Consider the following 69,982-nt stretch of genomic DNA (forward strand, 5'->3'; position numbering starts at 1 on the left):
AAACTCTAATCAAGTACATTTTGGGGGAACTTCAAGTAACTCAACAATGACAGTACCCCCTACATGCCTGTCTTCTGTCCACCTTTTACATCACAACCAAGAAAAGCAACTTCTGCCAAAAGCTGTCAGAGCCAGCCAGGTAGCAACACGAGTTACCCACCTTGTGCTTCTTTCTGAGGTGAATCAACAGACTGTGATACAGACCCAAAGCTGCTGAAGCTCTGAATCACTGTGAGCCACACTGCAAGCAGTTCATCTTTGGCTACCTAAAGCTGGGAAAAGCTGCCTGGCTTCCTCTGCCCCCATGTCAAGAGGAAGACAATACTTCCCAATTGTACAACAAAGAAACTGTACATTTAGCCTATAACCTCTGCTTTCATCTTCATCTAGCCCAAAACTGAAAAGGAGACAGAAAGGCAGCTTGTCCCAGTGCAGGAATACCTGGGGAAGATGCCAGCACTTTATCTTTAATCTGCTGATGCAGCCGATGAGAGCATCACTTCCTTAGAACAAAAGGCACAGCTCTGACCAGCTCTGCTTCATTCAAGCAGAGCACTTGGTGAAGATTAGCTCTCCTCCTCCTCCCACCTGGAGGCTCCTTTCCCCTTGTCCCTGCTTTTCTGGAGTGTTTAGGTGGCAGAGCTGCATCCCCACTGCAGCAGCAGTGCAGGGAAGGGCTCACCTGGTCCTGCTAACAGGATTTCACCTCGGCCATTAAGTCCTATTTTAATCCCATGACTAGGGCAGCAGCAGAGAGGTAATGCAATCAGCCACTAATGCCAAGCACTCGAGCTTCACAGCAAGGCAGGTGGGTTAAGACACTTTCCCTCCCCGCTCCAGCTGCACACCTGAGAGGCATTCCCTGGACACCGATCTCGGCAGCTTGAAAGCTACAGTTCCGAAAGGAAAGTCAACAAACAACAGGAACAAAAGCTCTTAAGAGGCAGTATTACCCTGATACTCTCTCACCTTGGAGTGTCTCAGCTGTACTTTGATGCTAAGCTCTTTAAGAGCCAAGCTGTCCGGGCACAGCACCAGAGCAGTGGGGTCTTGGGAACATCGCTACACAGGGCTCTCTTGGCATCAGTTTTCCAGCCTTTAACCAGCGTGCCTGGAGGCACAGAGGTGGAATTGTCTGATGCCAAGCAGGCCTGAATATTTAAATCCTAACTTCTTAAACTGGAGTGGAGATTTCTCCCTGTTCAGGCCCATTCAAGGCTGAGCACCCTCAAGCACGAACCAACTTCAAGCACAACTGCAGCTCCAGAACTCAACAAGCAGGTAAGTCATTGGCTTGCCCCAGCAGCCATAACAAAGCCCCTCTTTCTTGTTCTTTCTTGTTCTTTCTTGTTCTCCCCCACCCCAGTTTAAGAACTGCTGTTAGGACTTTTACAGTCTGGTTTTCGAGAAGCCACAGGACAGTAATTGTATTTTCTAGGAACCCCCAGCTGCTGCACAGCTGTTCTTTCTTGCTTCACAGCAGAACTGCACAGCCTTGTTCAAAGCCACGTGACCTTGATAACCTAGAACTTGAGAGCTTTCCTGGAAGCTTGTCCCCCCCTCCAGCACAGCCCCTGACTGAGCTCCAGCAGCTCTGCAGCAGCAGGACCAAAGAGAACCCTCAGCTCCTGAAACCACACACAAGAACCAAGGAATGATGAGGCACCCACAGAAATTCCTCAGCCACTTAACAGCCACATCTACAGTGCATTGGCAGCAGATGCCTTTGCAGAGGCTGATAAATTTGGCAGATATCAGGCAATTTTCCTCTAAGATGACTTCATCAAAAGCTTGCCCTGCTGAAGCACACTTTACCTCCTCAGAGCACTAAAACCTCCATCCTGCCCCAGTTTCACCTCTCCACACCTTGGTCTAGCCTGCAACTGCAACACCAAAGGGCAACAAAGTCCAGCTCCATCAAGCTCACCTTTTACATTGTTTTCCCCACTCCTAAATAAAGAACCACTTTCTGTGGAGCAGCTTCCAACTCCTATGCCAAAACACAGCCTTCATCTAGGGTTTACAGAGTCTCTCCATGGATAAGCTGCTTCCTTTCAGCTTAATGCTTCCTCCTCTGAAACACCATCTTTAAACACCACCCACAACAGCTCTTTTTCCTACAGAGCTTTTATTTGCTTGTAGAACATCTGTCTCCTTAATGCCCCTTTCCCTTGTTAACTACCTTTTATTCCTTTATTGGCATCACATGGCTCATCTGTCACACTGGACCTTTTTCCCTTAAAGGCACAAGCAACCAAGGAAGTCTGGAAGAGGCTCTGTCAAAAGCACATTCTGATCCAAACCATCATCCTGATAAAATCTCAGTTGCCCCAAATTATGAGATGTTAGAGCTCCTTAATGAAACAGCTGAGGTATTTTTAACACAGTCAAAAAACCTATTTTATCTCCTGACCTTCAGCTCAGAAATAGCTGCACTATATTTTTTTTTTTTCAGTCTTTCAAAAAATGACTGCATAAAATGAAACCCCCCTCCCTTACAATTTCAACCTCAGTGTTTGAAATTTGGCATCATATAACCTAGCTGAAAACATGGTGTGTCAACAGAAGATGTTAAACAAACTGCTGCTAGTCCCAAGTTTGAAATCTATCTCTGATAATAACAGGCTCAAGTGACCAAGGCCTCAGCTGTTCATCTCATTCCACGTGCCAGACAGATGCAGCAGGGAGACCTGCACTTTAATGATTTCTAAAGTAGGTGGCAAACCCCCTTTTTCTGCCAGAACAGAACACAGATTGCAGAAGGGGGACTCCCATGCACCTCAGCTTACAGGCTGCTCTGCCCAAACACAGCCAGGTTAACTTCTGAGAGCTCAGCAGGCTCTGCCATCAGGGTGCTAAAGGGTTAAACACGGGGCTGTGGGATGTGGCACTGCTTCCCCCTGAGCTCCTTGCTAAATGTACTGTGTGGTCACATCACACAGAGCGGGGGAAGAGCTGGGTTGTTTGTCCAGCTGGCTCTTTCAGATGAGTTATTTACCCCCTCAGCAAGCCTAATTTGCCAAATTCCACCATTTGTGATGTACCCTGCGCTGGGTTTCAGGACTGGAGCCTCACCCAGCCCGGAGCTGCATTAGCAACATGGGTGGAATCACAAAGCACTGTGCAGTGTGAGGCAGGGCACACTGCAGTCTCCCTCCTCCCAAATTCGGATCCACATCCTTGCAGGCAAACCTGGGTGCTGGCACTGTGTCACTCCCACCCCTTTGCAACCCCTTACAGGGTGTCTGTGAGAGCGGGCTGGTGGAACAACCTCCAGAGCAGGGTATGGAATAAAGAAATTATACAGTAAACACGATTCAAAGTTGTTATCACAGAATCACAGGATGGTTTGGGTTGGAAGGGACACCTAAAGATCACCTTGTTCCACCCCCACACCCTGGGCACACATGGCTTCCACTAGACCAGATTGCTCAAAATATATATCTATATATCACAAATATAATGCAAGGCTTGTCTTATATATAATTTCATTTCTGGGTTACCAGCCTGAGCAGCAAAGTACCTCAATTCTGTGCTCAGTCCTGCCAGTGTGACTCCCTTTCCCCACCCGTAAAATAGTGGTGGTAAAGTGTCTCTACTTGTGTAAAATAATTGGAGACCTTTGAGTGAGAAAGACAACAGGAATGGTGTGCAGTCTTGCCATGTAATGTAATGCCATATATTATGGGATGCAGTTATAGCTGTTTAACAGTCTAAGTCTGCTTCACAACTCCCTGCCATTGCCATACACGTTTGTAAAGACTTTTTTTTTCCTCCTCTGCTTCTCTTCTTTCTGTCTCCCCAAAACTTGATGTGTCTAAAAGCAGTGTCAGGCTCAACTGAATCACACACCAGGGAGGTCACAAGGTACTTCTGTTGTTTAGGAAACACAGGAACATGTGTGGTGAGGAGGGGGTGTGCTGGGGTCACAGTCATTTCAGGACACCAAGCAGTGCAAGGTCTGTAGACAAATATACCTATATAATGTGTATATATATACAAATATGTATATATATACATATACGTGTATGTGTGTATATATATAAATAAAAAAATATATAAATAAAAAATATATATAATATATATGTAAAATTAGCCAATGCAGCTGGGGAAACGAGATACTTTTTCTTTTAGAATGAATCATATAATTAAGAATGGCTTGGGTTGGAAGGGACCTTTAAGTTCATCTTCCAACGCCCTGCCATGGGCAGGGACACCTTCCACTAGACCAGGTTGCTCAATTCCCCATCCATCCTGCCCTCGAAGGCTACCAAAACTCCTGCCAACCCCCCTGCCTTTGGTCAAGGCTTTGGTCCGATGGTGCAGTGAGAGCATCTCCATCAGAACGGGAACCACAAGCGAACGCACCACACCCCCACCCATAGGGACGCGCCTGACGCAACCCCCAGGCGTGGAAAGGCTGTGATCCCCATTGCCCGGGCGCGGTCCCAGCGGGGACTGGTCGGGGGTGGTCGCGTCCCACCCGAGCTGGGGCAGCGCCCCCAAACTCCCCCCCCTGGACGCTGCGATTTTCCCCCCTCTGCGCGGCGCCGCGCGGCGAGACCCGACGCCAACCACAAGACTGTGCGCCGGGTGGGCGGGGCGCGCGGCGGGCGGGGCGCTGTGTGTCGGGCCCGCCGGCGCGGCGCGGGTGGGCGGGAGGTGAGCGGGGCCGGGCCGGGGTCGGGGGCGCAGGGGGCAGGACGGGGGTGGGACCCCCGGCTCGGACGGGCTGGCCCCGGCCCTCGGCGCTGCCCTGCGACACCGGGCAGTGGCCTCGTCCTGTTCCGGCACCGCGTGGGCGGCCGGGGAGCCGCGCATGGCCGCGGGAGGGAGGGAGAGATGCAGGGATGGAGGGATGCAGGGGTGGAGGGATGCGGAGATGGAGGGATGCGGGGATACTCCCGCTCCCCGCCGACCCCTGTCCCGTCCCCGGCGTTCCCCGGCGGGCAGAGGTGTTTGCGGGATCCCCGGTCCGTCCCCGCCCCGCGTGGGCACCGCGCGTTCTGCCCCGCACCCACGGCACCCACCCGCGTCCCCGCCGCGCTCAGCCCGTCCCGGCTCACCGCTGGCCCTGCGTGTCCCTCCGTGTCCCTGTGTGTCCCTGCGTGTCCCGGGGAGGCTCCGGCGGGAGGTGCGGGGGGATGTGACACGCACCTGTCGCAGGTGAGCTCGTCCCTCGGGTCCCGGGGCATTTTCGTCACCGTAACCCTGCCCTGCTTTTCCAGCGCTCCGGACGCTGAGCTGCGGTCCCGGTGCTGGGACCGGCGCACCTGGAGTGGGGCTGTGCCAGAACCAGAAGGGCCAAACGCTAATTCGTGCATCTCCCAGCTTGCTTTTAAAGTGAGTCTCCACGTTAAGCCTCTGACCTTTTCAGGAGCTGATGGTGATTCTTGCTCTAATGTTGGGATATACAGAAGGCCAATATGGTTTTCCTGATTCTCAAAGTATCCCCATCACTCTTTCCTTCATGTGTTACCCGTGCATGGCCTTGCAGGAGCCCAAACACCCTGCATTTATCACAGAACCAACTTCCCTGAGCCAGAAGGGACCCAAAAGCATCATCAAAGTCCAGCTCTTCTGGCTGTGCATCTCTTAATTATTTTTCAGTGGGGATGCAACAGTAACAAAGCATCTTTTTCTCATTTTTTTTCTTCTGTATAAGATCTGAACTGGGCTCCTGTCAAACTGGAGGGAATGCACAGTCTCACTGCTGGGTTAAGCTCCTACATGTTTTATGTGGATAAGGCCCAGGAGTCTTTTCCTGAAGTCTGACTGAGCAACTTTGTTCTGGCCGGCGGGGGGGGATTTTTTGAGTACTATTTTTTAATGGGAACTAAGTGGTGATTAGCTGATAGGAAAGCAGCAAGCAAACATTGCTGGGTTTACTGTGCTTTTTCTGGGCAGCGTAGCTCAATATTTTGCAATTGGGAGTGTTGTGAAACTGGCTTTTGGTTGGCTTGGAAGGACATGTGACTGAATCTGCCAGGAAGTTACTTGGCTAATTCACTCCTTCCCTCTGGAAAAAGCCTGACCCACCCAAGCCCTTCCCACTCCACAGTGGGACCTGCTGAGGTCTCGTGCAGCATCTCAGCCTGCCAAGGTGCAGTGGGCAGCGTGTCACGTGTCCCTGGTTCCTGGAACAAAGGTTGCTCAAACAAGTGCAAATATTGCCCCAGTGCCCTGAGAAACGTTGCCCATCTGAATTGGAACCCCCACAGCAGGGAAAGGAAAACCAAGCAGTTAGTTATGCTGCAGGCAAAACCTTAGGAGCCACATTTCTGCCCCTCTGCAGCTGCCAGCAGTGTTTGCTGGATTCCTCAAGTGAGTACAAGGGGCTTAAGGAGTGCAGGGAGGGAGGGAGAGGAGGCAGCACAAGGCTGGGGAGAGCTGATAGGAGTTAAATTTACAGCCCCCAGTGTAGCTTGTTGGAGCTCTCTGGAGGAGAGCAGAGGGTACTGGGCTGTGTCCTGAGGGACTGATGTGCCTGTGGGGATCACTGAGGCTGTTTCCTTGCACAAGGGCAGAGCAGGGTGGGCTGCAGTTGTCAGATGAAGTGATGCTCAGCTGCCCTGTCTCCATGCAGGAAGCAGGGAAGGGAAAGCCAAAGGAATTTCTATGCAAACTGATCTTTGAGAGGGAAGCTGGGGTGCCCAGAAGGCACAGCACTGCTCAAGAGCTGTCCTGCTGTCCTAGGAGGGCTCACTGAGGTGCCCCCTTCCCACTGCCACAGGGCTGTGGTGTTGGGACTGTTCCTCCTGAGGGCTGGACTGGGGGATTGTTCCCAGGAAGGCTCACTGGGGTCAGTTGGAGACCTTCAGCACCCAGCTGAGCTCAGGTGCAAAGTCGAGGAGTCAGGAAGACGCTGTGGGAGCAGGAATTGTGCCACGTGTTTTGCCAGCTCACAAACAGCATGCAGAAGGTTTGGCCCAGCCACTGTGGGTGGGCTGAGAGCTGGGGTGTGCTGGGATGCTGCTGGCTCGGGCATAGTTCATTTTTTTCTCTGTTGTAATCAGGTCTTCCCTCCCATTTACCAGAAAGGGAGCAACGTGCCTTATCTCTCCTGCTCGCCCAGCCACTGATCAGAGACTCTGCCCCACAGCAGTCCCTGCAGGAGGGAGATCTGCACTGGGAGAAGGCACATTTCCAGTTTCCCTTTGCCACTGTGGTCTCCAAAGCTCCTGTGTTACAGGTGAGTCTGCTGGGCAGAGAAACACAAGAGTTACACAGACCAGTTCAAGCTGCAGATAGGGAGAGATGTTCAGATGTTCCTTGTTATTATTTAGTTATCCTTTAGCTAATCCTTTAGCTAATTTAGATCCTTTAGCTGCTTTAGATCCTGTGTTGATGTAGTGATGAAATAGGGGATTTTCTGGGAGCTTCCCCCAGGGAAAAACAGTGAAGAGCTCAGACATCTGTGCTTCTAATGTTTCTTTTCTCTTAAAAGCAGCTTTATTTTGAATAAGTAAGAGTGAGCAAAGGGGCTTTTTGGTCTGGGATTCCAGCTGTGCCTGTCTGCAGGGGTTTGAATGGGCCCTGAGTGGACAAGGTGCTGACCTGCTCTTCAGTGATGGGAGGCTGAAGGAGGCAGAACACAAACCCCCCGTTCTCCCCTGGCCACATACACTGGCTGTCAGGATGCACCATCTAGACTGGCTCATGTCTAAACTCAACTTAAGGACTAAACTTCTTCCCCTGTGTTGTTTTATCAACATGTTCAGCTCCTTAGAACCCAGTTCAGCTCTGTTCACGAGAGTGCTGGTGCACAGGAGTCATTCAACAGTGCCCTGAAGAGGAGCCTGTGCACTGGGACTGCCAGTGGTCATGTTTGCCTCTGGGCTGCTCTCACAATATTGACATGAAGCCATGCCAAGGCAGCACAGCACTATCTGAGCAAAGTCCCAAACAGGAGGCTCTTGAAAGCAGGACTTAATGTGCAGGCACGTGTGTTCAGTGTGCAGGCACGTGTGTTCCTTTGTAGCCAGCTCTGAAATCTGTGTCAAAATGGGCTCCAGTTTCCCAGTCTAAAGGCACTGACAGCCCTGCATTAACTCAGCTGTGGGAACAGTGCACATGCTACCCAAAGACCTCGGCCACACATTGCCTTCCCCTTCTTGCTGTGCATAAGGGGGCTGCAGGCCCTTCCAGAACCCAAATCATGGAGGGGAGGAGAGACTGTTGGGTGGAGGGTGCAGGCAGAAGTCCCTGGCTCTTCAGCCACGGGAAAGCAGGTACCTTGCTTTGTGCTTTGCAGTGTTATAACATGGACTGACACGTTTTCCTTTCTGTCCTTGTCTCCTAGTGTTGCTGGGTCTGCCCCTTCTCTCCCAAGATGCTGGGAAGGGTCCTGTGGACAGTGTTGCTCGTGGGAGCCTTGCAATCCCTGGCTGAGGCATCCCAGGGCCACATCTCCGTGGTCCTGCTGGGAGCCACGGGTGATTTGGCCAAGAAGTATTTGTGGCAGGGTCTGTTCCAGCTCTACATGGACCAGGTGAGCAGTGGCCACAGCTTCACGTTCCATGGGGCCGCGCTGACAGCCCTGGAGCCGGGGCAGAGGCTGATGTTTGACGTGCTGAAGAAGCTGTCCTGTCCCCCGGACGAGGCTCCCAACAGGTGTGCTGTGCTCAAGGACCAGTTCCTGAAGCTGAGCCAGTACCACCAGCTGAGCACTGCCGAAAACTACACTGCCCTGAGCAGGGAGATCGAGGCCCTGCTGCGCCAGGAGGGGCTGAAGGAGGCCGGGAGGATCTTCTACTTCTCGGTGCCACCGTTTGCCTACACGGAGATCGCCCGCCACATCAACAGCAGCTGCAGGCCCCCCCCGGGGGCCTGGCTGAGGGTGGTGCTGGAGAAACCCTTTGGCCACGACCTGCAGTCGGCCCAGCAGTTGGCTGCAGAGCTGGCGGGCTTCTTCAGGGAGGAGGAGATGTACAGGGTGGACCACTACCTTGGCAAACAGGTGAGCGGCTGGCAGGGCACAGCCCCCCGCCAGGCTGGGGGGCTTGGTGGCTGGGAGAGTGCTAGGTGTCAGTTCTGCTCCTAGTGAGGGTGTGTTCCCCTCTCAAAGTCAGGCAGAGCCTCTCAGTGCGATCCAAAGCCACCTGGGATCCTGTACTAGCTCCTCTCCTGTCCTGTGCTCCTGTCCATCCTCTTAGAGAGCAGAGGAGAAGTGCAGACCAAAGCAGGGCTTTCTTCTGCTGGAGTGATGAGGGTCCCTTCTCCAGAGGGAGGCCAGGGTGTCGGGTTGAACTCTGTGTGGGCCTGAAGTAGAGGTGCAGAGTTTATCTGGTCTTGTCACCAAGGTCAGGGCTTTGATTTCGCTGAGTAGCCTCTCACACTTCTCCCATCTCATTACTCACAGGCCTCTCTGCTTAGCCCTGCCTTCTGGAAGCAGTGTTTGATTTGATATGATAAGGAGCTGATGGGATGTGGGTTTTATGGGATGCTTAGGAGAAGGTTTCCTCCTGCCCTGTGCTCCACTCCAGTCTGCTGCAGGGACAGCTCAGGATGTGGAGCTGTGCTGTCCCAGAGGGAATGTGTCCAAGGACATGCCATCCTTGTTTCACAGGAATGTGATGTCACATTTTGAAAGGAGCTTGTTCCAGCTGTGGCACTGTGGGCAGTTTTTACTGCATGTCCAACTGCAAAGAGAGCATCTCCACTAAGAGGGAGGATGTTTGGGTTTTTTTGTTTGGTTTTTTTTGGTGGTGTTGTTTTTGTTTTGGTTTTTTGTTTGTTTTTTGTTTTTGTTTTGTTTTGTTTTGGTTTATGGTTTGGTTTTTTGTTTTGTTTTGTTTTGTTGTTGGGGGTTTTTTGTGTCCCCAGAAGAGCAGATGGCTTCAGTGGTGTAAGCATCTGAACTGATGTATTTCAGCACTTTGGAAGTGCACATTAGTCCCAGGATGGTCTGACTCAGCCCTTTGTCCCTTGACAGATGTAAACTGAGTGCCTCGCAGTTTGTAGTTCAGCCTTTTTTCACAAGAAACCTCAAAATGCTTCAGAAAGACCTTTAATGTCTACTCTGGACAGTCACTGGCAGCCCCACTGAGCATCCCTGCAGGCTCTCTTGATGATTTTCTCTTCTCTGACCCACTCTGCTCTCTGCTGTGCTGCCTGTCTGCTGGCACATCCCAGTGCTGGATGGGGCAGAGATGTTGTGCCAGAGATCTTGTGGGAGTCTGGTGAGTTTTCATGGGATCTTTGCCTTTTTCCCTTCACAGGCTGTAGCCCATATCCTACCTTTTCGAGATCAGAACCGACAGTTTCTGGATCCGATTTGGAACCGGCATCACGTGGAAAGAGTGGAGATTGTCCTGAAGGAGACTGTGGATGCTAAAGGTTGGTGAGGAGAGTGTGCAGAGTGTGCAGGGTGAATGAATGAGAGGGAGAACTGGCAGGTTCATTAGTTATGTGAAAGTGGTCCTTGAGGTAGTGCTGGTACAGAGATCAAAAACGCACGGTATGTTGCTCTCTGGAAACAGAGAGGGACTGTCCTACACTTCCTGTGCTAGAGACTGACTCACTTCCAGGTAGTGTTGCTGCTTCCAAGAAAAGACTCCAATTGCAGTTCATGTGGAAACAGGGGCAGAATCCCCCACCTTTTTATGCTGCAGCGCTCTGGGGACATTGTACCCAGCTTCCCATCCCGATTCTTGGTAAATGGCACTGGATTTGCAATTGATGCAATCTAAGGCCACTTTAGTTCAGTGCAGCAATACTCTGGTGGTTGTAACAACAATAACCCTTTTGTATTCCTGTCCTGTTAGCTACCAGGCTCACCCTGAGTGTACCTTTGTGCTGTTCCTTGGAAGGTGCTCTTGCATCTCTTGCCTGGATGTTGCTCATCTCGGTTAATCGGTGTCAGTCCAGGTGCCCAGGTCACTCTGTGTTTTATCTGCCTGTTTCTTTCCCTTCCTCTCTGTAGTAAGAAAGAGCATTGCAGAGGGACAAAGAATCCAAGGCCAGAGCTGCTAGCATGGGTCTCCTGCTGAAGGGCACGGCTGCATTCCCTCCCTGCAGTGCTGCAGCAGCCGCTCTGCAGTGCTCAGCACAAAGCTCCCCGGGCTGGACTGCCACCCGCAGCACTTTGGGCACGTCAGGTGCCCTCAGTTCTGCAACATCAGGGCTGCTTCTCCACTCACTTTACCTGCTCCCTCCCTGCCTCATTCCTCACTCTCTCAGCCACCACAAACCAGTTTTTTAAAACAGTTCTATCAAACCTGGAGCCATCTCTGGTTTGGCAGCCCAGCCCTCAGCCGGGCCTGCTCCTGGGAGAGGGACGCACTGCAGACAAATAAAGGGGCAAGTGTTGTCTCTGCACTGCCCCAGCTACACCCGCTGCCCTCTCTGCTCTGAACAACTTTGTAATTTTTCATTTGACGTCTTTTTTCCCCTGTTCAGCTTCAGCTGGCAGCCTGGCTGCCAGCAAGCCTGCAGCATTGATTCCACTAATGAATGTGCCTTTGGATTAGAGCAGAGGAGATAAATGTATCAATCAATAGGGGAAGCCTGTGGGTGATGCAGTCTGCAGCCTGCTGCTGCTGCTGGCTTGCTTACACAAAGGCATCTACTTGAGTCTCTTCATAAGTGCAGTGTCCTTCTCTCCCTGCTCCCACCTGCATGAGAAGCCAGGCAGGGAAAGGGGAGTCTGGATTTTGTGCATGAAATTTTGTCTCCCAAGGGCATGGCTCAGCCAGAGCCTTCTGAGGACAGGAAAACCCGGGGAAAAGGGGCAGTGGAGAGCAGTGCTCATTGCCAGGGCGTGGCTGCAGCTGCTCTGGGGAGCTGGTGTGTAGCCTTAGAGCTGTTGGCATCCCTGCTCTCACCCCACCTTCCAGCCACTCTGGCAAAGCCTTTGTGTGTGGAACTGTCTGTTGTGTGGAGTGTCAGACCCAGAGCTGTGGCTGCAGAGCTACCTTCTGCTCTGTGCACTTGGGACTGTCAGGCAGAGCGTGACTTCTCCTGGGTTTAGGCTCTGTAAACACCCAAAAAGAGGAGTGTGTTTGATGTGTTTGGCTCTGGGGAGGACAAGCAGTCCCATGGGAACCTTTTATCTTTATTTAGTGTAGAATTGTAGAATGATTTGGGTTGAGAGGAACCTCTGAAGACCATCTAGTCCAGCCCCCTTGCCACAAGCAGGGACATCTTTCACTTAGAACAGGTTGCTCAAAGCTTAAACACGTTCAATGATGGGACATCCACAACTTCTCTGAGCCTGATGGCTTCAAGTTAATTTCTGGGCTGGGAGAAGAGGTGCAAACCAGCCAGGGCTTGTTCTCTTTGTTCTTGGTACACACATTGCACGTGCAGAGGACAAAGCTGCAAGAAACCCACACCAATTTAAAAACATCTTCCCTCCTCCCTGTCCTCAGGTCGCACCAGCTTCTACGAGCAGTACGGGGTCATCCGGGACGTGCTGCAGAACCACCTCACAGAGGCCCTGATGTTCCTCATCATGGAGCTCCCAGCCAACGTGAGCAGGGCAGAAGAGGTTCTGCAGCACAAGCTGCAGAGCTTCCAGTCCCTGTGGGGCCTGGGGAAGAACAGTGCCGTGCTGGGCCAGTACCAGGCGTATGCCAGCCAGGTCCAGGAGGAGCTGCAGCAGGCACAGGACTACGTCAGCACAACGCCAACCTTTGCAGGTGAGAGTTTGGGCTGGGCCCTGGAGAGGGGAGTAGTCTGGAGCTGAGGAGAGCAGGAGATGTGAGTCCTTGTGTGGTGATACCAGCTCTCCATGACTCTGGACCTCACTGCTGACACAGGGATGTCTCCAGGCATCCACCAGCATGACTGGGAGCTGGAACAAGACAATGCTGTTGTTGTGTCAGTTAGCTGGTGATCCAGTGAATGGGAAGCATAAGAGCTAAGTCCCATTTTTCTAAGATTTCTGCATTATTTTTAAGAGTGACCTGAAAACTCCTTTGCCTTTTCATGAAGTCAAATTACTCTCTGCAGCTGAGGGGTGAAGCTCTGCAGTCCTCTGTGATGAGTGAACCACGAGGCCACCTCTACCCATGCTGTGTCTTCTGAACATTAAAAATACTGTCTGAATGATGTTCATGTTCAGAAAACTGGTTTCCTACAAGATTAAAGGAGGCTAAACAAGTGGGATACCTGGGAGGAAGCACAGCAGGGTAACTGGAGAGCAGTTAGGCAATGAAGTCAGGAAAGGGTTGAATGTGGAGCAAGAGACACGGTGGTGGCCAAGATTTCTGGGACCTGAGGAAGCAGAATAGTGGGTGGGTGATAGAGATCCCCCCAAAACTGTTTGCTGTTCAGGTTTGATTGGTAGCTGAGCTCCCTGTCATTTCAGGTGTGCTGATCCACAGTGACAGCCTGCGGTGGGAAGGGGTCCCGTTCCTCCTCACCTCTGGGAAGGCTCTGGATGAACGGGTAGGTTATGCCCGTGTACTCTTCAAGAACAGGGCCTACTGCACTCAGAGTGAGACTCTGAGGGATGCAGGGCACAGCCAGTGTAAAGCCAAGCAGATCATCTTCTACTTCGGGCACGGGGCCCTCAACACCCCTGCGGTGCTTGTGAGCAGGAACCTTTTCCGGCCCGTCATGCCCAAAGACAGCTGGAAAGAAGCTGTGGCTCAGTCAGACCTGCACGTTTTTGGACAACCACTGTCTGATTACTACGTGTACAGCCCCGTGAAGGAGAGAGATGCGTATTCTGTCCTCATCTCCAACATCTACCACGGCAGGAAGGATTTCTTCATCACCACGGAGAACCTGCTGGCCTCCTGGGGCTTCTGGACACCGCTGCTGGACAGCTTCTCCCGCCAGCCCCTGCGCCTCTACCCGGGGGGCGTGGAGAACCAGCACCTCCTCGACTTTGAGATGGTGAGTGGGGGACTGGCGTTCGCCCTGGCAGAGCCAGAGGAGCTGCTGAACCCCCCCAGGCAGATGCCGAGTGATTACAAGGCAATCCAGTCCAAGTACCGGCAAAGCCCCCTGGTCTCGGCGTGGTCCGAGGACCTGATTTCCCGGCTGGCATCCGACATGGAGGAGGCGGCGGTCAGGAGCGTGGCACGCTCTGGGCAGTTCCACCTGGCCCTCTCGGGGGGCTCAAGCCCAGTGGTCCTGTTCCAGCGGCTGGCGAGGCACCACTACGCCTTCCCCTGGAAGCACACCCACATCTGGCTGGTGGATGAGCGCTGCGTGCCCCTCACCGACAGCGAGTCCAACTTCTTCGGCCTGCACAGCCACCTCCTGCAGAGCGTCAGGGTGCCCTACTTCAACATCCACCCCATGCCCGTGCACCTGAACCGGCGGCTCTGCGTGGAGGAGGACAGGGGCACGGAGCTGTACGCCGAGGACATCGTGGCCCTGGTGGCCAACGCCAGCTTCGACCTGGTGCTGCTGGGGTGGGCACCGACGGCCACACGGCCTCGCTCTTCCCCCACTCGGAGAGCGGCCTGGAAGGGGCTCCCGCTGTGGTGCTGACTGAGAGCCCTGTCAAACCTCACCAGAGGATGAGCCTTAGCCTACCCCTCATCAACAAGGCCAGGCAGGTGTTTGTCCTGGTTTTGGGGAAGGGGAAGCACGACATCACCACCCTGCTGAGCAGGGTGGGCCACGAGCCGAGGAAGTGGCCGATCTCGGGCGTCAGCCCCAGCTCTGGCCAGCTGGTCTGGTACGTGGATTATGACGCTCTGCTTGGGTGATGCCTTCACGGTGTCCCTCCTCCCTTGTCTGCGTGGCCTTTACAGCCTGGATTTTCCTACGCAATGTCCATGTTTTTCTGTTGCCAGCGGCAGCTTCGTCTCTCACAGGCTCCTCAGAGCTTCTGGGAAATCCGTGGCCTGCAGCGCCTCTGACATTTGAGCCTGAAGGGAGCTGGGCTCCCTGTTCAGAGCTCAGCAGAGGCCAGTGCAGCATTTTTGGCTCTGCCAGGGATTCTGACTGTGACTTTGGACAAATTACCTCACCCTGAAGTGCCTCAGTTTTCCTGTCAGGCCTTTTTGCTTATTGGTGTTTAACTACCTCGCAGGCACTACGAGAGACTTGTTAAATTAACTACCTGCCAATTTTTTAAAAATTTCATGGAATTCTCAGGCTAAGAGACAATAATAACATGTTCATCCTGTGCCCTGCTCAGTCTGGCTGGGCCAGAGTCCTTGTCTCAGTGAAATGAGGGTTGTGTGCACATGGACCTGTGCAGCCCATCCTGGTGTCAGCCAGTCAGACTGTGCTCTCCTGGGAGCACAATTGGCTTTTGTGCTGTGTGACCCCTAAATTCTGACACTGATTTGTGAGCTCACTGCAGTCCTGAGCCTTTGCAACCTGCCCAGCAGCAGAGGCTGAGTTGAGAAGCAGTAATTTGCTGCTTTCATTAAGTGGATGGCTGATACACGGGGGAGGGGGAAGGAAGACAAACTGCTTTCCAGGCTGTTAAAATAATGGGGACAGGGTGAGGAATATGGCAGCTCACAGAGCTGTTGTTTGCCAGCAGTGCAATAATTACTGAGGGAAAAGCTTGGTGTTCAGAGGAATTGCTGGGTTTAACTAGCAGAAAAATGTTTTCTTTAGCTGTCTTTGCCTCGTTCTCTGAAATGAACTTTTCTCCGTCCCCAGACTCGAAGCTTGAAGCGTCATTCAGTGGCTCCTAAAATTTCTGTGGGAGGCAGCTTTACAAACTCCCAACATATCCATCATTACAGCACACACTGAGGTGGATCCACTGTTTGCAGATGGTGGTGGTGGTGCTGGTGTTTGAGCTCGTGGACGGTGACTTACAAGGGAGGGAATTCTCTCTGTACACATCCCTCAGGCACACGGAACCAGCAGAGTGCACCTCTGACAGCACTGCATGAAGTGGCTGCAGAAATGTGGAGTTCTGCTCCCAGGGAGGGTTGGAGACATCCAGTCCTACCCAGAGACCCCACTCTGCCCCTCCTGACCTTCTCATTTTCACCTTCCCAGAATGCTGCCACTCACAAGGGGTGTCCTGTGCTTCCGTGGTATCCCCAAATGCTCCCTGATCTTTTCCAGCGGGTTATTTACCTTTGGATTAGTGCCTTCACTGGTTTGACAGCTGGGATGGCTGGTTATCCCTCTTTTGTGGGTGTCTCTGCCTGTGTCCTGGTTACAGGCAGGATTAACCACCAGCACAAACACCAGAGGGTGAAAATAAACCCCAGGGGAGCAGAGAACAGGGAGCAGGAGGAAGGTGAGCTCTGCAGGACTTGCTTTTCCAGTGGAGTCTGGAATAAGAGCTTATGTCCAGGAGTTCATTGGAATAACCCTCTTTGTAGAGGAGTGGTAGCAAACAGTGGTTCCAAAATATGCCACAGTGGCTGGAACAGCTGTGCAGAGGAACAGGGTTTGGGTCTGGCACATCCACGAGTTCCAACATCATTTTTTTTAATTTTTAAACAAAAAGATCCATTAACTTCATTCCAGGTCTTTTGTGTTTGGTATAAAGGAACAAGTTTTAATGAAAGATTGACCTATATAAGAGTAACTATATTGTTATGAATAACAGAATTTATGGCTGTGTTGCAGGTGACTGTGGCATTGGTGTTTTCCTATTTTTGCACACTTTCTTTTTAATATCTGGCAGGCACCTTTTGAAATAAATGCTGAGAGGTTTATTTGCACTTCTGAGTAAGCACATTTTTTTTTCCCAGGGAGCCTCTCTTCTTTCCAGCTGAAAATAGGGTTTATTTGTGAAGTCTCTATCTAGTGGGTCATCCCAAAATTAATCCCAGATTTTATTAAAATCCACTGAAAGCTTCCACATGTTCCCCTCAGTGAACATAGCTGTCTGGGTTTGTTGGGTGGTGGGGTTAGAACTACATTTTCTTTTTACACAGATAATTCCTTTTAAACTCTTTAATAATTAGCGTTTGCCAAATGAAAAAAAACAAACAAACAAGTATTTTTGAATATACAACATTTATGACTGGAAAGAAAGAGACTGTGGATGGGGAGAAGGGTTAAATGAGCAACAAATCTGATGAAAAGGAATGGTAGAAATCCACTGGGCTCTAGGCCAAGGAAGCAGTGCTATTTTTATTTTGTGAAAGCTATTAATAGGAGGTGTGCACCTTCTTGAGAGCTTGTATTAACCTTTCTTTGCAAAAGCAGCTCCGTGGAGTAATTTCTTACAGTCTGTTTCTCCTCTACGTGATTATTGATACCAATTTTATTAATTTTTTACATGTCAAGCGCATTCCTAGAATTCAATGGTATGATTATTTATATATTTTACAGAAAACTAACACTGGAAATAATTCATTTTTCACTTCAACTTTTTTTATAAATCAAGTTGTAAAATCTTTTCTTTTTCCCCAATGAGCAAAGTTTTGTGATTCCTTTCTTGTTGTTTAATGAATAAAAGAGAATTATATTTATAAAAAAAATAAATAGTTTTTAACGAGAAGTGTCTTTTAATTTCTTCCAGAAGATGGGTGGTCGTTCTGGGTTTTTTCCTGTCCTCTTGGTGAGTGAAGGTTTAGGGTTTAGCTGTACAAAGTGAACAGTGCAGCTGGTATTGAATGTTCACTCTGACTCCGGGGTTTTTTTGGTGTCTCACCCAAACAAGGCCAGGACTTTGCGAAACAGAGGAACAGCCAAAGCCCTTTTAAGGTGAGAGGATGGGATCACCCGATGCTGTGCAGGGTCCTGAAATGGCCAGGCCTGGGGAAAGTCTCCCCTGCTGCACATTCACTGCCAGTGTTGCATTTCCATGGATACCGTCACCACAGGACGGAGCTGCTGAACGACACGGAGTTTACCGAGCTGCCTTTGGAACTCAGCTCTGGGAAGATCAGCTCAAGTTCAAGCACAAGCTGTGCCCTGGCTCTGGCTGGGAGGGCACTGTGGACAATCCTAGAGCAGAGTCCTGGCCTCCAGCACAGCTGATGCCCAAATGCTCCTGTCCAGACCCAGCCACCTCCTCACTGCGAGGAAATTCTCACCTGACACCTCCATTCTGCAGGAGGAACGGGCACACTGTGCCTGGGAAAGGGGAGAGGAGGAGGAGCACAGCAGATTCATCCCAGTGCCCCAGGGGAAGGCTTCGTTTTCCTGGCAAGAGGAGGATGGGAGGATTTAAATCAGATGGCTTCCTGCTGCAGTCTTGCTGATTCACAACTGCTCCTTCCCCTGCACGCAGCTGGAAGGGCACTGTCACTCACACACTTGGGGGTTTTGGGGGGATTCCAGCAGGGCATTGCTGTAGTACCACAGATGTGGATCTTTTCCGTGTCCCAATCCTCTCCAGTGCTCCCTTGGGCGTCCAGGGACATCACTATGACATGTTCATGGTACTTGCTGATGCTGTTGGTAATGCTGAATTATCTGAGATACCTATTCATTTGAAGATGGCTCTGCAAGTGAGGACATTTAACAGTTAAATGCAACATTTAACATAGGGCTGGGGCAGTATTTTCCTCTCTAGATTTTTCCTATTAACATCAGAAGTGTTTTAATTCTGGTTTAGAGAGAGTTTTGTTCCAGTTTACGTTGCACATCGCTGAAGAGAGATACTCCAGCTAGAACAGGGTCAGTGAATCCTCCCCAAACACAGGGAGCAGAGGCAGTGGTGAGAAAAGCAGCAAAATCTTTTGGTGCTTGGCCACAGCTCAGGGCAATCCTTAGTAGGATCTGTGCTCCAGATTCATTGCCTGCCTTAGCAGGGATGTGGTTTCTTGCCTTCCTCTCCCGAGACAAGGTGATGAAAATGTGGCCGTGTCCTAAAAACGGGCAGGAAAGGAGACGGAGGGGAGAGAGTGAGGAAGAGTTTCAGGAGCCTGGGAGATCCTGAGCCAGGCTGCCTTGTGAGATGCCTGTGGGTTGTGTGGATGGATCCGGCTCATTCCAGCTGCTCCCCCTGCAGAGAGCTGGCATGAGGTCGTGTAGCAATGCAGCACCGGGTTCCCCTGCAAGCACCACTGCAGTCCGTGCCAGGCCGGTGCCCTCGGGCTGCTCCCTGCGGCGGGACGTGCTGGCTCCCCTTCCCTCCGGCGGATCGCTCCGTGGAGAGGAATTTCCCGCAGAAACTATGTCCTGGTGGCGCTCCGAGCAGACATCGCCTCATTTTTTCCTTACACAAGGCTCCCTTTCCGTAGGCATCTCCTTATCCCCAGAACAATCCGGGTTCTGTGTGACCGATGTCGGGCTCTGCGGCTGTGGCTGAAATGAGACCTGTGCATGGACACAGACTGGTTGGGCAGGATCCTTTCTGCAGATCCCAGGAGGTTTTTAACAGGATTCTGGCATTTTTTTTTTTCAGGCTTTGCTTTTCTTTAGGTGGGTAAGAAGGGGAGCTGGCACAGTGTTCCGTGTGCTTGGAGAGAGGAAGACAGAGAGACTATGAGATGGGATGGGGGGGAATGGAACAGGAGGTCAAATCTCTGCCTCATCCAAGTCTGGAGCTGCAGCCAGGACCAAGTTTAGGCTATTTACCCACACGAAGAGGGGAAACCTGGGGTCAGGTGTCGGGGAGAAGGGCAGCTTGCATTCAGGGAGAGGGAGGAAATGGGAGAAAGAGACCAAATATTCTGTGTCTGTCTAAGGTGTGCATATCCCATTTGGGAATGTGCTTGTGGGATAGACCTGACTGATGTTAAACAGCTTAATTTGGGAAAAACAAAAGGTCTGCAGCAAAAGGGAGGGGAAAGCCAAGGGTGACTGGGATTCAGCTGACTGTCTGGATCCTGCAGCATCCCACAGCTTTCCAGGGAGGCAGTTTGGTAATGGCACAGCACCACGCTGTGTGCCCCGAGGTAGCATTGCTTAGGGGTGGGAGGAGTCAGGACACCTTCGTGGTGTTCCCAGCACCATGGGAATTGCTGGATCGTGCTTAGAGCGGAGCCGAAGGGGCAGGATTCTGCCACTGACTCACTGTGGGTGAGTCACCTTCTTGCCTGGGTTCCCCTCTCCTCTCACACGCAGCAACAGCAAATCCGCTACCTCGTGGGGATGTGAAAGGTTTGGAAGAGGCTGGAGGAAGGCTGCTGGAGAGCTTTATCCTACATCACCCCTGCGGTGTGTATCGAGTCATGTTCATCAAACAATATCCGCCAAAGCACTTGCTGGGAACAGCAGCAGTCGAAATCTTTCCTGCTCTTACTGCTGTTATCTGCTGGAAGCAGGGGCTGCCTGGCACCTCCTCTCCCAACAGCTGTGTTTGACACGACCAAACTGTCTGACAAAGCAGCCACCCCCACGCTGCAGTGCGTGACTCGCAGGGGGACATCGCTGCGGATGATTTTCCTCTCTGGAAGCTCTTTAGGTGTCTGTCAGTAAAGAGGTGCTCTGGAGACAGGTCTGCCAGCAGCAGAGGGTGCTGCTTCCTCATGCTGCAGGAGCTGCAGGGAACAGCTTTTCCCAGCCCTGTCCTGCAAAAGGAGCGTTTTCCAGAGGCACAGACCAGCACAGCTGGGCCTCTGACACCGACTCCTCTGCTTGGCCCTTGAGCCGCACAGAGTGCGGGGCTGAGCACGGATCTCCCGGGGCACAGCGAGCTCTCTGGCCAGCCTGCTCTCCCAGGAGCTCCTCCACAGCTGTTCTTCCTGTATTATCCTGGTTGCTATCATTTTCAGTTCATGGCTATCCATCGAAAAGGCAAGGAATTGATTTTTCTGCTTGCCCACTCCCAGTGGCTTCTCATGCACAGGCTGTGACCATGTCCTTAGCTCCCCACACACAGTGCAGTTGACACAAGGAGTGTTGGGATGTGGCCTTTTTCCTGCACTTGCAGGACTTGTGTCAGCAGAAAAGCCACTGTGGTTTTCAGGGGGTGTTACCTCTCATGAAGAGGGGTAGCCATGTCTGTACTGCACGTACCTCAGAGGTAACTGGTGTTGTAAGGGTTGCTCCAAAAAGAACTGGAAGTGGAGTATCTATTACATATGAGTGCTCCAGGCATCTATTTCCCATTCTTTAGGGCATTTTCCCATTCAGCACCCTGTGCTGAAGTGGAAAGGCAAAGGAGCAGTGACAGGAGACATCACAGCAAGCCTCTGCTTTCCAGGTGAATGGGAAGCAGAATATCTGGGTTCCATTTTTGTTTTGGTTTGTGTTTGTTTGGGGTTTTGTTTGGTTGGTTTTGGAAAAACAGTTCAATTTCATTCAACAGCCTCATTTGCTTGTGTTGCACCATGCAAAGTGCTGTGTTGACATCTCAATTCACAAGAAGAGACTAAAAGGAAGATGACTACTTTTTCTTTTTCCTGCAAAGTGTCCCTGGGGTTTGCCTCTTTTCCCTCCTCTGTCCCACCCTCTTTTAGTCCCTTTTCCACCACATTTAGCCATCTTCCAGCTGAGGAGGGTTTGTTGATTGTCCTCTAAGCAGGCTTGGCAGGATTTCTACCTCGTGAGGCTGCTGTTTTCACAGCCTGTCTCTGTGTTCTGCAGCACACTGGGTTACTTTGGCTTTGTAGCTGCACATCACAGACGCTCATTGTTCACTATCTGTTGCATTGTCTCCCTTAATTCCCACAGGCAGAGCCTGCATGCAGCACGTACATGTTTCCGGGCAGAGTGTTTGCTCTCTCTCTCTCTCTCCCCTCCTCTCCCCAGGGCACAGAAAGCTGTGTGCTTTCTGCCTGCCTGTCTTTAGACACCCCCTCCAAACGCAAAGCAATAGGATCCCCTTTACTGCCTCAGCCTACCCGACTCCTGCTGCAAGGTCAGCGTCAGTCAGGCATAAAGCACATCTACAAAGTCTGTACCAGCCTGAGAGTCTGTGCTGGGAGCCCCAAGGATTTAGATGCTTAACTTCAGGCAGTCAAAAGGGACCCATTTTCCAGAATGTGGATGCTCATCCACTTCCAGACCCCAGAGCTAATCTGCAGTGCTGAATGCTGACCACAAGAAAGCAGGCATGCCAAGTCATTCCTCCTCCCACCTTCCTTTTAATAATCTTAGCATAAATTCACAAGGATGGGAGCTGGAAAAGTCTCTGCTAATCCAGGCTCCATCCCCAGTTAGCACTCCAAAAAGGCTTAGAGGGATTCCATTGCAGGCCATAAACACTGGCCCATGTCAGTCACCCCCCTCTGCCACTGTTTGTGCTGTTGTTTGAGATACAGACAGCATTCAAAGCAAGTGATTGAAGATTAGCAAATCCCGCTTCTTAAGGAAGCAAGAAAGTCAAATATTAGGGAAATAAAAGGAGACAAGATTCCGTAGGAGCTGTGATCTCATCTGGCGAGAAGCCACCACAAAGCTGAAAAGTTCTGCTTCAGCACTTGTCACGTCTGGTTTCCTCCAGCCTCCCTGCTGCTCTTACATCTCCTCCACCCCACTTCTCCCTCTTGCTGTAAGGAACAGGAATCTCTGTTTGAGCAGGAAACCCTTGCTCACCTGGAACCAGCACACAGGAAAGTGCAAGGCTGTGAGCAGCCCTCAAAGAAACACCCATCTGTTAATGGCAACGTGCTGCAAGGTGCCCAGGGATCGGGAACGGGTCCCAGTGCCCAGCAGGGCAGGGAGGCTGGTAACAGGAGTCAGCACAGCAGCTGAATTCACAGGCAGACTCCCACCTGCTGAGCCTCCTGTACAATTCTCAGACATCATTCACAACTTTCTTGGACTCAGCAGTGACACATCTCTGCTGCTGCAGAAGGTGCTCGTGCTGTGCTGAGCCTGTGGCTTCCCAGGCCAAGGAGAACCTGCTTTTGAGCCTCCACGAGTGAGATCTTGGGCTTCCCTCAGCATCCTGGCTCTGGCCACTGTCACTCCACTGAGTCAGAGCAGATGGGCAGGCAAAGGTCTCAGGGTGAGAGAAAATTTCCCCATCTGTGTCTCTAGATATCAAGAGCTACTGTTAGTCACCTAATTAACCACTGCCTCCCCTCTGCCTTTCCACCCTATGAATCCACTCCAGCCCTTCCCCACTCCCACCAGTCGGGTCTCACATTACAGCAGTCACCCACCTTGACAGTCATGAAACAAAGCACTTAAAGCAGGTGCACTTCAGTGAGTGTGGTAGATTGATTTACTGTAAAGGAGAATCCGGTCCACAGAGCAGCAGTTCTGAGCAGTGCAGAAGTTTCCCTGGACACCACCTCAGTTTGTCTGGCTCTCCAGCTCATGGATGCCTGGAACATTCCTCTAACAGGTTTGTTATTGGCAGAAAAGACTGGAGTGGGTCTTTTGAGCAGTGCAGATCAACTGGGAGAACTCCCTACTCTCCACAGAGTGGGGTCACACAACAAGCTGCAAGTGTGCTGACAGAAAACACTGGAGCTGCTCTGCAGAGCCAGGATCCTCCCTCAGCTGCCTCAGGGCAGTGTTTACAGGGTCTCTGGGTGAGCGTGGGCCCCCAAGGTTTGGCTAAGAGCTGTCCAAGAACTGAACAGTATTTTGCAGGAAAAACTCAAAGGGGGAGATCTTTCATTACCAAAGAACTGCTGAAATTAGTGAGGACTTAAATAGGGGCGGGTCCAGCTCAAAGCAAGGTAGTTTTGAAAAAGCTACCCAGAATATGTACCTATTTAACATAAACCCACCTATTTCTGTCTTCCAGGGCGTGAAAGAACATATTTGTGCTGTATCTACAATCTCCCTGGTGTTTCTAGTCAGCTGGAGCAATAAATTTAATCTGATGTGAATGTGTTTTTTTAATGAACCACAATGGCTGGCATAGAGCAACTAATCCCCAGGGACACCAAAATATGCTCCACAAATTCGTGCCTCGGTCCTGCAGAGACACAGATGCCCATATGGACAACTTCCTATGCATGCACTGTCCCGTGGAGTTCAGCAGAATTTTTCCCCCTGCATTGGCTGAAGTCCTCTCCAGGGATTTTCTTGGTCTGGAAGGCGTGAGGAAAAGGGGAGTATTCAGCTATCCCACCTTGGCCCTCACATTTCTTCTGACTTCTTCTGAGAGCTCGGTGGGTTCAGCACTGGACCCTGCCCCGCTGTATGTCACTGAACGTCCTACTGTGACCACCTCACTGCAGAAATAACCCAGCAGTGGTTATTATGGTCCCCTGGGGACCACACAACTTCATTTCATCCCCTGTGCAGCTGCAGGATTTTTTTTTATCTTGTAAGAACTGGTGTAACTGAGTTGTAAATCAGTGCATGGCCCATGAAATGTGTCAGACAGTCTGCTGAGCTCTCAGCAGAGAACACCTCCTTCTGCCAGCTTCCCCAGAGATCCTGCACACGTCTGCACCCAGGAACTGCCTTCCTCACTGCTCACCTCCCCACTCCCTGAGAGCAGCACGGCCAGGAGAAAAGTGTCTGAGCATCCTGTCTAATTAAAATGTAGGTAAGGAGAAGGCACTCGTGTATTTATGGCAGAACCTTGTTGGAATTAAGCCCCTCTGCTGGAAATGGAGTTCAGCCGAGACAAAAGGAAAGTCCTCCTGAAGTAGAGGCATAAAATTGAGGACGATTAATCAACCCTGCCCTTTTTAAACATGTGCCCAAGACCATCAGTGATGAGAAATGTCAAGGCCCAGTGCTAATGTCCAACCCCAAAATACAATAACTCCAGCAGCATGCAGGGGCATTCATTCCACACTGACTCAGATGGCAAGCTGCCACCTCCTGAATCATTCATACCACTTCCTGCAGCTCCTAGGTGGTCCTTGGAGGTATCCCCGTGCAATATGGATTGCTGGATTTATGACAGCCCACTGGTTTACAGCTCCAAGCAGTAACGCTACAAACAACCCTTTTGTCTGGAAACACTGAAAAATTAATCGCCTCAAAGACACACACTATTGGGTCTAATTAGTCCAAAGAGTTGCTTTTTAGGGGTAGTGGTGGGAGGAAAGACTGAAATGACCAGAATTATACTTCCCTGGTTTATTCTGGTAAACGAATGGAGTCTTAAATAAAAAGCAATACAAATAAATAAATAGTAAATAAATAATAATAAAAGATCACATAAATACTAAATAATAAAATAAAGATATCACATAAGTACTAAAAATAAAATAAAAACATAACATCACATAAAAAATAAATAATAAAATAAAAATATTAATAATAAAACTGACTAAACACTAATTAAAAATTATATAAAATAATAAATGAATAATTAAAAAATTAAAGTCTATAAAATAAACATTTGAAGTATAAATAAATAAATAGATAGATAGATAAATAAATAAATAAATAAATAAGCATTAAAATCCCCGGAGCGATCGCAACAAACGCAGCAACACCGTGCCGACGGACGCGACGCCGAGGATGCGACCCCATCACCGAGCGGCCGCGGGAGACCCGCAGCGCCCGACGCTCGCCGCTGTTCTTCAGCCGTTCCTGGAGCGATCGCGGCAGCACCGACCCAAACGCGCCCAGACCTCCCCCGGAACCGGTGCCGGGCACCGCCGGGCACCGCGATGCTCGCCCCCCTCCCGCGGCCCCGCCCGCCGCCCGCCCCCATCGCGGCGCTGCCCGGGCGGAGCGGCCGCGCCCCGGGCCGGGCCGGGGGCGGAGCGGGGCCGCGCCGGGCGCTATTTGGGCCATGTGACGGCCCGGCCCCGCTTGCCGCGCCTGGCGCCGGGAGGAGCGGGCGCTGCGGCTCGGCCTCCCCGCCGCGCCGGGGGCAGCGAGCGGCGGGGCCGCTGCCATGGTCCGCGGGGCAGCCCGGGCACGGTAGGAGCCGGCGGGGCCGGGCGGGGGCTCCGCGGCCTCTCCGGGCGGGCTCTCTCTGCCCGCGGTCCGTGCCGGGCTGGGGCGAGGCCGGGCTTTGGAGCGGCGGGGCTGTGTGGGAGCGGGGGTTGCTCCATCCCGGGTAGCTCGGGGGTCCCGGGGCGCTGGGGATAACGGGGCGCCCGCCGCTCCGGCAGCGCCCGGGCCCGCGGCAGCCCCGGCGCTTGGGCTGGCGGGGATGCCGCGGGGTGGGTAGGTGGGTGGGTGGCTGCCAGAGCCCGGCTGGCGTGGCCCGTGCGCGGGTTTGGAAAGCAAACAGTGATAATGTCGGTTCAGATGTCTCCGAGCCGTTAAGGAAGCGGGGTTGTTTGTTCAGTGTCTGTGGTTACGGCGGTGGTCTCTGGAGCGCACCTTACAAGGGCTGATTAATACGTCTCTTTTCTCGCTGTATAAACCTGCGCTAGTACAGCGGGGACTTATATAACCCTGTATCTGAAGGACCCAGGCTGTTGTTACGAGAAGAGGTCGGTCTTGCCGTGGCCTCCTGCTGAAGTGTGCCATGTGTTCTCCTTATCCCTTGCGTGAAGTGGGCAGCCGGGGTGGCTGATGGCTGGTGGTGGCCGTGCAGGATTTAAAACCTGTAAATCGTCCGAGCCACGGCACAAGATAAGGAAGTTTGCAAAATGATTGTAAAAATGGGAGCTGCTACCTTGGAGAAAGATCAGCTCTTTTTTTTCTCCGATAGCAATGTAGGATAAATCTGTGAGCCTTTTTTCCCCGGAGTAATCTGTGCTTTTCCCGCCCCTCTAACATCTTATTTCTGTGCTAGTGGCTTGCAGTAAGAGAGACCTGGCTGTAAGAAGGATGGGTCCAGCCTACAAGGATGGATATTTCTGTTCTGGGTTGATAAGGGAACTAACTACTGGGAATGTGATGGAGCTGTGCTACTGTTTACAAAGTGAATGGTGATGCTGAGAAGCACTGAAGTGGAGGAGCTTTTTCCCTGACCAACCAGAGGGAACTGCCCTGTCTCCTCCCTGCTCTGTCACTGTGCCTGGCCACTGGATCTCTCGTGGCTCTCAGTAGTTGTGATGATGGATGCATAAAGCAGCAATTTACTCTTCTCCCTGCTTAAAGGCAAGGAATGAACTCCAGCAGTGTATTCCTCAGGGGGGCATCAGGTTGTTGCAGTACATCGGCAGAAGGCTTTTGCAGCCTCTCTCCTCTGCTTTAGAGGTTACTGAAGTGCACTATAATGTGGTTTGGAGCTTGTTTGTAAACTTGTGTTGGATACTTCTGAGACTGGGGCTTGTGTTCCAGGAACTGGCTAGCTGATACGTGCTGCATTTGTGTGGAGTCACTTCAGTGCTGCTGGATTGGAGACTGTGCTCTGCTTGTTGCTCTCCTGTGTCTGGGTTGTTGTTTTTTTTTTTTCTTCCCTGGCCCCTATTTCCTTTCCTCAGAAAAAGTGAAAGCAGTCTGCAAGGGTTGCTTGTCTTGTCAAGTCTGTCTTATGAGGGCTAATTAAGAGTTCATTAAGTTACTGGAATTAAAAATCTGTAGCTGGTGAGCCAGTCATGACACTATGCCAGGGTTTGTGACTGAGTGTAGACTGTGCTGACAGATAATGTTCCAAGTCACAATGTATTTTTTGAAGAACATAAGATGTGGAAGGGAGCATGTGCTGTGCTTGTCTGAGGTTTGTCTCTCAGTCACATTTTGTGGTGTCACAATGCACTGGATTTGGCACCTGATAGATTCAAAGAGGCCAATGCAAGCGGTGCTTATAATTTTGGGCTTCAGTGTACATGTACTGACTGAGTCTGGAGTCACTGAGGGCTTGTGTTGACAAGGAGTGAGGATTAACTGGTGTTGGCAGGGAGTATCAATGAGATGATCTCAGCTGGGCTGTGCTTATCTTCATGTCCTGGGGAAGGAGACTTGCACATGTATTAACTAGTAGAGTAGTGTTGCATTATAGCAGTGGGGAAACAGCTGGCTAGACCTGCATGACTTAGCCTAACAAGCTGTGTTTTGGTATGAATTCCCCAAACCTGGTGTGTGTGGCGGGCTGTGGAGGTGCTGCCCTGCTCCTTTGTATTTACAGGTGTGTGTGATGTATCTTGTACCCACGGCTTAACTCGCCAAGTCACAAGTCAGACACTGGCTGCTTTCAGACAAAGCCATGTGATGCCTGCAGAATGAAAGTGAGTAAGTGTCTGTTACCAAACTGCAGTCACTGGGTTGCTTTGCTGGTGGCCACTGCAGAATGGGCTCATGTCAAGGTGTTGACTCACTTCCAGTTACTACACTGCTCTGGGCAACAAAAAAAAATGTTCCCTTGAGTTGCTCCATGTGAGTAACTGCTACAGCTGCCACTGTTTCTATCAATAATTGCTGGAGGGAAGAGCACAGTTGTCCTTAGCAAAGAGGGGGCATGTGCTACAGGTGATGGCCAAACACTCTCTGCTGAGTGTGAGAAAATACAGCTTAAAAATACTACTAACCAAGCACATGGTGGGGAGAATGTGCCACTGTCAACTGTGTTTTCCCAGAGACTACCAAAGCATCAATTCCCTGTTAACTCTGTTGTGCTCTGCCCTCAAAGGTAATGCTTTGGAAACTCCTGGGATAAAGTAAATTGGCCTTTTGCATTGGTCAAAAAACTCTCTTCCAGACTAAGGAGTGTTCTTATATGGCAAATATGAGAGTCCTCATTCTGGGTGCTAATTGGGTATGGGAACTGCTTTCCTCTGTAGCTGTGGGGTGGGACAAACTGCCTCAACTCTGTAGCTTTTAAGAGAAGGAAATCCAGCAGACTGTCCCTGGTAGAATAGATTTGGTGTGAGCTGGATCTGTGTTGAGGTCCACCTCCAGTGTGTAAAGGCAGTGAGTAAGGAACTGCCAGAGCAGTCAGCTGAACTGTGAATAATGACCTAGTCTGGAGCTGAAATTGAGGAAACCTTAAACTGTCCCAGTCCAAGGGACTGTCTGTGCAGGAGTCCTTTCTCTAGAAACGGCACAGAAGGAAGGACAATTTCATTGCATGTTAATTGTACACTTGAGTTCTGGACCTGGACCAGTGGGATGAGCAGATGCAAGTGCTGGATGATGAGATGGGTGCTTGGTGCTGTCTCATGAGTGCTGGGGACAGTTCTTTGTCACGTGGTGTCATACCTGGGATTGGCATTACGGTCCAGAGCTCTCCAGGCCAGCTGGTGCTTGTGACAATGTGACAGTGCCCCAGGGAGCATGGTTTGGGGGGATGGGTGTAGGGCCACAGGCCAGGGACAGCTGTGGGCTAATCCTTTCTAGACATCTGACTTGATGGGTGGCCTTGCTTCTGTCACTCGACCCTGCACTGGGGTTTTCAAGCAGGGAGAAAATAAAGCTAATGCTGCTCTTGTCTGATTGGGATGGGTATTAATACCAGTTTTATTTAGAGGCCTCTACCACGTGACTTGTTCTGGCAGGGGGTAGAAAAGGTGGGAAGTGTCTTTATCTGTCCACAATGTGGAAGTGCCATGGGGGCTTGGCATGGCGTCAACTATCTAGTGTTTCACTCCTGTGGTCAATGTCTTGTCATCCTCCCTTCTGGTTTTGTTGTACTTAAGCAGCATTGAAGATCAGTTTCAAAGGTTTCTGGATTAGCATCTCTTTCTGATCTTAATAGAGAAACAGCCACCTGCCTTTGCCTTAGCTTTTTTTTTTCCTGAAGCATCTTGTCCACTGACATTTCCTTGTCTTATGGCTCTGCTGGTTTGTTCTCTTCCAGAACATGTAAAGACAGACTCAAAGCTGAAGCAGTGCTGCTACTGTATGATAGTGAGGCTTTTAACCTGCAAAAGCTTTCCCTGGAAAGAGGAAGCTTTTTAAGGGGAGGAGGAAGAAGTGCGGGGCTTTCTCTTTGGGAAGAAAGCTTTTTGCTTTAAAAAAAACCCCAACAAAGTAACAACAACCACCACCATCTGCCTGATTTCAAAGGGAGAGCAACAACTTTTGACTTGGGAGCTTTTGGGGCAGAAGGTGGTGATGCCTGAATGGCGTTACCAAACATGGGCTTTTTCTTTTAGCCTGGGAGGGGAATTTGATGAAGCTCGTAAGTCGGAGCAGCTGTGTAGATGTTAGTTTGAAACTGCTTTCTTTGGAGGGCTGGTATGTTATCAAGTCAGGAATCTGTCCTGAGGAGATCCCAGATGGGGCCTTGACACCATAAATGTACAAAGGCACTCGGTTGCACAAAAACTGCAGAAACAACTTAGTTCTAAAGAACGTGAGCCACGGATGGTAAACAGCCAAGAAAAGCAAGTGAGGGGTAAGGCCAAGCCGTTCTCGACATGAGAAGGCTACATTGGTCTCAGATGTTTAGGAATTCTTAGTTAAAACTTCTGCAGACTTCCCCATGGATAAATTCTGGTTTGAATGGCCTCTTGTAAATTAAGCTCTACTTAATGTAGAGATGTGAAAAATGCCTGGATTCCAACTGCAGTGTTTGGAGGTTTGAAGTGAGCCCTGGAGTTTGCCAAAGTGCAGTTCTTGCCTAGACACCCTAATTCATTGTCGTGTGGTGCCTCGGGATCCCTGGGTCTGTAATGCAGCCTGGTGAGCTGTGCTGCAGGGAAAGCAGCATTGCTTCTCACTGAGGAGAGAATGATGACTCTCAGTGCTTCCAAACAGTAGCCTTTGGTCCTTACTGTGGAGGAGCTGGGACACTGGGTGTGAGGGATGGATGGGGTTGTGCTGTGTTGCCAGCAGTTCTGCATGGAGATGGTTTCTTTTGATATGCTATTTTAAGGCTAAACAAATCATGTTATTGAATGTGGAGAAAGAGGGGGGGATTGCTTTGCCCCATACTAATTCCAGACCATCAGGGACTCGAAGTTTCAAGAGGTGCCCATGGAAAGAAATACCTAAAACTTTGTGGACCAGCTGGTAAGGGGTAAGCTGAACTGGGAGAATTAGTGACTGTGTCCTAGTTCCTGTAAACTGTTGAACAGCTGCAGAAGAAACCTGTTGACCCTTGTGCTGAGAAGAGGTTTTGAGCCTCTGTGAATCCAGAAAGTACCTGGCTTGATGCCTGTGGCAGGAAATGTAGTTGCTTGGACTTTGTGTTCTGGGGTTCTGTGATAGGCAGGAGCTGCTGCGGGCTGTGCTGTCACCCTGCAGCCTCGCTGTCAAGGTTCTGCACTGCTGCCTTCAGCACTTGGCTTCCTTGCCTGATGGCCCACACAGTTTTCTCACAGTCAATGCTCTGGGGTTCTCCATGTGGCATGTTGGGCACTTCCAGCTGGAACACAGCGGAGCTGGGGGTGGGAGTGAATCAAACTGATGAACGCGTTTCATCTTCTGTGAGCCAGGGCACTGCTTTCCACTGCCTCTTACCTCACAGTGTTCTTGGAGTGCTGTGTGTCCCTCTTGCAGCAAGGATCAGACAGGCAGTTGTAAGTGGTTTCAGCCTCAGACTCGACTCTGGTGTTGATTCAGGCCCATGCATCTCTTAGATCTTGCTAGCACAGCTTAGTTTGCAGCCTGAGAGGGGAAGGGCAGAAGGGCTGCACACATGGCACTGATTCCAGCAGGATATTGCTGGAAGGTTAGGTATGTGGCACGAGGGCTTGCCAATGTACAGCTGCTGTGCAGAAGTTAAAAAAGGGGCAGCTAATCTGCTCTGAAGTGGCTGTGAGCTTGGGTAATGGTGAAAATTCAGGGAGTGAAGGCAGACCAGCACTGTAGTGCTGCTGGTTTTCCAGGTTGTGGGTTTGACCTGCTGTATGGTGGGATGGGGAGAAGAAGAAAGGGCTGTGTGTGTGTCTTGGGTTTATTAATGTGTCTGTTTCAGTGGCTGAGGTTCATCCTGGAACTTGGATATTGCAGTTCCTTCTTAATGGTTGCCTTAGTTAATTGACCTTGAGATGATCTACTCAAGGACCAACAAGCTGCTAAATGGTTTAACTTTTTTAACTCTGTGTTTGCAAGAAGCAGCTTTTGAAGGAGCTGAGAGCTTTCCTGGAGGGTTCACTCTCCGTGTTCCCCAGCTGCATCTTTCCTGTTCCACTGAGGTGTTTCTGACCCTCTGGGTATGTCAAGTGGCAGTAGGACGTGAGATTGTTGAAGGGGAGGGTCACATGTGCCCACAGTGCCCACGCAGGTCCAAATCTGCACTTCTGGCATGAATGACAATAACGTTAAATCCGAGGCTTTATTTGGGTAATCCCATAAAGCCTGGTGTGAGTGTGGACACCGAACTGGATTTGCAAGAGGCACAGCTTTGTGTGTCAACACCCCAAGTGGGAGGGGACACCTGATGAGATTTGCCTGGAAGGAGCAATCGCCCACATCTGCAGCCAGGCTGTGATTGTGCAAGTGCCCTCCTGCTTGCTCCAGAGCAGTGCTGTGAGACTGGGGAACCCTGCCAAGCGTGCTGTGTCACTCCAGGGTGGCAGAGATGCCCAGATGTTTGCCTACAAGGAGCTCCAGTAAATCTGCTGCTTTACTGAGAAGAGAATCCTTGCTGCCAGGTGTACTCAAACACTAACTTGCAGTATGTATTTTTTCCTATAAGGACTTTCTGCTGTCCGTATTTTCTCCAGAAAGGAGTTTGCCTCATGAGGTGCCTTCAGTCTTTGTGCCTTGATGCAGGGAAGCGGTTGCAAGTGCATGTGGCAGCACATTATCAGTGGGGGTCAGCAGAACTTCCATGGACTGCACATTGCCCCTGGGCCATGTGCAGCATCCCCTGACTAAGCTCAGTAGGCAGCAGCAGGTTTGGGCTTTAGGCCAGAGGTGTGGCAAGGCCTCTGGTGTGCATCGAGGAACATCCAAGAGCAAAGTGAGACACGGGGCTTATCCTCAGCTGGGCTGTGTTTTGTGGGATAAGTGCAGCAACACTTGGGTGTTAAAATGGAGAAGAAGGACGGCTTTTAACGGTTTTGCGGTTTTTGGTAAGAAACAAGAGAGGAATGGCTCTCAGAGCTTGAAGTGGAGGAGATTTCTTGATGCAGGTAGGACCGTGGTTGGTGCTGGGGAGCAGTGTGCTGTAGAGTAGGACTGCTGGCAAATCCCCCTGTGTATTTAAGATAGGAGAATGGGTTTTGAGCTCATGGTCATTAAGGTGGAGGGGAAGGATAGAGTGATGTAACCAGTACTTGTTCAGTGGCATGTGCTCTTATGTTGTTTGGATTAGGCTGTCTTCAAACTTTCCAACAATGCCAACCAATCCTCTGTCTAGAGTGTTTTTGAAAGAATCCTTGGCCTCATGGGAATCTCCATTTCAAGGTGCCAAACAGCACAGCAGAAGGCATGTCAGTGGTTTTACTGCTGAGGAGGCTTTTATGCCAACACAAGGTCCAGTGTACTCTTAAATCTTGTTTTGGCATACCTGAGACACCCACAGAATGAGTTTGTCACAGAAATGGTGTCTGACCCAGGGCTGTGGTGCCAAAGAGGTGTCAGTCCTGTCCTTGGCACAAAGCAGGCAGAGCAGATGGCCCAGCAGGTGGCAGGGTGGCAGCAACGACAAAGTGACTTTGCAGGACGTTCAGCAAACCCTCTTGTGCTTACAAGTCTGATGGAAGAGCTGGACAGTCCAATTAAGACTTGCCTAGATGCATTTATCCAGGGTGAATAGCTCCATAGCCAGCATTTTCAAGTCTAGGAGTTGGGATTATCTGTAGGGTGGTTTCAGTTTATGCTTTCATTGAATATTAGTAGTGTAATGGATTGATTGAAATAAAACTGCGAGGTAAGTTTATTCTGGTGGGAGGGCTTTTTGGGGGAGGAAAACACTGTTGGATGTGGTGGCTTTGTTTGATGTCCCAGGCACTAGATATTCTGGACAGTTTACATCTCTTCCATGTTTGGGAGGTTGTGGTGCACTCAGTGGTGGGTGGCAGTGGCTTTCTCATTACTCTCAAACTGATGTTTGCACACAGCAAGTCTTGGCAAAGCCATCCAACCTTCTCAGAAGGAGTAAGGACTTCAGCAGAAGCCAAAAAAGAGTTGCACATACTTGGACTGAGACTGCCCAGCCCTAGAAAAGTCAGAAGCCCAGATTCTGAGGACAGCAGCTAACATAACTGGCTTACATCTCTACAGTTCTCGATAACTAAACTCTGAAAACACAAGGCAGCTGCTCCTTTCTGCTTCTTCCTAAGTGCACTGAGTGTGTTTTGCTTAAGAGCAGATCTCTTGACTGTTTCTGCAAGGCTTCCTCATCTCTGTGTTTTTTTAAAGCCCTATTAATGTGTTTCAAACTTGGTTTCCTAATTGGAAACTTTCCATTGATGTCACGGGAGCTTTCTGCGGCCCACCTCAAATATCTTGGTTCACCAGGAATTAAGTGACTGGACAAATGTTTATGTTAAACACTTATTTAGAAGGTATGTGGACTTATGAGGACCTGTGATGGCTGTGGTATGTTGGGAGGATGTCTTGGCTGTACAGTTCTTGTCTTGCCTTTGAACTCTCGAAGTCCTGGCAGCTGTTTAATGCCTAGATAAGGACTCAGGCTTGCTCCCAGCTCCTGAACGTGTTCCATCCCTGACTGTTGAGCTGGTTCTTGTCTCTTACATTGGAGAGCTTTTTGAGTGGGTAACCTTCATGGAAAGGACCCAGATGGCAGAGTCTGGAATAGTCACATCAGAGGGCCGTTGGCTTAATTACAGGTGTGGAATTTTGTTGTTTTAGAGAGGAAACCCACAGTTTAGTCTGCTGAGGAGCCCTAGGGAGGGAAGGAAGAACATGGAAGTTCTTCAGACTCTGCTTACTCAGGCTTCTGTGGCAGTGTCAGGGCATTTGGAAGGTGGAAACAGGAGGAATAAAAACCACCATGGCATTCCATGTCACCACCAAACAGACCTCAGACACCGAGTAGAGGCTGTTTCTTTCCTTCCCTGCAGGACATTGTGCTCTGAGGTGCAGCTTCATATTGGCACCTGGGAGGTGAGGAAGCCACTTTAAATATCACTCGATTTCCAGAGTTCAAGCTAGTGAAACTGGTGCTTAGGAATGAATTTCTGAGTGTCCCACTACCACTAAGGGGCAAATTTCACCCCTTGCCACTCGAACCAGTAGTGAAGCTACTGAACGATGCTGTAGTGCATGTCTTGGTCATGTTTTTTTTGGCAAAAACATTTGTTCTGTATTACCACAACTGCTATTTCCAGGAAAAAGTTGCTCTGGGATATCTGGCTACCTTACAGTGCAGATGTCCTCTGAAGGCAGCATGTGCATTCTTGCAGCCACAGTTTGTATAATGTGTTTTTTATCCACTTCATTTTGGTGCTTTCCAGTCTGATTTGTCTCGTTGTGCTTTTACAGGGATACAATTGCAGGCAGGCTAGAAAGGCTTTCTCAAAACTGCTGTTATGTGAAGCCTTTTGCTGGATGATGTCAGGAGCCAGCCAAAGCTTTTGGTCACCCTGCCTGTCTCAAACCACCCCAGCAATTTCCAGGGACCCTTTCAGGTAATGGGGAAAGCAAAACATTGCATCATGCTGGGACTGTACCCAGCTGCTGGATTCGTGGAGATGTGCAGTGCCTCTTCCTAATTATGGTGTGTCCCGGGTCAATTATATTTAAACACAGAGTCCAACCGTATCATTAAACTTTTTTTGGCTAATGACAAGTCAGAAATCCAGTGAAGCATCATCCCAGAATGCTCTGCTCTGGGGAGTTGCTGAGTGTGTTCCAGTAAAGCTGGCAGCGGGAGATGTCTCTTGTGCAATCCGTCTGCCAGGAATATCCCCTTAGTTCAGCACTTTGGGAGCTGCTGTGCGGTGATGCCTCGTTGCTGGTGCGTGTTCCTGGACGTGGAGGGCTCGCCTTGCTGAGCACCCTGGTGGAGTGGTTTGCTGAATGTTGACAAATGTCTCGGCACTGGTCTGTTCCGTGTTTATCCAGCTCTTTCTTTGGGTTTTCGCTTCATATATCCAGTGTTTGAGTTACACAGCTCCTGGCAGCTGCCTCAGGAATGAGAGGTGAGCACATCTTTCTAGAGACTGGCGATGGGCTGGGTCAGGCAGAGTGCACTGTGTTGGTTTCTTGTTCCTTGATAGTTCCAAGCAGTTTAAAAGGTTACATAAAGTGGCTTTCTCTACCTGCTGTTGAGTGGAAGGATGGGAATCCTTCGCCATCCCCATCAGAAATTACAATTCTGACTTGATTCTCTGCAAAGAACGGACTGTAGCAGGCAGGCAAGAAAGGTCAGTGCTGTTTTCCATTCTCTACTGGCTGGATTGCAAAGCCATTTGTGCCCAGACATTCTGGAGGTGTTCTGCCATGGTGTGACTCTGCTTCCTTTTTTGCTAAGGGAGATCCCTAGGAAATGGCTTTTCCTATGGAGACTTGAAGGGGGGGGAAGAAGGAATTGGAAGCTAAAGGGGAGATATTGTGGAATTAAACAAGCCAAGGTGCTCGATGACCCTGGTATAGCAAGCTAGGATTTGTCTGGACACTTCACCTCAACTGGCTGCTGCATCAGTTGGAGAACAGAAATTGCATCTCCTGTCTGTGTTGTTGGATTTGGAAAGGGTTTTTCCACAGCTTTTGTTATGTTTAAGGGTGCTTGTTGTTCCCGGATTAAACTTGAATAGAAAACATAAGGCTGCTGCCAGCTTTCTGTCACAGACACCTTTTATCTTGCATTCATCTCTTCCAAGCAGATGCTGCTTTCATTTCTTCTACTTTTTTGCTACAAGAGTGATTAGCAGCCCTTTGATGCAGGGGAAGAAACTGTATTTCAAAGCAAAGCACCTCCTTAACTTTGATAACAAAACTGTTGTTTTTATCTGGAAGGTAATTCTGTGTTCCTTTGAAACAAACCTGAGGGCTGGGAGCTCCTGAACCCTTCTTGCTCTGAGTGAAGGTGCAGATCCTTCCCTGGGGGCTCAGTGACTGTGCTGTTTGGGTGGGAGGTGTGGATGAAGCTGAGCTGCTCGTGGTGAGGATGTTCCTGGGGCAGAGGGTGGCAGATGCTGGTGCACAGTGTCTCTGCAGGTGTTTTCCTTCCAGCTGGCTGTGAGCTGCAGCGTGTGGCTGATGGTGTCAAAAGTGCCAACCACACAGCTCAAGGTGGGGCACGGCAGGAGGAAGGAGCTGAGGGGAACGGGAGCCTGCAGACACTGCGCTGTGGTGGTGAAGCAATCTGTATCCTCCAGCCAGGCAGAATTGTTTTTTCCAATCCACCCTGCCCTCCCAAGCCTTCCTGCCTTCAAAGGCTTGTGCTGAGCGTGAGGTTCATGTCAGCATCCAGCTTCTGGCTTTCATCTTTTCCACTTGAAGAGATAAGCCCTGCTCCTGTGAGGTGTAATACTTCCGAAAGGGTGGTGTGGGGATTGTTTCCCAGGGGGATGTTGAAGTGTTCCTGTCCTCATAGGGAGAACAACTGGTTGATAAGACTGAGCCACAGCATTGCTCGTGTGGCAGGTGACTTTGAGGAATGAAGCATTCCCAAACTTCGGCTGTGGCTGGCTTGGCTGGTGGTCAGGGCATGGAAGAGAAGGTGTTGTCAGCATTTAGCATGTCACAAGAATTATGTGACGCAGCAGAGGCACGTTGGATGTGCAGATCACGGGTCCAAGATCTCATTTGAGAGTTGGGGCTGAGGAAAATACCTACTGAAACTACCAGACTCAGTGAGGGAGACCATGCAAGGCTGCTTTGCACATAGGCAGGTGCTGGAGGCACTGAAGAGTCTGACAGGCTTGCAGGTAAGGAAACCTAAACTTGACTTCAAGAACCTGTCACAATTGTGTGATGAGCTCCTGCTTTAGGTACATGTACAGGGGTGTTGACTTTTGTAAACATCCTTTTGTTAAGTGAAGAGAATGGTTTCCTAAACAGTGTGGGGGGGAAAAAAATCACTTCCTCAGTGACTCAGCTGTCTCCTCTTGTGAGGTTTTTGTCCTCAGTGGTGACACCCTCAGTCTCCAAAGACTTCAGGACAGGAAAGACCTGAATCTGTGGTTTAAACTGTGAAAGATCTACTGGGTCTTCATACACAGTCCTGTTTTTTCAACACCTAAGAAGCCCAGGATGAAGAGATCTGGGTCAATAGTGTAGAGGAGTGCTGAGTTTTTTCCATGTGGCAAGGTAAGACAAAAGGGCACGTGAACTGGATGTCTTTGTGTTGCTTAGAGTAAATGACTGTGCAGGATGAAGGCACTAACAGCTGGTGCAAAGGGACTGAACTGCATTCCCTTGTCTAGGATTTGTTTGACCTGAGCATTAACACAAAACTCAACCTGAAACTGGAATGACTGGAACAGGGAAGAAGATGTGTAACTGTAAGTATAAGGAGGAGTCGTGTCACCATACTTTGGAACAGTTGCCCACGGTTTGTTTTTGAAGGTTTACAAGAGTAAACTGGTGAGCTAGAAAACAAAATTTGCCTTGGACCATCCTGCCCAAGGCCTTAGCAGCTGTGCTGTCCACCTTCCTGACTCCCTGCTTGGCATTCACTAAAACAAGGTATAAAACTACAGTTCTTGCACTGCAGACCTTCTAGGCTGGGCACTTGGTTTGACTGTTGGGTGTCAGCCCCTCTTTAAAGAGGGACATGACTGTTGTGATAGGTCACAGGAGCACAACTAACTTTATCTCTTGACCTGGTGGTGAAAGGGTGGAAGGAAATGTACTGTGCAGGCTGAGGCAGCTGCTGGTGATGAGGGGCTGCACACCCAGTGTTTGGGCTGGTGGATAGAGCTTGAGGGGAAAGTTGTGCTTGTTACACTGATTTTTTTTCTGCTTGAAGCTCTGCAGGGATTGGGTTGTGCTGTAGCACTGGTTATATGTAGGAAAGCAGCAGCTATGCAGAGCTCTTTGGCTGCATTCAGCCCCGGGCTTATGGAATGAATTTTCTCAAGTCTCGTGATTCCACTGTCGTAGTGTCTGATCAGGTGGAAAAGACTCAGTCAGGAAGCTCATTAGCTCCTGCCTGAGGGACTTGTTTCCTCCCTGAAAAATAGCAGCAGGCATGCCTGGCTGGCTGGGAATCTCTCTGCATCCATCCTCCTGTCTGTGTGGTGGGCTGGCTGTGACAGGAGAGGTCAATGCAGTGACTAAACACAGACTGTAAGAGGGAGGATGAAAGGGATGAACTTGGATGGAGCACGATGGTTGAAAGCAAGGAAGAGGATGCCAGCTGAGTTGCTGGGGATGCAAATGTAAATAAACTGTAAAAGTGGAGGAGGAAAAAAAAAATCTAACCTTTGCTTCCTTAAATGTCAGGGACAAAAGGAGGGTTTTTGTGAGGAGGAACTGAGGAGTGTTCTGCTGGGCATCAAGGATGCTGGGGCTTGGAACCTCCTCCTCAGGAACGGGCAGTTTGTGGGCATCCTCCTGTTGTTCACCTTGCTCTCTTGCTCTCCCCAAGGATGAGAAGTGTGCAACGCTCTGATTGCTCTGCAGAGTGTGTTCTCCTGCCCTCTGTGGCAGGTTGGTAGTGGTATTGCTGCCCTTCTCCACGGGGGAAATGCAGACCCAGGGAAGGGATGTGCCCAAGCTTGCCAGGCTGAGTGGCAGTGAAGCAGGGAGGGAGCACAACTTCACTTCTGCACCACGAGGCCCTGATTTTGGTGAATGTGCTGCCCTGTCCTCTGACTCAGAACAGCATCCAGTCTGTGGTCCTGTAAATGCTCTGCTTGGAGGGAGCAGAGGCCCTGTTGCAACTGGGCCAGGAATTATCTGTTTCTAGTACATGGCCCAGATTTCAATTACGCTTTTTCCAGAGTGATGAGCAGCACCAGACACACTTGCACAACTTCCCCTCTGGCAGAGATGTATTTGATGTAGATACATGTGCTGAAGCTGCAGACACAATAAACGTATTTGAGGGTAACAGGCTGAGTAATCTGGTGCTTGGCAGCTGCTCTGTTGTGGGGATTTTTGCTTTACTGTTAGCAGTGTTTGTGACATCTTCAAATGAAAAGAGGAAGGAGACAGTAGCTGAGCAACCTTAATATTAAAATAGCTCAAACTACAAGTGGTTTTCCTGACAGAAGGAATCCTGCTGAATTCAGTGTGTCTCCTGACAGAGTATACTGTGTTGCTTTGAGGAGCAGGGATTGATATCCTCACAATCTGCTGTGTGCTTTTAATTTTCAAGGCATCTGTTTGAGAAAATGCTGCTCTGCAGGTCTGTAATACCCAGATCAGTGATTTGAGTACAGTAAGGGCTCAGTTCACATTCTCATGCAGGTACTGGTACTTGGGTTGTGCTAGGTGGCTTCTTCCAGCTCTTGCTGGGCTCCCTGTGTTCATGGAGGTGTTGTGATTGCCTCACTGGAAGCAGCAGAACAGCTATCCTGGGAACTAAACCAGCACTTCCAGCAGTTGGGATGCCATGGTTTTACTCTTCAGCTGAAATGGAGGCTGACCTGCCACGAGGTGGGAGAAGACAGCACAGGAGGCAGCTGGAAAGTCTCTTTGCTCTGCCCTGCTGTCAGCTAGGAAGGAGACAGAAGGGGAGTTTTGGTAGGTGACTGCTGAGAACATGGATTTCTTCTAATGCAGCTGCTGCCAGCATGAAACCACAGTGATTCATGGACTGTTTTTTAGGGGAAAGCAGTGCTTTGTTACCAAACCCTTTGTCCTGATGGCTTGTGGTGTTGGCCAATCTCGCAGTCGTAGCCAAAAAAGTGCTTTTGATACAGGAGTGGAAACTGTGCAGAGGTAGAAACATCAAACTTTGTTCTTTCCACCCACTGCTCCCCTCCTTATCTCCTGATTGTCAGACAAAACTAATGAATCCAGAATGAGGGGTGGACAGTGGGCAGTGTAGGCTGCAAATTAATAAGCAGGGAAATAATGAAAAGCAGGGAGTTCTTGTGCAAGAGGGTGGCTTGTTACGGATTATGTGGGGTTCTTTAATGCAAATAGTTCTGAACATAAACACTATTTAAAATTTATGGTGGCTTAATTGCAGAGGAAATGCCTTTCTAAATGCAGCCTATCAAATGGCTCCAGTGCTGGAGGGAAGGAGGGAAAAACCTTAGGCAAGCATGGCAGCTTGGCCAGGTCTTTTGAGGGCTGCTTGGTTATAAAATTGGGGGGGGTGGGTATCTGTAATGTAACTGTAATTTGTAATCTGCCAAGCAGAGATTTCAACCTCATGGGGTCGTGAGGCTTCCTCTGGAAGCAGTGCTTGTTTACTTGCAGAGTCTTGATAAAACGTAGAAAAATCAGTTGAAGGTGGTTGGACAGGTACAAAGGTGTAAGAAAGGGGAACTTCTGGACATGTGGAGAAAAGGCTGCGCGTGACCCTTCTCCTTACTACCTAAGTGACTTATTTCCTGTGGCACTTAGTCTGGAGGCATCTCTTGAGTGCGTGTAATGAAATTGGAACTGTGAAAACACTGTGCCTTTTGCAGGTGAGCTTTGCAGTTGGTGTATCTGTGCTGGCCCAGCTGTTTTTTCTCCTTGGAATACGCTCCCCCAAGACACCAGAGCTCTTTTCTTCTGATGGCAAAGACTGCACTGAAGCAACCTGGGAGCAGCCTCTCATAGTTGTATCAAACAGTCCTCATTTCAGTACAAACAAACTGCATCCCCCAAAAATGGATCCTTGACATAAGCAGCGAGGAAAAGCATCACCTGTCTGATGGATCTAGCCTAGAAATGGTACCAGGAGCTAAAAAAATGCCTCTGCCAAATGTGACCAGTGAGATGAGAACTTGGTAAGAGGGAGGTACATCTTACCTGGTCTGCAGGATATTTGGGCTGGTGCTGCTGTGTTCCCTAAATGTCTGCAATTCACTGTGTGTCTGGGTAACTTGGGATCCCCAGGTAAATGGTTACCCTGAGAGGTGACCTGACTGACACCTGACAATCAGCCTTCTGGCACCAGGTGTGATTTGGATGCTGAATTCTACCTGGAACCCAAGCTCATCAAGTCAGCCTTCTAGGTAGCAGCTGCCTGTAAATGCTTGCTGGAATACAGAGTTTAAAGTTGCTTCTGGAAAACAGCACTTCACCAGTTGGCTACAAGCAGATATTCTAGACCAGCAGGAAGTTGGAGAGGAGCAAAGGGGAGAGGTGTAGGGAAGGTCAGTGCTGCAGCTGCAGATGTGGGACATGGGAAGGGACTCTGGCTCAATTTCTCAGTGCTTAGCTGAGATGCAGAGCTGTCAGTTCGATGTGGGATGGTAAACTCAGGGTCCTATCCTGCCTGATGGGGGGGGAAAGCTTTAGTTGCTGGATTTCTGGCCTGTTCATCAGCTCCTACTCAGTGTGGGTACTTCACCATGGCTTCTCTCAGGCCATGGCCAGTTTAGCAGCCATTCTTGTGCTGTGTAATGCTGCTGTTGAGGATGTGTGTTCAGGGCAAACTTCTGTTGTACAAGCACAGCAAACTGCTTAATTCCTTTTAACATCTGTGTGTTCCACTACCAGTAAATGAACCGTTTCTAGCCAGTCTTATTGTCCTGACTTGCTTTGTGAAGGCCACAGACCATGAGTAAGTGTGGAAAGGAAGTGGACACACCAGACAGGATAAGAAGCAACTGTGCTGCTGGTAATGCAGTGGTAATTGTTTAACCTGCACAGCTTCCTAGTGCTGCTGTCCTCAGAATACCCAGGACAAAGTGTCCCCAAGGTAGTGCTGGAAAAGGTACAAAAGAGCTGCTTTAGAGTACTGGGCTAAGTGGGTTGACCATAAGGAGCTCAACTAACAGTGCTTCATGCCAAGAACAGAATGGCTGCAGGCAAATGGCTGCAATCTGCCTCTGAGAAGCTATTTTAAAGAGTCTTGGTTTGTGCCTGGTCTCTAACACGCAGCTGACATTCATGAGCTGCCTTACACAGAGCTGTAAAGAGCCTAATGACCTTTACAACATCCCCTGAACTTCCTCAGTGAGGAAAACCAGCCTGAGTTGGCTTTTTTTTTTTTTCATTGAAAGGGCTACCTTAGTTTCTCTGAACCAAAATTGCCATTTATAATTATCCTTCAATAGAAGATCTCAGGCAGGAACTTGGGGAACTCCTTTTGTCTGGGTTGCTTCCATCATTACAGGTGCTTTGCAAAGTAACCTCTCCTGGTTTTTAGTGGTGTTTTCTGCTAGGTTATGCAGCACTGCAGTTAGCAGGAACTGCCTGGGTAGGTGGACAGGTGGAAATTTGCTTAAGGTGGTTTTTAGTAAGTGGCTTAGTTGAGGATGGGTCACGGTTGTTACTTCAGGTTTTAGTTGACTCAGATGTGCTCCTGTGAGTAACTTCAGTGCTTTGCTTTGGAGAACCAGACACTAGAGAAATGGTGTAAAAGGGCATCTCTTGCCTTCAGCATGGCAAAAATAGCTAGAGAACTTCAGCAGAAAGTGTCTGAATCATCCCAAGGAGAGGAAGGATGGAGAGCTGGGTTCACACAGACAAGCTGATTCTCGGTGGTTGCAAGTCCTAGCAGTGCTGAATGATGACATGCTCTTGGCTTCCACGGGCAGAAGCCTTTTCTGGTGTGTCTGGAGGTGGACTGGCTGCCTCATGTACGGCACAGCAGAGCCCTTGGTACCTGCTCAGTAGGTGAATAAGGCTGTTTGCTCAGCAAGGTGGTTGTTAGCTTTGTAATCCGGGCAAGTCGAGCATTGCCAAACCAAAGTGACTTGTTCTCCCCATCCCTGCCGTATCTCGAGCACAGTAACTTGTCAGGGGCCTCTTACTCTGCTGCAGGATTTTCCTGTGTGCTGTTTGCTGGGACATGGGCCACCTTTTTCTTCATTCTTGCTCGCCCAACCTGCCATGACCTCAGCTTCACTTTCCTGCAGAGGCCACTCAGCCCTGCCAGCACCTCAACCTGCCCAGCCCAACTGCTCCTGCTCCTCAGGAGGTGGGGCTGGGAAGTTGCCCCTGTGGCAACTTTCTCCACGTGGGGCAAGGCAGCAGTGAGGCTGCCAAAGCCAGTGCTGTGCAACAAGGGTTGCCTGCCCAGTCGTGATCTCAGCAAACTTGCAACACTCAAAGGCGCTCGAACCGTGGTGTTGGGGCAGTGGTTCCTGTCATCTGTCCTGTAGCTGCTTGGGCTCTGCCAACTCAGCACTGGAAAACTTCTTCAGCAGCATAGGTGAGCTTTTTTTCCCAAGGTTTAATCAGTGTTTAATGCGGTTAAGAGGTGTTGTAGCACTGCTGATGCAGCTTGGCTTCTGTGATACAGAAGGTCTGCATGATCGAGGGATGTGTTCTCAGCCCCATCCAGGGAGGAAGGGGAAATCCCTTTCTTTCTAAGGAAGGGTCTCTGTGGGCTCTTTCTGGCATGCTAGTTGTGCACATATCTTACCTTCTGGTCAGCAAACCAGCAGTGGTGTGGTTTGTTGGCTTGCAGGATGAACATTCAACCCAAGAAAATGAACCAGGTTTACTTCATGCTTTTCTAGTAAAATCATAGGAACATGAGCGAAACCACAGTGGGGTTTTTTTTGGTCTCATTTGTTAGTACTGTCTGGGATCCTTTAGTTCAACTTCTAAAGCTGTAAGCAAGTAAATCACCATGGGTAGAATATCTTTTCTCCTGAGGTGTGTTCCAGGCTGGAAATCTTTAGGGTAGGGCTCTGATTCATTGCCTGTAGAGCACCCAGAGCCTGTTAGGTGTTTAAAGGTCTGGCCTCTTATCTGTAGAAGTACACTTAATTAATATTATGTGGAGGAAATAAAGCCACAGTAAACTGACTTGAATAAACAGACTTAAAGTAAGACTGGATCAGGAATCAAGGAGCTTAAGACCCTTCAAGTGTTCTTGTTATTGATGCTCCAGACAGGTGTCTGTAGGTGTTGAGCTGCAGAGCAAGGGAGGAGCCGTGAGGAGCCTTGGGTTTTCTGAGCTGAAAAGAGAAGTTGGACACCAGCTCTGCTCTGTCATATACAATATTTTCCTCGAAGACTTGTGTTCTCCTTATCCAACAGCAGGGACTTTGCCTTGCATTGAGATGTCTTTCTGTCTCCTGCCTTGATCTATTTTCAGCAAGCAGTTGTTTTGAAATCTGGCATATCTTTCTTGTATGGCAAATTGCCTGCTTGCTCCTAGCAGCGGGATCGAGGGGAGGTCTAATTCTCACTGAAAACAGCAGGGAATGCTTTTCTCTAAGACACTCTTATAATTTCATTCCAAAGCTTTTAAGCCCAGAAGGTTAACAATAGAACTGAAAAAAAGCATGGGAGCAGAACTGAGCATCATGGGGGGATGAGCTTGTGTTTTGTGAAGCCTAGCAGAGTTACAGCAAGCCTGAGCTGTTGATAAGAGAGATAAAAGCACTTTCAGTGTTTAGATTTGTACTTAAACCTGTAACAGTTCAAAGGCTTTGAAGCAGCCCATTCCCTCGCATATCTTCTCATTTATGGCTGTCTGTGTCTCGTATCAGGCTGCCCAGGGCATTAATCCATTAATTTAAGAGGATAAGCTCTTCTGTATCTCTCGTGCTGGAGGAAAGTGCCTGTATTGTCTTGTGCATGAAGAGGCTTTTCCTTTTAAAAAATTAGGGTGTAATTGTGCTTCCTGACTGCAGGGCAAGGTGCCACCCTGCAGTTCCAGACCAGGGTAGTGCCAGGAGCGGCAGCAGAGCCAGCTGTGAGCAGGAGTTACTGCCTTGCCCTAATGAGGAGCCATGTTGCACTTAAATCTTGGCACATGGTGCTCAGTGTCTGACCTGCTCTCACTCTAATCAACCCCTTTGTTCCATCCCTTTTCCTTTCTTTCCTCCTTTCCCTTTGTTCTGGCCATTGTCTTTCATCTGGTGTTAACAGTCTGCCTGGGAAAGAGTCGTAACTAATGGAAGTGATGAGTGGTGCTTGTGTGCAGAAAAGCTGCTTCCCCTGCAGAGCCAAGCAGGCAGTGGAGGGTGTCCTGTCCCCTTCTGTGCTTCAGAGGTCCCTGCTGTCTTTCACTGGGGTGATTCCCTTTCTGGTGCATCGGCCTTGAGAGAAATACGATGAAGCTTGTGTTGGCAAAAGGCAAAAAGTCATGATGAACGAGGCATTGTTTTGCTAATGAAGAGCACAATTGTATTCTCTTGCTTCTCTGGAGTGTTTTGTGCTTCGAAGAGCTCTGCACCAAGTACTCCTGCAGTCTGGCAGTCTGCTTTGTTTTGGTTCTTGCTTCCTATGCTGTGTTCTCACATGCACTGCACAGGAAGTCTCTGCCTCTCCTCCTTCTGCCAATGTTTTGTTCCTTTATCCTAATCAAAATTCCAGCAGCAGAATTTGCCTATGGACTTCCATGTGTACTTTAGGCAGTCCCTTGCTGGGACAGCCTCTGCCCTTATGCCACAGGCCTGGGGAATGGCAGGTTGGTTCACCTGGTGCTTTCTGTAGAGCACCACATGTTCTGTGTAGAACACCTCATTGTTCAGCAGCCTGATGGTTTTTATCCCAGCCTGAGCTGGGATGCACTGAAATCATTGCTTTGGGTCAGCATTAATGTGCCTTTCCCAGGGAAGCTCAGCTGATGTCTGCTTTGGCTCCTTCCTGGCATCCCTTGCTTTTTGATTTTGCTGTTCCTAAAGGCTTACAGAGCAAAGGGAGCCTGTGCCCTCAGGGGCTGGAAGTGCCTGTGAGTCATGGAAACACGTGGGCCCAAGCACGAGCTGTGGGGCACAACTAAATGGTGTGCTGGGGAGGGTGATGCAGTGGCATCCAGGCACTGCCATCCTTCTGATTTTGCTGTTACTTGCTTATCTTCAGCTGTTGACCAGCTGGCTCACCCAGTTTCAGGATTTGTTTTGATGTTGGGGATGGTATTTATTGAAGTTGCAGGATGTCTTGGTTATCTTAGCAGCTGATAACATGATTAGACCCAGTTTAAATGGCATCTTCTCTCTCTCTCAGTGCCAAACATCTGAGGTTCCTGGATAGTCTGAAATAGCTGTGCTGCAGCCTGTGTGTTGGGGGTGACTTCTAAAGAACCTCAGGCCTTTTCTTCTCCCATCCTTGAAAAAAAAAGGAGGGAAGGAAAGGAAAAGTCTTGTCTCTTGTTACTTAGGAATTATGAGATTTAGCTTACTGTTCCAATGACATACCTTGGATTACTGGTAAAAACCTGTAGGGAAGCTGCTGAATTGAACATACATGAGCCTTCAACATACATGAGCCTCCCCTGTCACCTTCTAGCTGAAGCCTTGCTGCTGATGTCCAGTAATCTTATTTTTAAACCAGATCTGATTCATGCTCTTATTTTCTATGCCAGATGAGGTCCTTGGTTGTGAGTAAGTGTTGTGACTGTAGCTGGCAGGAGTGCTGCATGATTGCCTCACTTCAGGAAATGTTAAAATAACACTTTTTTTTCTTAGAAAGCTAGTTTGCTCCCCTCCCACTTCTAATTCTCCTAATAGCTGCCCCCAGTTTGGCAGCTGCCTTACAGAGGGTTGTTTGTGTTGCTGAGTGAGAGCAGAGACACTTCAGTGGATGCAGTGCTGGAGGAGAGGTACACAAAGTGAGCTAGTATCTCTAGCCAAGCTGGCTTAAACGTTTTAGAGGTTTCTCTGAAATCTGGAAGGCAAACTGCTAAACTGTGAGAAGAATCTTGCTCCTCCCCCTGGACTCTGCGACTGAAGTGGGGATTTTTTTCCCTCTTGGAGAGGAGCAGCTGCCCCAGCCGAAGCTGCTCATTTGAGACGAACCACACAGCAGGTTTATCTGCTCCCTGGCTGCAGTGCCTCAGTGGGGCTGAGAGCACCAGGAGCTGCTGGAATGAGTGTCCCCCAAGGACGGACCCTGCAGGTTTTGTCTGCTGTTTCAGACTTGCAGTCAGGCCTCCAAGGTACTCGGCAAAGCTTCAGTGGGGTTGAAGAGAGTTATCTCCTCAACCTTCTGTCAGTGGCTGCTCTGTGCTTTGCCAGGCTATCCGTGGAACCCTTCCTTGCTGGTGGAAAGGCAGGGCAGGGTGTTGGGATAAACAGATGAGTGCTGTGCTCTGTAAATGTGGCACGCAAGGCTGCGTGTGCTAATGTTTAACTTGTCTCCTGTTTTGCTTTCCATCCGTTAGGCAATCCTGAGCGGTGCACATCTTGACGAAGTCTCCTAGCGACCTTTTCTGCGGGGCTGAATGACAGCAGGAGCTGCCAGGTGAACCCGATGAGCCTGTAAAGAGGTGAGACCAGGACACACCATGGGTCAGAAGGTCACAGGTGGGATAAAGACTGTGGATATGAGGGACCCTGTGTACAGGCCGTTGAAACAGGAGCTCCAAGGACTCGACTACAGCAAACCCACGCGGCTGGACTTGCTGCTGGACATGCCTCCCGTGTCCTACGAGGTGCAGCTGCTGCACTCGTGGAACAACGACGACCGCTCGCTGAACGTGTTCGTGAAGGAGGACGACAAGCTCATATTTCACCGGCATCCGGTGGCCCAGAGCACGGACGCCATCAGGGGCAAGGTGGGGTACACGCGGGGGCTGCACGTGTGGCAGATCACGTGGGCCATGCGGCAGCGGGGCACCCACGCCGTGGTGGGGGTGGCCACGGCCGACGCCCCCCTGCACTCGGTGGGCTACACGACCCTGGTGGGGAACAACCACGAGTCGTGGGGCTGGGACCTGGGCCGCAACAGACTCTACCACGACGGCAAGAACCAGCCCAGCAAAACCTACCCCGCCTTCCTGGAGCCGGACGAGACTTTCATCGTGCCCGACTCCTTCCTGGTGGTCCTGGACATGGATGATGGGACGCTGAGCTTCATTGTCGATGGGCAGTACATGGGGGTTGCGTTTCGAGGACTCAAAGGGAAGAAGCTCTACCCGGTGGTGAGCGCAGTGTGGGGACACTGTGAGATACGGATGTGCTACTTGAATGGACTCGACCGTGAGTATGGCTCCTGTGTTTGTTCTGGCTGCACAAACCTGCTGCTGCTGCAGTGCAGGCTCACTGGGACAGCCTGGGGAGGGGCTCCATCCTTCTGGGGAGGTGAGGACTTCATGTGGGCAGGAGGGTTGCTGGATTCAGCTCTGAAATCCTTAGTGGCTCACCCAGACAGTTTGGCTGTACACCTGTACCCAGGCACTGCAGGGTTTGAGTGGGAGAGCGTGGTGGGGGAAGGTGATGCCAGCTGTCTGACTAGAGGTGACAAACCTTTCTGTATTTCAACCAAAGCACCAGCAAATGTTCTTCTGAAAATTGCATTATTTGCAATGTAATCCTGGTGTCTCTTCAGAGAAAATGGTCTGAGACAGTCCCCTTCCTTAAATGGATAATGAAGGGACTTTTAAAATCCCTTTCAGGCAAGAATGGGAAAATCTGTCCCTAGCTAAGAAAATGGGAATGTCTCATCTTTGAAAAAAGTAGCTCACTTCTCTGCTTCTTTCAGAGCAGGGTGTGCTCATTTCTAGCAGGGGGCTGGATATTGTAGTCAGCCCAGCTTGCATGCCAGGCCCTTTACTAACAGGCACATCAATCTCTAACTAAGCTTAGTAATAAATTTGGCTGTCCAAATGTGCTAAAGTCTGTTATCTCTCATAGTCAGAAGTTCCCATGGGGCTAGACTGTGACTCAGTCCTCTGGGTAGGGTGGAGGAGAGAGGTGAAGGAAGTGGATTAAAATCTGGATTTATGCTGCTGGTGAAATAAATTTGGCAGAATTGATATGAAGAACAGTGTTTCCCCTACATTCCAGAACAGTGTCTGCCCAAAGGCTGTAGCATATTGGGCTCCTTTCCTTGTGCTTAAGAGGTGTCCTAATGCTGGGCCAGCACTGGCAAACCCTGGCACTGCTGGCATGAGGTACAGCAGAGCTGCCACCAGGCACCAGAAAAACTGAGCTGTCAGAATAACCAGGAAAGCCCTGCAAAGGGATGGCAGCAAAATCCACAAGTGCTTTGAGAAATACATTGCATCTCATCAAGAGCAAGGAGAGAGCTCTTGGCAGAGCATTTTCTTACCAAAAGAAAGAAGCCCAGACCCTCCTGCCCCAACAGTTTACAGAATGGCAGCAGCTCCAGGAACCAGGTTTTGCTGAAGGGCCAAAGCCAAAACCTGCAGCTCCCCTCAAAGCCAGCAAGGCTGTGGAATTGCTGGAGCAGAGCTGCACTTAGCAAGGAAATGGCCACCTCCAGGGTTGGATGGGTTGTAATGTGCTCTCAGCATAGGAGTGAATTGTGGGCATGGGGCCAGGAATGACGGGATGCTATTTTGGCACTGATAGAAAGAAGGTGTCTGGCTCTAACCACTTCTGAGCATTCAATAGCAACACTGTCCAGTGATTGTAGTGCCTGTGAATGGAAGGAGGTCAGATATGTGTGTGCTTTCTCTTTTGGTCTCCCCTCAGACTGGGTTATCAGCGCAGACTAGATGAGGATAAAGTTCTTGTTCTTAATCTCTGTGGAAGATCCTCTCCTTTTAAGGCCCTCAAACTGAAATGTATTTGTTATGTTAATGTCTGTAGGCTTTGAAGGTCAGGCCCCTCGTCCCCTGGGATGCTGGCTAGACAATGCCCCCGTCCCAGCTATCTCCACACAGAGCAGGCAGAATTGGGACAGACTCTGAATGCAGTGTGTTTGTACCCCAGTGGTTTAAGAATAGGCTGCTTTGGGAAGTGCCAAAGGAGTGCTGCCAGGAATTGGCCTCCCTGGCAGTGTCACAGAGGTGCAGTCTGGCTGCAGGGACCTGTCCCTGTGGAAGAGGCAGCGTGGATCCTGAAGTGGGGCAGGGGCAGGGCTTGCAGCCAGGTCTTCCCTGTGACACAGAACACGTGTGGTAAATGGTGGGGCTTTGGGAAGCAGCAGCGCTGCCCTGACACATCCATGTGCTCCCCACCCAGCTGTCAGTGCAGGAGAGGTGTGCATATAGAGGCATGATTATGAGTAACTAATGATCAGGAGTAACTAATGCACAACTGATAGGAAAAAACCATTTCACTGCAGCTTCCCCTGGAAGGAGGTGATAGCTTGGGATCCACAGCAGGGACAGAGCAGAGAGGAAATAGAGCATTGGTTCAGCTCTGGCTGTGAACATGAGGAGGAGGCAGACCAATTCAAGCCTGTGTTTCCTGACTTTGTTACCAAGTCACTCCTCAGCTAACAAACTCTCCTTCTCACAGACTTTTTGCCAAAACTTGGATAAAGATTACTTTTCCCCCTTCTCATTGGAAGTGTTTTCTGCATGGAACAGTTTGGCTGTTAATTTTTTTCCAAAGTAGAATCAGGAGTGACCTGATCAGAGGCTACTGACAACACCCTTCTGTTTCAGATTTTCAGTGTTACCTTTGAACCTGGAAGGAAGGTACTTGTAGCCACCTTATTGATGGAATGAATTCTGGTTAAAAAATAAATGCAGTAACATGACCATGCTCAGAGAAAGTAAGCTTTCTCTGTCCCTCCTCTGTTTCAAAAGCTGTATGAACAGTGAGTAATTTTGCATATAGTAGTAGAAGCTATAAGCTGTGTTGGTATCTGTCAAAGCTGCTGACAACTGCAGCTTCTCAGCCAAACTCATTCCACGCCTGTGGGTGCTTTTAGGTCTGTGTTCAGCCCAAGAGGTCTGTAAAGGAAGCTTTCCAAGGGTGCAGGCAGAGCCCCTAGGCTGTTAAAAGGACATCTAGTTCTCTGCTTTGGGATGTCTTTTGTGTTTTCTCTTGGGGGAGGAGAAACCCCTTAGGCTGGAGTAGCATGTTGGGTAAAGGTGAGCATTGACAGACTCAGCAGCAGGAGCTGTGAGTAACTAATGGGAATCTTCCCCTCTGTGCAGCTGGGATGTGTTTGTTAACTCTGGCTTTGACCTTAGTCCCCTCTAAGTTGTGAATGACTCCTCAACAGCAAAGGGCCCCATGTGCCATTCCTGAAAAACTTGTATTATCTTGTTCAGTGCTTTAAGTACAGGATGCAAAAAAAGATAGCCAAGGGCTTGTATCCTTCCCAGGTTTGTGACAGAGGAGGGAATCCTCTAGTGGAAAATGTCACAATGCAAGTGGTGACACGAAGCTTTGACAGATGGCTTTGTTTTTCATGGGAACTATGTGATACAAATGAAGGGGGCTGACAGCTGTTATCCTATATATGAGACAAATCATGGTGCCTTCTGGGTGCCCAGGCCATGTGATGCTCTCATACTGCTGCAGCCTTTTCCTTCAGCCACTCTTACAAAAGTTTTTGGGCACTGCAGTAAGAGGCACAAGCTGTGTTCTGACTTGAATGAATGGTGTTGCAGAGGGGTAACTTCCTTTTGGGGATTCTGGTGGTTGTTTTGTTCACACCTGTATGGCTTAAATAACGTACACAAACATCATGCTCTGCTGGTGTATTTGAGTTGAAGTTGCTGATATGTGAATGCTGAAGGGTTTAAGGTCCTGCAGACATGCCAGGCATTCACTCTTCTTGCTCAGTCTCTTCTGGGGGGTTTTTAGAACCAGCAAATTGAATCGTGCAAATCTTGCGGGTTGAGATGTTGATGTCTCGGCTTCTCTCTCCCCAGCTGAACCACTGCCTTTGATGGACTTGTGTCGGCGAGCAGTGAGGCTTGCTCTGGGCAAGGAGAGACTGACTGAGATCCCTACACTGCCCCTGCCAGCCTCCCTCAAGAGTTACCTGCTCTACCAATGACCTTCGTGTCCGAGGACAGACAGAGAGCTGGAACCAAGGCAATGCGTCGGAGCTGACCCGCCGAGCAACGGGCTCTCCACCCTCGTGTCATCGCTACTGTTGGGACTCCTCGGCCAAAGTATTCCTGCCACTGCTTAAGCCTCCATGTGCCCTTATTGGGCAAGCTCCCAAGTAATCCTTGTTTCACAGCTGAGTGTTTTGTTCTTTGGAAGTCACTTGCCCCAGCACGCTCACAGAAGCTCTGTGCTTCCCTGCTTCTCCTGAGGAAAGCTGTGCTTTGTCCTTTGGCTTCAAGGGCCTAGGAGTGAAATGATTTGTCTGTACCAGCTAAAGGGAAGGACATGATCTGGGGGAAAGGGGAGGCATTAGGAGTGGGAAGGTCCTAAGAATGGAAAGGCATGAGATGGCCAGCAGAGTTGGAAAGAGTCTGGAATACCAAGAGGAATTAATTGCTGAGATTTTAAAAACCAAAAAAAAAAAAAAAAAAAAAATAGGTACAACCCCAAGCCTTGAAACACCAAAACTAAAACCCTTCCACCAGGCCACTTGTTAATTTGGAGAAGGAGGTTGTGTTGCTGATGTCTGTATCTCTGCTGGGACGTCTCACCATGTTCTAGTGCTGTTTCCCAGATCATGAGTTCCATGTTCCATGTTCGTGTTTATCACCAGCTCTTTCTCCTGCTCCATTCTCTGCTCTGACTCTTCTTAGTGGGTTTGACTCAGTGGATTGGCACAGACTCACTGGGTGTGATTTCTAACCTGTTCCATGGTAAAGCTTTAGAGGAACAGACTGATGTGCTTCTCTAATGGCTCTGCCAGGGAATTCTCAGATAAGCTGCTTAAATTCATCCAAACCAGGCTTTGTTCTGTCCTAGACCATTGGCATAATCTCCACTTAACTATGCAGCAGGAATAGTTCTCTCTGTTCCTTCCTTGGGGGTGGGAAGTTGTCCCAGAGAAGGTGGTTCCAGTGTGGGCTGCAGAAGAACCATCAGCAGATGAGAAATCCAGGAGGTGGTTGCTGCAGAATGTCACTTGTGAGACCTTGACAGAGGCCAGTGAGGTGATCTCCAGGCACAGCAAGAACAAACTAAACCTCTCCAGAGCTGGGGGGCAGGAGAGAACTGCAATAAACAGGACTAGCAATTCAGGCAAAATCAGCACATCCCAAATAGATCCTCACCTCAGTAGCCAAGTAAAGAGGATGACACTCCTTTACTACCAGGAGCTGCTCTCTTGACCTCTCCACAGGTTACTATGCTGCCTTTCTGGGGTTATTTTGCACATTTCTTTGTCTTGAAAAAAATGTTTGTATGGTTGGTTTTTTTTTTTTGTTTGTTTTGCTCTTGAGTTATTCCTTCAGTTCTGTGTAGGTACAAATGAGTTTAGTTGTTAAAAATGTTAATATATATATTTGTGGTGTATGTATAAGAACATGTTTTAAACAGCTGCTGTAGGGTACCTTTTTTAAAATAAACTACTTGCATAGTATATTTTTTAAAGCACGGAATTGGTGCCAAGACTGGGTGGGGTGTGATGTGCCCCTTTTTTATTCTAATATTATATGATTTGTGTTTTTTTCAACGTAGGGGTTTGTACTAGTTTCTGTTGCAAGGTGGGACACAGGAAAATTCAGTGTGTGTGTGTGTGGAGCCCTACTTGGTTGCCTTCAACTCGAACCAGTGTCTTCCAGAACTCCAGGGAAGTAGCTGTGTTCTCCCTACTCCTAATGCTCTTTGTGCTCCCACGTTTCCCTCTCTTCTCACTTCACCAGGACGTTACTTTGTACAGTTTTAAATTCTGGCTATTTTATGACTGTAGATAATACTCAGTAACCTAATAAACTTTATTAAATATTACTTGGTGGTGGTTTTTATTCAGATTTCTTTATGCTTGGTTTCTACATGAACAGTGAGCTTATTGCCAGGAAGCCTGCCCAGGCAGGCAAAGCAAGGGCTCTTGTGGCCTTGTCTCTGCTTGGAAGGAAAACAATTTAAAGGCATCTAAAAGGTGTGTACAGATGGAGGGCAAGGTGCATTGGTACGGGATGGTAAGGTGTGGGAACCTGAGATTTGTGTGCAGTTGCCACTGTTGCCTAAAAGATGGAGTTTGTTACAGTCCATGACGGGACAGCAGCCTTGGGTTCCTGATTTCACTTGGTTTACAGCTGATTTATTACACCATACTCCTTTTTCTATTCAATGTAAAATAGATTCAATAGAGCTTCCCTCCTACATTACAGCAAGTCACTTCTCTTCTTTCAGAAAAGAGGTTAATAAGCAAATCACTGACTTCCTACTTCATGCTGATACCTGACTGTCATTTTTCTTAGGGAGGTGGTGGCTTGAAGAAAACAAAATAAAATGGTGAGGGCTGGAGGGGATCCCTGGCCAGAAGAACAGCACAGTTAATTCCAGAAGGTGCTGTGGAAGGTTAAGCTTGACTGTTGGGAGTCATTCCTGTGTGCTTGAAAAATGGCTGATGGATTTCAGTGTGTTCTCAGAAACTTCCCCTGGTCATGAACTTGATTCAGCTCATGTTACTTGGTGTTGCTTTTCAGTCACTCCCGACCCACTGCTGTAAGTTGCTCTGTTTTCATGTGTTTTGGGATCTGTCTGCATAAGAGACTTCATTCCTGGGCTGTGGGGAGATATGGATTATTTTGTTTGTGGAATACAACCTGTTTGCTTGCTGGTTGTGCCTTCAGCCTCCTCCACCTGCAGCCTGTGCAATGCAGAGACGCTCTTCAATTGTGCCAGCAGTGAGGTTGCTGCAGGTAGTGGAGGACCTCAGTGAAACACTTCTTTTTGCCTGTGTCTGACCAAGAGCAGCTTCCCTTTTACCTTGCAGTGGAAGGCTGCTGGTGTGTCACTGGGAATGTGGCTGGAGGGGTGCTGGGACAGCCACAGGCTGGGAGGGTGCAGAAGGTGGGGCGGGTGCAGAAAACTGAGAAATTAGTTCATGCTCAGCTCCAGACACCCAAACAGGCTTGTGTTCCAGCTGCATGGAATATTTGAAACAAATGACCTGCTCAGGGCTGGGAGTCTGCAGTGTTTATGTACAGTGCCATGGCAACAGTGGAGGAAGTCATGAGATGGGGATTGGACCTGATGGAATCAACAAATGATATCACAGATTAGCAAGTCCTAATAAATCAGTGGCTCTCTACTCCCCTGCTATTTAGTGCCTGTGTCCAAGCACTGGCACCGGGGCAGGAAGATCTCTGCCTTTTTGAGGAGCAGTAAAAACTGCAAGCCCTGCTTGTGTCAGGACTGCCTTGAAAAGCAGCCCTGTTCCACTGGCCAGCATCTCGTCCTCCTGCTGCTGCTGACTCATCACATTTACGCACATGGAACCATTCCTACATTTTATAGGAGGCTTCTGGCCTTGACAGTTTGCCTGCTGCTGCCTTGCCTGTGCTGCAGCAGTGCTGGGACAGTTCTGCAGAGAACCCTGGTGCTCTAGACAAGCAGGGGAGTAGCTTTTGGTTCTTGCTGGAGGCCGAGTCTCGAAAAGTGTGCTGGAGGGGAAGTGTTCAGTGGAGGAGTTGATAAGCAAGCACGTCGTGCTCCTTTGATAAAGGGAAGCCTGTACTGGGTGCAGGTGACATCCCTGCACACCTCTGTGCCAGCCAATATCCCTACTGTGGATCTTCAGCAAAGCTGTGCTAATGTCAGGACAGAAAAACTTGGAGGGAGGGAGAGGACAGTTGCCAATTCTCCCCTTTATCTGCAGAATGGAGAAATTATTTCTGAGCTCAACCAAGTTCCCTGCTGGAGCCCAGCTGCCAGTCTGTACCTGTCACACCCTTTGCCAGAACCGAGGCAGTTTTCCCTTTCCCTGTGCCTGAGATGTGCCAACTCAAAGGGATGTGCGTCATGCTTTTAAGAACTTATTTTGGCAGTCACACCTTCTCTCCTGCATCAGGTAAGACAATTATGAGAAACATTTCCTAGCCCGCTGCCCCTCTTCTCTGCACATGCTTCCTATGCAGAGCTAATGCTGTTGATCTCGTGCCAAAGACTAAGTTGTATCTGACTGGAGGAGGAAATACATAGTGATTTATTTATATAAGTTTATTAAAATTAAAACTTAACCCAAAGCACAGCCTTTCTTGGTTTACAAGACAGTGCTGAGGGGGAACAAAACTCATTCAGTGCTCGCACAAAACGCACTGGAGCACTGATCCTGCCTTTTGCACATGTTTTGGTTCGAAACTATTGCAGGCTTGTCTGCCCTTCAGACAGAAAACTATTTGAGGCAGCTGCCAGATGTTTTGTCTGCCCTGTGTGTTACAGTTTGCTTGCTGCTGAGCAATGCTCTTCCCATCGGGTGCTCGAGCTGCCCTCGGGAATTCTGCTCCGGTGGCACCTCCGTGCTGGTTTTCCCCCCTCCTTTGCCCTGGTCACGTTCACACGGGGCAGATACAAATCTGAGTGTTTTACTGCTCAGTGCAATCTGCTGGCCTTGTCTGGGACCTTCTCTGGGACTAGCACAGACCAGCCACATTCCTCTGCTCACATGTTGCCACAGTGTATAAAAGTTAAGGTGATTTACAGTCTCTTATAAAAGCACTCGGGGCCGGAATTTAGGCCCTGCTGAACAGCCTTACCCTGAACACCCACAGTTCAGGGCCTGGGCAGCCTCGTTGACTGGCTGGAACTCAGAGCCGAGTTATAAATCTTTTTCCCCCCTATAAATTCTCAAACACACTAAAGTGGGGCAAGGACCTTTGTGTTTTTTTCGAGAACTGTGATAAATTTGACTCAATCAGAAGATGTACCTGCTAGCAGGGATAGCTTGAGAATTCCTGTGTGTTTGCCTGGCCCTTTCACGTGTTGTTTGTGTAAAATACATGTTGTTTGTGTAAAATACATGTTGTTTGTGTAAAATACACGTTATTTGTGTGAAATTTCTCAGCTGGGAGCAGTCTCCTAGGCCATCGTGTTTAGAAGCATAAGCCCTTGGCTTTCTGTGCTTCTGCACCACTCGTAGTCCTGCCAAACCTCATCTGTACATCTTAGGGCAGAGTCCTGGTTAAAAGGGGTTTAACCTGCCATTTTTCACCTTGCTCAGGCTTCCATCTTTTAGTAATGAGAGGGCTCGTGCCCACACTTTTTGGGCACACATTGCATTTGCCTCTAACACCATCTATGACTGTTCTGCAGTCAGCAGCTTCTGGCCCAGGGTGTGCAATGGTGACATAGGCCAAGAAATAAGTGCTACTTCTGGCTACCCTGCTCCATAGCACCTTGTTTGTCCTGGGGAGCCCCATAAATGCCTGTTCTTACCAGAGTCTGTCACTGTTCCCTCTCACAACCTCTTGTTAAGCCATTAACTCTTATTTAGGAGCACCTAACAAAGTTTTACTGTCTAAAACCAGCATAAGCAAACAGGCTCTCCACCTGATTATTATAAAGGTTACATGGGCAGGCAAGAAACACCTGCCTAAGCTGGAGTCTCATAGGACACAGGTGTTGATATTTTTTTTTTTTCCTTTTATGAAAAAATACTGAGGGTTTCCCTCAGTGGAAATGGGTCTGAACTCTCTGTTCTCTCGCTTTTCCCGAAACAGGACCTTTGGGAGTGCAGAACTTTCTCATAGGCTGCAGGTAAAAATGCCATCTACTGAACCAGTAACTTAATTTCCTGCAACTGGCTGGATGTTTTCTTTGGAAGAGGACCACCTAATATTGATAAGGTCTGTTCCCACTTAATCTGAGGTCCAGCAGAGAGGCTTGAGAAGTAACAGCTGTTAGTCCTAAATATGATGTGTATTTTTCAAACTGTCTAGACACCTGGGTGGGTTGCACACGCATTACCAGCAAAGCTAGTTAATCATGTCAAACGTTTTCTTTCTCTAAAGGTTTGTTTTGTTTAATGAGCTATATGGAAACCCAGGGGAAGACGGTGAATCAAGCAGACAAGTGAGGAAATTTGATCACTAAGGCTGACACTTGGACATTTTTCATTCTGACCTGGGATAGACAATGCATTTCAGGAGTTCAGGAGTTATTGGCTGTGGTGTTTGATAACACCACTGACACAGTAAACCCTTAAAGCAGTGAGCTGGGTGGATGTTTCACGTGTGCTCTCTGTGAAATGCCGTTAAATGAAAACTGACTGAAGCCGTGCTGCACGATAGGAAGTTACAGCAGTGAAAATCACATTTACAGAATGCCAGAAATTTAAGTTTACAATTGATTTTGTAAAGGAAAGCCTAGAAGAAGGAGCACTCAGGGTCCTTATGCTGCATCCTACTTGGATAAATACAAATGTTTTCAATTAATGTTCTTAGGGATGCCAGCTACCTACTCCAAAGTAAAGTGCTGCGCGATAAGATCCTTTTTATTGGGAAGGAAAGAAGGTGATTCTTCATATGCAGTCTGACAGTTTTATTTGCAGTTTGAAAAATAGTCAGAAAAACGCAAATAAGCCTGAAGTTTAAAGGGGTGAGAGACATTTCTGGACAGGAACCCACCCTGAGAAGCTGCATCCTGGACTTCAGACACCCTCGAGGTGGACGTGCAGATCCGCAGGCACGTGGATCCTGGAGGGTGCCTGACATTTACAGTAGAGATTTGTGGCACACAAGAGCTGTGTTTTCTTGTGTTTGTGTTTGCTGACTACGTTTTAAGCTTCATGATCAAGATCAACCGTGGCCTTCAATAGAATCAAGCTGTTCTCCTCTTTCAGGTTGCCTGGCACTGGCACTGCTCACAAGAACTTTTCAGTAAGCACAAGGCGTGTGTCTCTCTCTACAAACAGCAAATGCAAATAGAACAATGCTATGGTCGAACAGGTGGAATGTTTGCAACATAAACAAGCATAAGAATCCCAAGACAAGCTATGATGCATTTCCCAGGAAGTTTAACCTGGAGTTTAGAAGAACTGAGCAGCAGCAGCATGAAATACTGTCTCCCCAGATGGGGGTTAAATGGTGTTTTCAGGAAGGTAGGAACACTGAAAGAGCAGATCCAGCTTTGGAAGAAGCCAGGGTGCAAAAAGATTGTTGGTCAGGAAAAGCCTTTGACATGTGAATCTTTTACCAGATGCATTTGGCAAAGGTTCAGAATCGTGATTGGGAAGACAAAGAGGGGGAAGAGGTTGAGCCTGGGGGCTGGTTGAGTGTTCTGATCGTGGGCTGAGCTGTTTGGCTGGTTGATAAAGCTCTGTAGGTACAAGCTGGCAGCTGAGGCTGAACCTGCAGTCTTGCTGCCTCTCTGAAATGACAGGGCTGGGTCCCTGAGCAACACTTAGGGTGATTTGCTTTGGTTGTTTTCCCAGTGGTCAGCGGCTCCAAATGGTGCTGGAAACAGAGTGAGAGAAGCAGCTTGCTGCAGACTGCGCTCAGTTCCGAAATCCTCCCAGATGCCTTTCTTGCCAAATTCTCTTGGAAAGAGATTGTGTAATCAAAAGGGGTTGCATGTAAAAACACAACTTGTGTACGTCCAGGCGTGCAGGGTATTGCCAAAGTGGACAGACTGTCCTGCCTGTGCCTGCCAGAAAAGTTGTGTTTTGTCCAGCGGAAAGGAAAACATCCTTTTCTCTTTGCACTTTGGAATTTGTCTTTTCAGACTCTGATCTCATCAGCAGAGGCTTTGTACTATGACAAGTTTGGCCATCTTGGGTCAGGACCACAGTCCAGCAAATTGAGGCTTGCACCAGTAGCCAAAACTCAGCTGTTCTCCCCAGAAAGTGGCCTTCTTGGTAACACAGCAGATGCTTCCAAGATTGCAGGGAACATCCAAGAAATAAAGGAAGCTGAGCACTGATTTGTAATATTTTGTGCTAGTTGTTCTTTGAAGACAGCGTCTGCCTCTAAACAAGGGACACAAGGAGGAGTATTTCCTACGTAACGTGTTTAATAGCTGAATGTTGTTGGAACACAGGCAGTTTGCACCATGCTGTGTATGAACTCTGTATCACAGAAATCAGGCACGTGCTCCAGGTGTGCTACCAACAGGCATCTTTCTTTCCAGGCTGTCCCACAGAGCTGGAAAGGCTGATTTTTAAAGAACCCAGCGGCTGAATAGAGTGACATTTTTCCTGTGTGTTGCTTTAAACCCTGGTCCTAATTCAACATCCATCTTTTATTTCCCTCTTTCCTGCCTGCATTGGATTAAAATGGCAGATTTCCTTGGATTTTATGTCAAAATGAGACTGCCAACTGTAATTGGTAATTTCACTAAACATGGCCCATGAAAATACAGCAGCTCCCAGTTCCAAGGACATCCTTGGAAGGATAAGAGCTACCCCTCTCTGGTCCCACTTTTCAGTCAGGTGACCAGTTTGTTTGGAAACTTCTTTGCTGTGGGTGGTGGATGGGGATGTGTTTAAAGCAACCAGACAAAGGTGGGAGGAGAGGAAGCAAAAGGAAACACTCTCCTGAAGCCAAATTGTTTTGGGGCGCTGCTGGGAGGGGGAAGTTGTTTAGTTTTGTTTTCTGAAAAAACGTCCTTACAGCCAAGACAAACAAAGATGCTGCTCTAGATCTTGTTACCTCTGGTCTCCTTGGGCCCCATGTCAATTCCCAGATTATTTTTATGAACTGTTTAATCCAGGGCTTTTATTTCCCCTGTAAATAAATGGTATTTTAGATTCCAGGGCAGCTTCAGATGCTAATACCAGCTGTCTAGACAAAGAGTGGCCTACGAACATGATCGTAAATAAAAATAGTCTTGGGGCTTTGGTTTGGGTGTTTGGTTTTTTTTTTTTTTTCTTCCTTCTGTTGTCCAACTTGCAGAGGGAGACTGGCAGGAGGAGCTGGCCGTGTGAAGGCAGGCACTGCACAGTTCTCACCTCCTTTGCCATCTCCTGCAGGAGACTGAGCTGGCTGGGGCCATGCCAGGGGATGCTTCGTGCCTCAGAAATGTAAATATTTCTAGATAAGGAGCTGGGGGATGGAGCTCACAATTACATAGTGCATCTCCTAGGTTTCACAAGAGCAGCACTGCAAATGTTTTTGTGCCTCCCATGGCTTTCAGTGTATGGATGTTCAGCTGAATTTTCCTGCAGGAAGGAGAACTTTCTTGCAGCTTCTGTTCTGTCTCACAGCTGTGCAGAACCTTTGTGCAGCACTGCCCTGGACTGTTCTCCCTTTGTAGAGATGCTCCCTCTGACATCAAAACTTGTCCTGTTAAATTTCATTTCCTGACTTTATGAAGGAAAGCATTAATACTCACTTAAAGCATGTACTGATCTCTTCCTAATGGCGGAGCTGATGCCAAAGTGCACCGTGGGCTGAAGAAACAGATCATTTATTCCTGCAGCACTGCTGTTAATCCCATTCCTTCACATGCTCCTAGGATGCTGTGTCACAGATGGATGGGGATATGAGTATTCCTGGCCCACTTTTAGGTGCTTGACCTACCTTTTTATTGCCCAAATCCACAGGCAAGGAAAAGAGGAGCGAAAGGAGAGGTCTTTAAAACTGGTGATGCACCAGCAGAATGGCCTGATGGCCTGTCCTGCACTTGCTGCCTGTCAGGGCCCCAGGCAGCACTTCTTTTCCAGGGACCTGATTAGATCTCCCCAAAAGGCCCCTTCAAGAAGGAACAGCCGAGCAGAAACCATTTTAAAGGAACATTTATCATTGTCCTTACACCCAGTGATGACTCACATGGCCTTTGCTAAACTGTGTAGAAGGAATGGAATTTATTGCTTGACTCTGGAAGACAGGGCTGGGATCCAGAGGGGCATCCGCTCGGAAACTGCTGCGCTCTGAGGCAGACAAGATACTTGTGCGTGGAACACATTCCCTTCCGATTTCAAATAGGGCTTTTATAAAAAGCAGATGAGCAAGGCTGCAGTGGAGGGCCAGCACGCTCACACCGACAAGGGATGAATGGCACACAACGGTGCTTGGAGATCAGAGCAACGAGGGTTTGCCTTACAGTTTTAATGCAGTTGTGATGAGGAATGGATTTGTGCTAAATGCTGTTGATGTCAGTGGCAAAGCTCGATTTCGTGCTCGCCTTCCTTTAGCCTCGACTCAGGAACTTTCTAAATTCAGGTTTTAGCACCTGCTCTCGATTTAAACACTCACAGAAGTGACCTCAGTAAAGAACACTTGGCTTATCTTTGCCTGTTGCTACCCCCAGTTCAAAGCTGGTGTCCCTGAAGGGAGACTGTTGCAGGAAAAAAAAGAAGGAAAATCACAGAGCTTAAAAAGTTCTCGGTGGGTTGCTTTTCTCCTGTCAAATAAAGGGGCAGATACCCACTACAGAGAAATAAAGGTTAACATTTTCATGATCCCTTTCAAATGCTGGAAGAACCATGCTCACACAATCATACTGAACGTGGATCTTACCTTAAAAGAGGGGAAATTATACAGTTTGATGGATCCTGACCAAAAAAAGAAATTCAAGACTTTCATTTGGTGGGAAATGTCAACATTTCAACATTTTTCCAATACTGTCATTCTTAAGAAATCCCCAAATTCCTGCTCCCAACCAGCCTTTCTGGCCAGCAGCATTAGACACAACGCCAAAACCCAGCAGAAAGGGTGTCTTTTAATAGTGTACACACACCATGTTTATAAAACCTGCACTTTGTTTTTAATTGACTCTTCCAGAGGATGTACAACTTCCTCAGCATTTCATTTCCATAGGCTTGGGGTATTCCAGGCTGGATATGAGCCAAAGCAACCATAAATCACCCATGGCGAGAAGTTCCCTTCTCCTCACTGTTGCTTCCCCACGACAGCATTTTGGGGGAGCATAATGTTTTCATTTTCTTTGCACCGCTGGCCTCTGCAGGGTCCTTTCTTTGGTGCTACAGCCTCAAGGAATTTTTAACATAACCACTCTGTGCAAAAGGTTTATGTACTCCATGTGTACCTCTGGAGCCTGCTCTGGGAAGTGGTGCTGTGATGCAAGGCCAGCGATGGACCCAACAGGGAACTCTCTGTTTTAGCATCATTTTGCTAGGCTACAGTTAGGATGCAAAATCCAGGACTAGAGCTTTGTTCTGAACAGAAGTGTGTTAAAGATAAGCCCTGGAATATGTGTGAGAAAACCCAGAAGGGACTTTTTTTCTTTGGAGTTGAGACAAGGAAATGATTTGGACTTCTTTTCTGACATACAAAGGCCTGGAAGGTCGGGGTGTTTTTTTTTTTTTCATTCTTCTAGGAAATAGTCTGTCCCTTTTAGCCTTTCCAGAAGGTGACAGCAGGTAGCAGAAAAACTATGAAGGTCAGGAAGACAGCAGTATTTCTCTGGGCTGGTATGGTTTCTAAACCTGGTATGTGTTACTACAGGGCAATGTCTGGCTGGTGAACCCACAGAGCAGATATATATAGGCCAGGAAAACACACAAAAGTAATGAAATATAAGTGCCCTACCATGGGATGTGGTAGGTAGACACTGCCAAAACAGTGTCTGTCTCAGGGCTGCCTGGTGCACAGTTCTGCCCCAGAGTCCTCCAGTTCAATCCAGGGCAGGGCTTCCTCCTCCAGACACCAGCTTGGATCTGCTGCTTTTCCTCTAGGCAGGTGAGGTAAGACCAGCCAGGAAGCTGGTGCCATTTGTGTTGCCTCACAAATTTCCTCAATTTGCTAGAGCAGAGGAATGGTGAAGGGAAGGAGAATGAGCAGATGGATTTTCCAGGTAACACCTGGTGAAAGAGGGACGACAGAGTCTCACTGAGAACAATGAGTTTGTTTTGAGCTGCTTGTCAGGAACTGACCTCTTTCCCCTCTCATCCTCTAAGCATGGGATCCTTGGGGTTCTTGTTTTCTCTCTGCTCTCTCACCCTCAGATAAGGTTTTCCTCTCAGTGCAGTGACACACGCAGTGTCCATCAGGTCTCCTTGACATAAATGCCTCCAGGCTATGTCCTTGCTGGTGTCTCATGGGCGCTGAAAGAGTGTGAGAGTGGATTCCAGCTGCAGAGGTCAGGTTATAGTAATCCCTCTCCTAAACTGCAGACAGCCCAAGGCTTTTGGCAGATAGGGTGGCTATGTCAGGGTGGACATATTTAACTCTCTTTCGCCCACCACCTGAGCACTTCACATGGGAGAGGCACATTAGGAGATCAGTTATCATTTGGGCTGCAAGGAGAGGAGGAGCAGCACTTGCTTGAGTTCTGATGAAGGAAAATGCAAGTGCAAACCTGGTGGGGAGGATACAGCTGCATCCTCCTGAGTGTACGGCTGCAGCGGATACGGCCCTCCCTGTCAGGGATCTGCTGCTGCTCTACCGGCTGCTTGCTCCGGAAGCCATGGCCATGATACACCCACCAGGAATGAATATTGCTCACAGCCTCTGTAATCAAAATATAATCTGAACCCACAGTTACAGCCTGTCCCCTACTCAGAGCCCCTCTGTGAGCCAAAGCAGTGAAGTGTGGGTAGATGGGGAAGCAAGCCAAGGACGGGCCTCGGGCTCTGCTCTTCAGGCTGGCCTCAAAACTTTGGAGAAGGGTCCTGATATTGTGTTCATCCTGGCGGCATCCACGGCAAGTCTGCCCCCAGCCACAACATGTTGATGTCCCATCCTAGGTCCCACAGACCAAGCTGGCCTCTCACTGTCACACTGTGTGGGTATTGCACAGCCTTGCTGTGCTGCTGCTGGACCTCATTGCATTCAGGCTGTCATGGCATCCTGTTTCCTCAGTCTCCACTGGCACAGAGGCCACTGCCACATCAGCAGGACATTGTTCCCAGTGGCCGGGATCACACCTCGGCTGCTCCTCTCCCGGGATGAACCCAGGACCTGCTGCTGTGGGTGGTGCTGGGCGGCCATGGCGGGGGCCATGGCAGTGTCAGGATGCTGCCAAGGGTTGTCAGCGTCGCTTCTTCGGACAGTTGGCACAGCCTGATCCTGGGTCCTGGCATGGGGGCAGTCCCAAAGCAATCCCAGAGCTATCCTGTGATTGTTAATGTGGCACTCGCCTCCCCACACTTTACGTGATCTGGGCAGGCCGGCAGCTCCTTCCTGCCCTCATGGCCGCCTTGGCTCTGCTCATCTCTGCCAGCCTCTCCAAAGGAGTGAGATACTCCCCTGTGCCATGAGGTGCCCAGATGGGCAGCATCCTCTCCCTGCCACAGCTTTGCGCTGCTGCAGCCATGAGCGGTCCCTGCTCACACAGCCCTCTGAGGGAGCCAGGCTGAGAGGGACAGGACTGAGGGAGCCAGAGTCGTCTGTGCTCGAGCAGCCATGGCTCTGAGGGCTGAAGGAGCCAGGGCTGAGGGGCACAAGGCTGAGGGAGTCGGGGCTAAGAGGGACAGAACTGAGGGAGCCAGGACTGTCCCTGCTCTGTCAGCCATGGCTCTGAGGGCTGAGGGAGCCAGGACTGTCCCTGCCCATGCAGCCATGGCTCTGAGGGCTGAGGGAGCCAGAGCCTGTCCTGCAGCTGGGGTACCCTCTACAGACGGGGCAGAAATGGGGAAGCAATTCCCTGAGGTCCCCCCACCATCCACAGCGAAGGAGAAAGAAAAGAAAAACCAGGTGTGCGCTTTTAGCCGTGAGGTGAAATAGCTGCAGGAGCAGGTTCCCGATAGCTCCCTCAGAAAGAAGCAGTAACTGCAGCCTGGTAGATCTGAGAGAAACCCTCTGGCTTCACCTGGTGATGGAGGTGTCACGAGGGTAAGGTGCAATGGAGCTGGGGAAGGGGTTGGAGCACCAGGAGAGGCTGAGGGAGCTGGAGAGGCTCAGCTTGGAGAAAAGGAAGCTGAGGGTGGATCTTCTTGCTCTCTGCGACTCCCTGACAGGAGGGGGGAGCCGGGGTGGCATCGGGCTCTGCTCCCAGGGAACTAAGGACAGGACAAGGGGAAGAAGCCTCAAGTTGCACCAGGGGAGATTTAGGTTGTATATTAGGAAAAATATCCTCACCAAAAGGGTTGTCAAGCCCTGCAACAGGCTGCCCAGGGAAGCGATGCACTCACCATCCCCGGAGGGATTTAAAAGACGTGTGAATGTGGCACTTGGGGGGACATGGTTTAGCAGTGGACTTGACAGTGCTGGGTTACTGGTTTGACTCAATGATCTTAGAGGCCTTTTCCAACGCAAATGATTCTGTGCGAGGGCAGGCAAGACATGCCCATGGTCTGTGCTGCTTGTAATGCCTGGATGGAGGCCACGTGAATCATCTGCCTCCTCCCAAGCAACTCCTCCCTGCACTCACACTGCCTGGAGCAGCTGCCCATGGCCTCCCTGCCCCAGGGACTGGCACGAGGGAGTGAGGGCAGCCACAACCCAGGCTGCAAGCTCAGCATGTGCTTGCCAAACCTTGGCTTCCTCAGCCAGTCACAGAATTGATGGGACGTCTCATACACGTGCTGCCTGCACTCATGGGAGGTCCTGGGCAGGGGTAGTGGGAGGATGTGTGGATAAAACTGCATAGTAAATTTGGAATATCGGTAAATTTGGAATATGGCATTCACACACAAAGGAAATTATTTGTAGTGAAGTTCCTTAGGTAAGTTTTGAGGGTCTTTGTTGCAAAGAGACAGCATCAGTCTAAGCACCTGCCCCGCAGCATGTTTTATCCTGACGTGCAGCTAAAAAAGAATATAAAGACACTACAGACAATGAAAATAAAAGAGAAAAATCATCACAGTGTCTGTAATAGCAGAGATTGGCTTCTCATTCTCTCTGCAGGAAAACAACTCTGCAAGTGCCAACAGCTGAGGTCTCCTGGTGCTTCTCAGGAGCTGCCTGTGAGCAGTTCTCACCACGGAGGCAGGAGAACGGGGTACACCTGACTCTGGGCACCACTGAGAGGAAGTGACTTTAGCCTTCAAATGTGCTTACTAGTTAAGACCTGCCAGCAAAGCTTCTGCGTGGAGGTTGTGCCTGGAAAGAAGTCAGGAAGGTACTGTTCAAATTTTATGGTAACTGAAATCACAAAAAGGGGACAAAGAAAGGAAAGGGGCTTTTAATTTTTTTCTGGTTTACTATTTTTTATTATTTTAAAACTTGGTTCTAATTAGGTGATGTAAATTCTTCGGATGAACTCTGGGTCTGAGGGGGAATATAAGGTTTTATAGAGCCCGGCGTGAGGTTGTGTGTTTTGTACCTTGTCTCCTAGCAGCAAAAACCACATGGATGTGAGAGGCTGTTTTATGATCCGCCAGGGCTGTTGTTGGACAGGCTACAGTGAGCAGAGTTATTCCAACCACGTTGGATTGCTGATCCTTCCCTCTTTCTTGTTTGCTTTTTTTTTTTCCCCTTTCCCTTAATTTTTTTCTTCTCTCTTCTTTTTTTTTTTTATATTTCTCTTTTTTTTTCCCTTTCCCTTAATTTTTTAATTCTCTCTTCTTTTTTTTTTTTATATTTCTTTTTTTTCTTTTCCCCTCTTCACCAGGCAAGTGTGAGAGGGGTGGATGCTTTTACCATCCTTGTGCCAGAACTCTCTCTCTGGACTTGGCGTCAACACTCTTCTCATCTCCCTTGCAAGCCCTTTTCCCTTGCTGGCTAGGATTTCACCAGGCATTTCTAAAGAGGCGCTGAACTATGTTGGTTACTCTTTCAATTGCTCATCTCTTTAGTGTTTCCAAGAAAAAAAACCCCAACCCAAAAAAACAACAACTCTGTGCTCACGCTGCGCAGCAACTTCCGTCAGCGGATTTCGGAGCAGCTTGGCAAACATTAATGAGCTCAGGCTCACAATGCCCCTGTGTAGGAGGGAAGGGCTGTCATCTCTATTTCACAGCTGGGGAAACTGAGGTGTGGGGAAGCTCAAAGGTTTTGCCTGGTCACAGTGCCTCAGTTCTACCCTGACCTGGGCTGACTTCTTGGTGCTTTGACCTCCCCAGGTTGATTCTGGTCTGGCCTTCCCCCCCTGCTCCTCTATATTCTGACTGCAGTTCTTCCTGTCAGTCAGTCTGGTGGCTCTGCAAGCTGTGGTTACAGAAATAACACCCTGCCATCTTCCCTGTGTTATCCCACTCCCAGTCATTCCTGGGAAGAGCTATTCATTGAACCACATGACTGTTTCTTTTTCTCGTTAGAAAAGCACTTGTAACCACTGCTCCCGGAGAGAGGCAACTTCAGGTCTGCATCAGAGCATCACAGTGGCCCTGTTATATCCATGTTGCACATTGCTTTCCTTATACTGCCTTTTCTCTCTTATTTTCTGCTTGTGAGGCCCATGCAGCAGAACTAAACTTTGACAGACAGTCTTGCATTTAGCACTAGTTCTGGTAGAGCCATTCAGTGCAAGGGCAGTATAGAATTGTTCCCCCTGGCTTTGGAAACAACCACCTGTGCAATGTTTTCAGCTCACCTGAAGCTCAGTCCAAAGAAAACTGAAAGAACTGCTGGTGTTTGCACGGGTTTTGGGTCGTAATCCAAACCACACACTGAAAGATTTCAACACTTTTGAGTAAGAATCTTCCCTGCCCTTCCCCTCAATTCACAGGACTTCACACCAGCATTAATTCCCAGCTTCTTCAGTGTTCTGCAAAACAGAGAAGAAAAATCCCAACAGAGGAAATGCAATTGCAGTGCAACTTCCTCTCCATGGGATGCTTTTGGGCTGTCTATCAGCTGCCACCCACAGTTCTGCATAAGCCTGAAATCATGAGTCATGACATGGACCAAGAAGTGGAACTGTGATTAAAGACGCGGTGCTGAGACACAGCACTGGCTCCAGACAGAGATGCAGACACACAACACAAGTCCTAGTCATGAATTAAGAGCTGATAACACCACATATGAAATGTGGGTGTCCTTCAAAAATCCATGCATGGCCCAGAAGAGCAGCAATGAATTGCACTGGTTAAAGAGAGGGTAATTTTCCTAATTTTTTCCACTTGTTTTAGCCTGGGTTTAGGCCCTTTGACTGACTGTCTGCATGAACAATTATGGCTCCATTGCAAATGAGTCAAAAAGAGAGGAAGAGGTTCCTAAGTCATGAAGTTTTGGCAGGTTTCATTGAAACCACACCTGGGCAAGGGCAGAGATCCTCTTTGTGTCAGTCTCTACTAGACACACTTGCCTTGTGAGTTCAGTTCCCAAGAATTCAGATTTTACCTCCAATACAGGAGAGCTACACCTTATTAGGCATGAGAGGCTCCTCCCACAACCATGCATACACAAGTAAAGGAATAAATCAGATGGATCACAGCATCCTTGTAGTCTACCTTGTATTCTTTCCTCAAACATCTGCTATAGACCACTGTCAAAGCAAGATAATTGCTAGAGAAATGGTCTGACTCAGTGTGGTGGTGTTCATGAATCCTGGAGCAGGAAGAAAATACAAATTAGCTTTGCTCCTTTCCTGCCCTTCAGAGGGGGAAACTCTGCATTGTCCCTGTCTTGCCGTAAGTGGAAACAGGCTGCTCATGGAAAGAAAGTCTGTTCTGGGATGAAAACATCTGGCTCAGCTCAGTCTTATCCAGCTCAGGCTGGGATTTGCACCAGTTGTTATCTGAATCTTCTGAGAGCTTGTTTCTGTTCTGCCAAGCCTAGCACCAAGCTTTTATTCATACTGGGATGTTATTCCCAGTGTGTCCATCCAGGCACCAAGCTTTTATTCATACTGGGATGTTATTCATGGATGCACATCCAGGCAGGGCTGGGGAGGACGTGGTTGATTACAATGACAGCTCTGTCTCACCATCAATAAGGTCAAGGCCAAACTGCAACATATCAATCTGAAGCCCATGTCAGGATTTGAAGGAGAGGATGCCTGTCTTTAGACTGAGCTTTTGCCTTGGCTCCTTAGATGACTTTGGGCCAGGCAAGATGTTTTAATCTGTACATGTCCTGATATTAGGGGTCAACTCTGCCCCAGGCAGATGGGACTGAAAAGTGATGATGCTACTTGCATCCAGTGGCTCCTTGGATTACGCTCTGCTTCCTAGTGGCATGGAATTGGCCAGGATTTATTTTCCACTGACAGAGGAAATGTCTGTGATGATTTTTTTTCCCAGTTTGGTACGTGTGAGACAAGTCAGGTCA

At 49.2% G+C, this 69,982-nt stretch overlaps 2 protein-coding genes across 4 annotated transcripts; both read left to right on the top strand.

The window, feature by feature from the left end:
• The first annotated feature begins 5,199 nt into the window (after window positions 1-5,199).
• Window positions 5,200-16,882, top strand: H6PD (hexose-6-phosphate dehydrogenase/glucose 1-dehydrogenase). The gene is given in 7 exon segments (XM_050322535.1): window positions 5,200-5,343; window positions 7,017-7,192; window positions 8,303-8,959; window positions 10,221-10,338; window positions 12,372-12,641; window positions 13,313-14,368; window positions 14,371-16,882. Coding segments are annotated over 5 exon segments (2,370 nt in total). The 5' UTR covers window positions 5,200-5,343; window positions 7,017-7,192; window positions 8,303-8,332; the 3' UTR covers window positions 14,670-16,882.
• An 8,553-nt stretch (window positions 16,883-25,435) lies between these two features.
• SPSB1 (splA/ryanodine receptor domain and SOCS box containing 1) lies at window positions 25,436-53,933 on the top strand. 3 transcript variants are annotated; one of them, XM_050322288.1, is made up of 3 exons: window positions 25,436-25,575; window positions 47,531-48,347; window positions 51,947-53,933. In XM_050322288.1, exons 2-3 carry the CDS (start codon window positions 47,654-47,656, stop codon window positions 52,072-52,074), a joined length of 822 nt encoding a protein of 273 aa, XP_050178245.1. In that variant the 5' UTR covers window positions 25,436-25,575; window positions 47,531-47,653; the 3' UTR covers window positions 52,075-53,933. The 3 variants fall into 3 exon arrangements, with proteins under 3 accessions (XP_050178245.1, XP_050178243.1, XP_050178244.1); XM_050322286.1 differs by lacking the exon at window positions 25,436-25,575 and adding an exon at window positions 25,840-47,305; XM_050322287.1 differs by lacking the exon at window positions 25,436-25,575 and adding an exon at window positions 25,840-35,036.
• The last annotated feature ends 16,049 nt before the right edge of the window (window positions 53,934-69,982 follow it).

This window comes from Myiozetetes cayanensis, unplaced genomic scaffold (genome assembly GCF_022539395.1).
Source record: "Myiozetetes cayanensis isolate MyiCay16 unplaced genomic scaffold, myiCay2020 scf28, whole genome shotgun sequence".
NCBI lineage: Eukaryota > Metazoa > Chordata > Aves > Passeriformes > Tyrannidae > Myiozetetes > Myiozetetes cayanensis.

Coding starts and splice junctions, on each gene's coding strand:
- SPSB1 (XM_050322288.1), top strand. CDS start 47,654: ATGGGTCAGAAGGTCACAGGTGGGATAAAGACTGTGGATATGAGGGAC. Junction 48,348..51,946: donor CTACTTGAATGGACTCGACC/GTGAGTATGGCT, acceptor CTCTCTCCCCAG/CTGAACCACTGCCTTTGATG.